Source organism: Sciurus vulgaris (assembly GCF_902686455.1).
Source record: "Sciurus vulgaris genome assembly, chromosome: 6".
Lineage (NCBI taxonomy): Eukaryota > Metazoa > Chordata > Mammalia > Rodentia > Sciuridae > Sciurus > Sciurus vulgaris.
This window is the reverse complement of record NC_136466.1, coordinates 120,255,194-120,327,282: the sequence shown is the minus strand read 5'-3', so window position 1 is coordinate 120,327,282 and position 72,089 is coordinate 120,255,194. Positions and strand designations below refer to the sequence as shown.

At 34.5% G+C, this 72,089-nt stretch overlaps 1 pseudogene across 1 annotated transcript; it reads right to left on the bottom strand.

Moving 5' to 3' along the window:
* Positions 1-31,169: 31,169 nt before the first annotated feature.
* On the bottom strand, positions 31,170-47,821 carry LOC306663462 (serine/threonine-protein kinase 31-like; annotated as a pseudogene). The gene is made up of 2 exons: positions 47,797-47,821; positions 31,170-34,083 (listed from the first exon to the last, which is right to left on the bottom strand). The product of its transcript is annotated as a serine/threonine-protein kinase 31-like (transcript).
* Between the last annotated feature and the right edge of the window lie 24,268 nt (positions 47,822-72,089).

Here is a 72,089-nt window from a genome sequence, read left to right as displayed (position 1 = left end):
ACCTAAAATAAGGATAATATGTAACTTACTAATAATGTTTCATATTAATTAAATGGGACAATAACTGGAAGTGCTTACCTAATACATTACCTGGTTCATAGTATAGGTTCAACAAATTATTAGTAGTATATGTCACTCTACTAAAATTTTGAGAAAACGAAGGCAGTTGCATCATAAATCTGCCAATAATTTGAAGATTAACATTTTAAATATTGAATTCTCTTAGCCACCCACATCCTAAAAAGTTTCCCCTGGCCAAATTTACAGTAGTTTATTAAAAGCTCCAAGGTCAATGCTATTTAGCAAGTTTCACCAATTTATTCAGTCTTTTCTGCTCTTGTTCTATCTCCAGAATCCTTTGAATTTTAAGTAAAGATCAATTTGGTCATCTCTTTTGTTTCCTCATCTCTGAGTAATCTCCCTCTCAGAACTAAATCTTCCAGCCACCAAAAGATTCTTAGGTCTTTCTCCACGCAAAGAGCCATTCCTAAAGGAAAACTCTAGTACTAGTCATTAATTTGTGCAAGGGGATATGTTCCATATATTTATCCAGTTTCCCATCCAATGAATTAATCCACTGATGTGATTCATATTTTGTCCCTGGTGAGCAGTGCTCTCTCACTCTTTTTTTTCTCTCTCTCTGCTTCCTGGTTTCCATGTCCTGAACTACTTTCTTATACCATACCCTTCCACCACAATGTTTTGCTTCATCTTGGGTCCAGAGATATAAAGTTAGCTAATCATGGATTGAACCTCTGAAACTGTGAGCCTAAATAAACTTTTTCTCTTCTGCATTGTTCTTTTCAGGTCTTTTGATCACAGCAATGAAAAGCTAACTAAAACATAACCATAGATATTTTATTCTTAAAAGAACCATTCTGACCAGTCCTGCCAAATAAATAAATAAAAGGTCTTATTTAAAAAATAAATAAATAAAAAATAAAATACTCTCTACCCAGAATGTAAAAAAAAAGAGGAGATTTGATACTCATATTGGATATTCTGTTTAGATCAGGAAAATACCCAATAAAACACTCCTACTACATAAATTAAAAAAAAAAAAAAAAAAACAAAAAACACCATTCTGGACTTCCCCTTTATTCTTCCCCCCACCCTTATTCTTGTGCAAAGAAAATTTCCTTTGGCATGAAAGTGCAGATTAACTCCTTTGCTAGAATAAGGTGCCACATTTTAAGTGAAGATCAAGGACCTTGAAGCTATGTTTTTAATAAAAGGATAGATGCAGTTATCCATGGGAAGCCATGAGAGGATAACCTAGTAACCAGTACATGTTTTAAAGCAGAAAATGCTAAGAATCCTATATGAAAATATTGCCGTAACTGGAAAGGACACAGTAACTCTATATCTAACAAAAGACATTTTACACTACATTTATTTATTCCAAAAATTATATGCAAAATGAGAATCATTTGTATGTGCTTTTGAGGGTTGTTTTTTTTTTTTTTCATTTCAAAATAAAAGTTTTCAGAAGTTGGGGATACAGCTCAGTTGGTAGAGTGTTTGCCTTGTAAGCACAAGGCCCTGGGTTCGATCCCCAGCACTGCAAGAAAAAAAAAAAAAAAAAAAGCTAAAAGTCTTCAGTATTACACAATTCTGACAAGAGGAAAGACAGAAATCTCATGAAAGTTAATTATACCTAATAAGACAAAATTTCTATCCAGCAATTACTGCTACTTTTAAAAAAGCAATGGAAAACAAGAATACAGCCTGCACTAATAATTCTCTGTCCGATAGTATGCAGAACAGCTAATGACTATGATACACAGCTAATCCTTGAAACATTGCCTGCTGATGAATGAAAGTGTTTCTGACTTGTCCTGATAGTGAATCCATATGAACACAGTGGTGAGACTGTCTGAAAACATGACTATTTAATGTTCATGTCTCTGATATTTTTCCAATAATTTAAACCCACTTTAGGAGAAAAAAAATTACAATGGACATATAATACATACTTATCTTCTTTTATTTTCATATTCTATTTTTATTATAATTTTAATGTTGAAACCAATGACTTTCTTCTGTATGATTAATAATCCAAGATAATACTGAAGTAATTGCCAAGTGTACAAAAATAAGATCTGTGAATTTTATATTCTAATGAGTTGTTCACATTGTTTTAATAGATTTTTAGTTTTAATTTACATTCTACTGTCTAAAATGTAAACATTATCATCAGAAATAACCAGTAAATATTTTTTCTTCTACTTACATGGTGAATCTGCAAGTGTAATATGCTGTAAAATGCTGGTAATTTTGTATTTCATACCATCTTAGTGGCTAAAGTTTACTTTTTCCATTGATTTGTGCTGAAACTCCCAGGTATGTAACCTTCTTTACCCTTTGTTTCCTGTATTGCTTTGATACCTGAAACCAAATATTAGTTCAAATATCCTGCTTTTGGTTAACATCACCTGTTTTAAAATTCTACATGTAGCAGTGCTTACATATCCAGCGTGCTGACTGCCATCTTCTGTTCCTGTACTGCAGCACATTCCTAGAATTCAGACAGAACTATGGGAGTATGTGTAGATGTCCCCAGAGTTCTGATGCACCTTTCCAATAGTGGCACACTTGACACTATGCATAAGAGGAATTGCCATGTGATAAGATTTGTATTGTTTTCTAGCAAGGGCTATTAGGAAAAGCAAGTTCTGTTTGGTGAAGTAGTAAATTAAACATTTCAAAACCTTGCTTGGCCCCCAAGTGCTATCAGTGGATATGCTGCATGGAAAAAAAATATTATTTTTACCTCATGCTGGTGGATTTGACATTTTATGTAAATTAAAATGGCATCAAGATTCATACCAATGAATATTTAGACACAATATTTAGTCACAGTTATTGTTGACTGATGGACAGATACATTTTTATAGGTCATTACAGGATTAAATTTCATATTGTAGTTACTTCTCTGGGTGCAAATGGAACCTGGATAGAGGTGGCAGAAATATTTATATTACATTATTATCTATAATACATTAATGACCCCCCTTTTATTGTACCAGGGATTGAACCCAGGGAACTTAACCATTGAGCCACATCCCCAACCCTTTTCATATTTTATTTGGAGACAGGGTCTTATGAAGTTGCTTTGGATCTCTATAAATTGCTGATGCTGGCTTTGAACTTGCAATCCTCCTACCTCAGCCTCCCAAGCCACTAGAATTACAGGCATGCATCATTGTGCCTGGCCCTGAATGACCCATATCTTCAGTGCTAATTTTTAAAATGTCATAATCATACCTTATACTATCATTTTTTATAACAATCACACAGGAGATATTTATAGAAATCAGGGCATTGCATACCACAATCAGCATTTCCAAGGAAAGAACTCTATTTATTTATGTTTTAGTGTATTTGCATTTATCAGGAATCCTGTGTATGACAAAAGGTATGACATCACCATGCCATTAATTTCAACCTGAATAAATAACTTACTGGATTTTAATATTATTTAAACCATTATAGGGTAGTATTAAATGCACGTTATTTATTTAAATGGCTTATTCACAAAGGTCCTTTGATCTTTATTCTATGCCTTCATAAATTATAAGAGAAGACAATGTGTTTTTCTTAAAGCGTTATGTGTGGATCTATAATTAGAGAAGGAATTCTGGTTTTGGTTAAGCAATTTTTCAACAACTTCATCGCTGGTGAAAAAAACAAAGGCTAAATATTCAGTCGGGATTCACTTTATATACTTTGTTATAAGTCAGTACTAATCTTAGTAGGAGGTCAGCATTTATTGATTTAAAAAGATAATACAGGGAATTATACTACAACATAGTACTTTTTAAGATACTGAAAATACAGAATATTTTTAGGAGTGAATTTGGTATGCTTAATTTTCCTACAGATTGCTCCACAAATATTGGTGGTTTAAAGGAGAAAATTTTCCATTGAGAGACTAAATTTTTATTTTTAAAAAGCCAATTCTATTAGTGTAGAGGTAAACTAAAAGAAGGGTATTTAAAAATAAACCTGGTACAAAGTAATTAATTATTAAACCAATCAAAAGACATTATCAAATATTACAGGTACTTGATAGCTTGGCTACCATATACTTATATGTATAGTGAACTGTAGGACATATGAGAACTTTTATATTTTTATGTAGACTTTTCTATAATTAAAGCTGACACTTGATGGAAAAAGGCCTAATGAAATGTAAATCACATCAAGTTTAAAGTCAATAATCAGATCTTGTTCTGTAGAATATACTTCCCTCCCAGATGAATGGAATTACAAAATATTGGATTTATTTTTCAGAAATGTTTTTATTAATATTATTTTCTTTCTTAAGCCATAGAAAACATGTACAGTAAACCTCCTTGAAATAACATAGTACATAGCTCATATCAATAGCTATTTATAGATTTTATATACTTGGATAATTGGTCAAATGTATGTTGAATTGATAACCATAAGGCTAAATGACTCACTTGCAATCTAGCATAACTCCTTTGGTAGACGTGTTCAGAAAAAGGTTATTATTGGCAAGTAATGTCAGACATGCTCTAATACATATAGGAATTTCAAGTGCTAAAAGTATTTTAATTATTTGAACAGCTCTTACTAAAACCCCACCATAGCAATTAGCCAATGAAGATAATCATTAACTAATATTTTTAAAATAAACTTAAGTGCATTATTCCTTTGTCAATGGTTTGGTTTCTCTTGGGGAGGTACTTGGGAGTGTGGCTACTGGGTCTTATGATTAAGTCTTCGTTCAACTTTATAGGAAACTAAAATACTTTCCCAAAATGATGGTACAATTTTGCATTTCCATTTATAATATATGTGAGTTCCAGATCTTTGCCAACACTACATTTGTTGCTTTCCATAAATTTTACTACGTTGCATTATAATTTCATTCAATTAAAATATTTTCTATTTTTTGAATTTATTTCTCATTTTATGGGTTATTTAAAAGCACATAATTGTTTGATTTCCCAACATATGAAGGCTTTACAAATATTGTGTTGTTTCATATTAATCTGACATCTTTATTACTGAGAAAATATTTTGCATCATTAAATTTTTAATAGGTAAACATGTTGTAGGCATTAGAATTAGAATATGGCTCAGCTTGCTGACTGTTCCATGTATCCTTGAAGACTGTGAATGCAGTTCCTTAATGAGTGTTCGTAGAGGTCAGATGAGGCATGATGTTCATGGTACTTAGGTTGGCAGGTTTTGTCCATTTATCACTTACTAGAGAAGAAGCATCTAAATTTTTGGATTTTAAAATTAACTTTATTTTTGCTTCATTTGTTTTGAGACTCCATTGTAAAGTCCATGCACATCTAGCAATGCCATATCTTCTTGTGAATTGACCTCTTCATTATTATGTGATAATTCTCTTCATCTCAGATAATAATCTTGTTTTGAGACTAATTGGATAATAAAATTACTCCAACATGTGTCAGATTAGTGTTTGTATTTTATGTCTTTTCCCATCCTTTTACTTTTAACCTATATATTTATTTATATTTAAAGTAGGTTACTTGTAGAGGGCATAATTATGTTTTGCTTTTTATACACTATGAAAATCCTTGCCTTTATATAGATAAATTTAGATATTTTCTTAATGTAATTATTGATATTTCGCTTAAAATGTACCATCTTTCTTGTTGCTTTTTATTTACTTTATTTCTTTGAGTTTTTTCTTTTGATCCTTCTTTAAGGTAGTTGAATTCTTTTTTTTCATTTTACTTTCATGATATCTTTTTTTATACGCTCCTGAAAAACAAACAAAAAAAGTTTCCCAGAGTTTAAAATGCACATCTTTAGTCAGAAAATTTATAGAAATCAAACTAAAATTATCCTAAAAATTGAATTCAATTGAAAATGTGAAACATCTTTATAGAATTTGCTTAGAACAGAAAAACCAAATGCTGTAACTGGGGACAGTGCTCATGCTTAGGCCTAGAGTGTACCATTCTCATAATTTACAACTGCATAAGGTTAAGAATAACATAAACCTGATCCAAATGAAGTGGTCTTATATTCCTTTTATTTCTCTCCATGCCATCCTAATTTTTAAAATATGTATGTAATGCTAGTCTTGAAAGAAGTCCATTCAACTGTCAGAAGTCCTGAGACAGCCCCTCTTCATTTGACATTAACTTCTTTATTTGAATACCTCCTGGTGATAAACTTGGGATCTGGAAGCATAAGGAGATTTTTACTGGTTTATCTATTTTATGATCCAGTTGTGTTTTCTGCTATGTTATTTATATTACTGTGATATATTGAATTCTTGGCTCCAACATTTTCTTATTCACCCTATCCTCATCCCTCAGATCCAGTCAAATTCTATAGAATCTGCAATTACTCATTCTAGTGATAGAGTCAGATTTCCCATTACTTGACCTTGGGCTTGGCCATGTGACTTGCTATGTCCAATGATTAGTGTCACACTCGATAGAAGAAGAGAGTTGAAATACCTTTATATTTCTTCCATCACCATAGGAAGAACCTGATATTGCTAACCTGCAACTTAAAGCCAAGACCAGCCTGAACCAACTTTGATTGAAAAATTCCCAGGCGATCCACAGACATAAAGGAATAAATAATATTCTTCACCACTGAATTTTGGGATGATTTTATGTAGTGTCATTGTGACAATGGATAACCAATATAATAATATTGCCTGTAGAAAGATTTTTGCATCCTTATAACTAACAAATGATTACTAAGTTGACCATCTGAATAAATGCTTAAAATCAAATAAAGATTAATAAATGATTGGAAAAAAATATTTCTGCCCTAACAAAATTCTAAAATATACTTAATTAGTTTTGAGACTTGATGTTGAGTGATAATAAATTATTATAGAAGGCTACAAAAATGTGACTCATGTTATGTAGTGACTAAATAATTGATAATTCAATTATAACAATCTGCAGGGAAAATAATTTTAGCTATTGAACTTGAACTGTAGATTTTTAAGAAAGATGTCGAAAGTGCAGGTTTTTTATCACTAGATTCATTTAACAAGACATCAAAAGAAAAACAAACTCATAAATAAGCTTAAGTTATTTAACCAAAATAGAGACCCTATAGTTAGCCAATAAATTTTAGAAATGAAAAATGATAAACGTTTTAAACAAATAAAAATAACATTAAAATAAATAACCTTAGGAAACAGATCAAAACCAGGATGCCAGAAAAAGTCTCAGTATGTAGATCAATCCAAAGTTATAGCTGTCATGTCTTTATTTCAAATACGTTTTTAAAATATTTTTAGTTGTAGATGGACACAATACATTTATTTTATGTATCTATTTTTATGTAATGCTGAGGATGGAACCCAGTACCTCATACATGCTAGGCAAGCACTCTACCATTGAGCTATAGCCCAGCCCTGTCAGGTCTTTGTAAAAGACCCCTCAAAAGAATTAAGATGACACTCACGATCCTTTCAATGGAACATTTAAGTACTTAGATTAAAGATGTGGTCTCACAAAATCCTGAAATGCTCAAAATACTTAAAATTGCATTTTGAGAGAAGTCTCCAATAGAGAATTAAAGAATTGATTTAGTAATTTGTAGTCAACTGAAAGCAAATACAGGAAAACCAGTAACTTTTCTAACTGAACTATATTGGCAGATGTGCTACCAGACGAGACTAAAGGAGGTTAAATTTTTCAAAACATGAAACCTCTGAGCCTCTGACTCTATGGGCAAGAATCAGAGTAGGAACCTTTTCTACTGGCAGAAAGAGCTCATTCCCCTGTGCCCCCTTCAGAAGTGCCAGGAGGCTAAAGGGAAAAGTCTTTCCCCAAGAGCAGACCCAGGAGTCTGAGAAATTAGTGGAACTGAAGTGCCCAACAATGGATCAGTCAGGTTCAGTCAATGGATTATTCCTTACAAGCAAAATAGGGGGTGAAGGCAATAATTTCCTAGCAGGGATGTCAAAATTGGTATGTATGAGTGACTACTTTGTTAGCAGCCCCAGTTTCCCTTTTGCCAAATGAGAGTAGTTTTTTTGTGTCCCAGTTCCACTGGTATAGAGTGGATATGTTGGAGGCTGTGTTTTCTTAATTCGTAGTTCTCTGCATAAATATAACTCTCTCTCTCCTGGATGTAAATTACTATAACTTGAACTCCAAGCCTAATGTCATGACTGAATAAGATTTATAGGAATAAAAATGGGATTTAATTTTTTTCTGATGGAGGGAAATGAAATGTGATAAAGAAGTTGGACTGTTTTAAATTATTAGTCCTAGTTACTTATACCCCTCTGATCAATGCTGTTTGTCATACAGATTGTAAACAATTTTCCAGGAGAGACAACCTATACCTCCTCACACATTGACTTTGGGTTTATCTATGTAACTATGGGATCTTAACAACTGTGGTGCCAAAAGAGATTCAAAGTGGTTTGGGGAGGTTGGTCCTTGATTCTTGAGCTTCTTCCTTCTACATAGAAGGTGTGGAATAGCTCAGAGTCATATCAGATGTAGATAGAACATGAAGTTTGGAACAAAACTCATCTGAGTTTAGATTAGATCTGCTGACTTCAATATGTGTGAGCAAGAATGATTATGGCCACTCCGTGTTACAGGTGATTTTTTTGTACCATGTTACTGAAGCAATAGCTAAGGAGTAAAAATTGTGTTCTAGTAATCTGGGTATTGACTATGCTTGTCTTTCTCCCAAATCAAGCAAGCCTCTTGTTGAAATACGATAATAAGGTAAGGTATTCCATTTTAGGCAGAGATTCGTTTACAGATAAATTAAGACCATATGATATTTATACAGGTATAAAAAATGAAGTGATAGAGTCTGGAAATAGATCCAGTCTATGCATACAAGGATTTCATATGCATATGCTATTAATATAAAAAGTTGAGGATAGATTACCAATTGGTGCTCAGAAAATCAGAGAAAATGTTATCTGTCAACATACATAAACTCAAAACCTAAAAATAGAAATAAAATTTGTAAATTACTTGGAACAAAATATTGAAGTATATTTTGACAGAGGGGTAGAAAATAATTTGTTAAACAAGACATAAAGGCTAATGTCCTATAGTAGGAGATTGACAAATTTAACAAGATTAAAATTAAAATTAGCTCTGTTGACAGTCTGAAAACAAAATACACAATTTTGGAAGGGAACTTTTGCATCTGTGTAACTGACAAATGATTACTAAGTTGACTATCTGAAGAAATGACTCAACTGAAATGAAGAGCAACAATCCAATTTTTTAAAAACCAGAGGGAAAGGGTATGAGAAGCAACTAACAAAATAAGATGCTAAACAATTATAAATTTGATAAAAGTGCTTAATTTTACCAGAAATTAGCTATATAGAATTAAAAGAGTAAGATATTATTTACATTTTTAATTGGCAGAAATTAAGATTCTGATGATACCAATTATTGTTGAGGATGTTGGAAAACAGGAATTTTACTGAGAATCTAAATTTATGCTTTCACTTGGAAGAAAATACTTAGCAATAACTAATATATTCTAAAAAGTTCATATTTGATTCAGGCATACTCCTTCCTAGTATATCTCCTCAAGAAAAATCCTACGTGCATGCCACATCCACAGTGTTTCAATTCTGTTTTTTTTTTAAACTTTTTTAAAATCTAATTTTGAAACATTGAGAAAAATATACAGTCTTTAGGAGAATGGGTAAAGCATGTTTCATTCATGAAACAGAATATTGTATGGCAAAGTACACCTGATCTATATACCAATTTTAGGATAAAGGTCTCAAATGAATAGGAAGGGGAAGTTAAAGGGTTAATGGATGTGGTCTTAACTACATACAATCTTACTCAATTTTAATAAAAAAGCAATTGACAGATATGTCCATATAATCTAGTTTCTGTGGCAAGTACAGAAATATTCTTCTACATTCTTTTATGTATATTTGATATGTTTCATTGCTAAATTTATAAATTTAAATAAAAGGAAGAGATAGTACTGTGGCAAGATAAAATCTGTTAAATCATGAGAAGCCATTTTATGTATAATATCAATTTATTAAGCACATAAACGGATGTGATTTCATGTTAAAAACAAATGTGGCAAAATTGAATTATTCTCATGAGGAAGATTTTTGAATATTTTATTTCCAAGTAACCTAGCATCTTGGAAGAGTATTGAGTTTACAGTTAGAAGTCTAGAATAAGGTACTAGCTCTGTCATTTACAAAACAGGAGCCAGGCATTGGTGGTGCCCTCCTGAATGTAATCCAAGATACCTGGGAAGCTGGAGCAGGAAGATTGCCAGTGGAGTTTGAGGACAACCTGGACAACTTAATGAGACCCCATCTTAAGGAGAGAGGAGGAGGAGGAGGAGGAGGAGGAGGAGGAGGAGGAAGAAAGGAAGGGGGAGAAGACAATGACTTGGAGACATTTTATTTATTTTATTTCTCTTCTATGAACCATTCAGTGTTCTTTCTAAATATCCAAATGAAGAAATAAATTATAATTTTGAAGACCCCTCCAGGTCTAATAAACAGATTAAAAAATTAACTATATTCCCTATAGTATTATGTATTTTCCCCATAGAACTATTTTAAAAACATCAAAAGGCAAATAACAAATTTATTAAATTTACACCAGTTTTCAATATTTTCAGATTTGCTTAGGTTCCTACTTAACCAAGACCTTAGAAACACAGATTAAAAGAATGTAGAATGTGGAGATAGGCAAATCTGGGCTAAAATTCCATTTGGCCACTTGGAAAGCAGTATAGAGAGTCCTAAGAACACTTGGAATAATGGAACCACCATTTGATCCAGTCATCCCACTTCTAGGTTTATACCCAAAGAACTTAAAATCAGCATACCTACAGTGATACAGCCACATCAATGTTTATAGCAGCTCAATTCACAATAGCTAAATTATGAAACCAACCTAGGTGCCCTTCAACAGATGAATGAATAAAGAAAATTGTGGTATATATGCACAATGGACTATTATTCAACCTTAAAGAAGAATGAAATTATGGCATTTGTAAGTAAATGGATGGAACTAGAGAATATCATGCTAAGTGAAATAAGTCAATCCCCAAAAAACCAAAGACTGAATGTTTTCTCTGATATGCGGATGCTAATTCACAATGGTTTGGGGGACGAACAGAGGTGTTTTGGATTAGACAGAGGGGAGTGAAGGGAAGGAAGGGAGTATGGGGGTAGGAATACAGTAGAATGAATCAGACATTATGATCCTATGTACATATATGATTACATGACCTGTGTAACTCCACATCATGTACAACCAGAAGAATGAGAAGTCATACTTCATTTATGTATGATGTGTCAAAATGCATTGTACTATCATGTATAACTAATTTGAACAAATTAAAAACTATATTAAAAAACTTTATTTTCTCATGTCTAAGTCTTTTTTCTTTAATCTAGTATATGGAAAGAATATCAAACTTGATGCAATGTATCTGGCATTTTTCATTTTTTTTTTTTTGGTTGTTCTATCATCTTCAAATAGAGCAATGCATTTATCATTTCCTGACTGTGGTTTCAACAAGTTGCTTAATCTTTCTAGGCAGAAGTGCCTAGAAATAAAATAAAAATAAAAATAAAATAAAATAAAATCTGGGGCTGAGTTGTCTCAAAGACTCTAATCAAAATTTAAGCATATTAATTAATTTATTCAAATGTAGCCCCTGTAGTGACTGAATTTAACAAACTTTATTTAGATCCCAGAATATATCTCATGCTATATTCTAAGGAAATATGTACAAGTAAGTCATACCACACTGTGAAAAGCATGCCCTCATCTTGAACCTTTTAAAATTAAATCGATCGTCTGTTATTAACCCAGGTATCTGCAAATTTGGCATTTATTAGTAATAAAATTAATATCACATTGAGGAAAATCTGCCATTATATTAAAATAATTACATTAAAATATTGTTTCACTAAAGTTCAAGGTCTTTCCAAGTCATCTGAATATTCATTTTACTGCATAACTAGGTCCTAAGGGATCTGGCTTAGCTTAGTATGTAGGACAGTCCTCAGCTGTTTTAATACTCTGTCATACCATTTAGTTAACAGCAGGAAGTCTTAATATAAAAGAAATTATTAAGACGTGTGGAAGCTGTTTTCATTATAAAATACTATTTGTAAAATCCAACTTTTGGTGTAAGAGTCAGTTCAATTTAATTATTTTAATTTAATGACATTTTTAATGAGAGTGTCATAAAGTATGATAATTTTTACAGTAAGTGGGCTATAAGTGTTTTTTTTCTCTATTGTTTTAATAAGGCCATGGCATAAGAATTTTTGCTTTCTAATTAATGGATTTTTAAAATTCTACTGGTAACTTCATTATCCTTGATCTGTAGATATAAATGAGGTGAATATATAATGAGTTAAGGTTGCTCACATAATGTTAAGAAGCTGTAATATTAAAATAATTTTTTTATTTATTGAATAACTATCATGTCTAGACTGCATATATTATTTTAATCTTTGTATTAGTTATGCAAAGCTAATAATATCCTCTTACTATGGAAAAAATAGAGAATTGAATGTTATTTATTCTCTATAACCAGTTAATAAGTAGCTGAGGCACAATAGGAGGCTAGTTTTGCTCAACTGTTTTTATTTAAATTTCATACTGCTTTCATGATCCTTTGCAGCCTCCAAATGATGTGACACTTTAGGAACAAATCCTAGGTACTCCAGAGGGTTTATGGCATGGAAAAATTAGAATGAGACAGCAGGCGATGAAATATTACTGTGATTTACTGATCAGTTACTGTTTGTCCAGAACTTAACATTACTCTTGATTGCTACCTAAATGTGAATGAGACATTTTCACTAGTGTTGCATATTTAGGAACATTTCAGATCTAAGGCGGTATAGAGGGAAAGGAATATAGAATTCAAACACAGGATATTTAATACATCTTCCAGTAAGAACAGATCAGTGTTCCTGGTTAGAAAAAGTCCCTCTATCCTCAAGGACTTCCTCAAATTGCTCCCCAGAACAGTGTGTATCCTGGCACATGTTAGACAGTCCATCTTCCTTTCATCTGTCATTCAACTTATGTCATCTTTCTCTCTCCATAGTCTTTTAGAGTTGAAAGAGGTAGACACTCCTTTTTACCTAATATCCCTGTTTTCCTAGACTTCCCCTTACATAAAACTATTTCCTCCTGGCTATAATAATTTAAATGAGGACTAAAAAATTATAAAAATCCTTTCTCTTTGAAAGTTTCCTTATTCTCAAACCAGTTGGTCTACAGCAAAGTGTTATTTTGAGTGTCAGTCTGTCTTTCTCTTTGTATTCCTTCCGAAATATCCCAAAAGCACTTCTATTCCCCAAACCCCTACAAAATGTACGCAGATTATGTGGACTAGGAAGAAAGTTGTATATATACATGTTTAAAATAGTAAATTAAATGTTTGAAAATAATATCTTTGCTACAATGGAGATAACCAGCCATGGATTCCACTAAAGAAACAAAAAAATTTCTTAATACATGACCTCAGGTTGTTGATACTATGTTACCTGCTTTTCTTCCATCCTCCTACACAATCTTAACCTTTCTTAAACTCTCACATGCACTATAAGAATCACCATGAGCTGGGTGCAGCAGCCCAAGCCTGTAATCCCAGAGGCTCTGGAGGCTGAGGCATGAGGATCTGGAGTTCAAGATCCAGCCTTAACAACTTAGTGAGGCCCTAAACAACTCAACAAGACCTTGTTTCTAAATAAAATATAGAAAGGGGCTGTGAATGTGGTTCAGTGTTTAAGCATGCTTGGGTTCAATCCCTGTTTAAAAAAATTACTATGAGCCATTCGGAAATGTAATGATTGCTACCCAAAGCAATAGAATCATAGGTTTATGACATCCATCTGTACTCCAAAACCCTTCTCTTTCATTGTCCCATATCTCAGTGATAAAATTTCTTTTCTGCTTACTTATTTCTCCAGATTTATAAGAGCTTCAAAGAGACAGAACTCAGAGATAGGAAAAGCAAATCAAGAATTGCAACTGCCTTAAAGATAGACTAGTATCTTAAAAATGGAAGAGTTGAAACGTCTTTAAATTTTGAAGTTAGGTTATTTTACTGTCTTCCTTGTTTGTTATTTGCCAAGCTTAAAGCAGAAAAGAAATATTTCACCAAATTCATCTTAATACTAGATTTCCATTAAGCACAATCTTAGATCTTGAAACTTTGACATCGAAGTATTGAGGACAGGTGTTCATTATCTTCATAATTCTTTAAAGTTTTCTTGGGAAGAGCATCTGTTTTACTTGCTAGACATTTGTATATATTCACATTTGTTAGATGAGAGAATAAGGCAGGTGTGGGTCTGAAGTCTGAGTACACGGTTCATGGTTAATGGGCCTAATTTCCCACCTTTGGTAAACCACTCCTTTACAAAAAGTGATGACGCAAAGAACACTTTTTAGAGGACCCAATTTGAAGTGGAAAATGTTATTTCTCCTCAGGATGGAATCACTGAGCTACTGAAATGCTAGAGTCTTTATGGAAAATGCTAATTCTGCCTTAGTATGCAGAATGCTTTCCTAGTTTGATTATGGATGCAATTACCACCTAGTCAACAGTTTTCTTTGTTCATCAGGAACTTACTGCAATTTTCAGGAACAGATATTCTGATTCCAAATCTAGGTAGAACCTAGAAATCAAATTTAAAATCAACCCTGAAAATGACTCTGATCCAGGTGGCCTCAAGGTAATAACCAGAGAAGCCCAGTCTGTTATTGTTTTTGTCTACAATTCACTTTTTAAAATTTGTTCCAATTAGTTATACCTGACAGTAGAATGCATTTTGACACATCATACATAAATGGACTATAACTTTTCATTCTTCTGGTTGTACATGATGTAGAATCACATCCGTCATGTAGTCATATATGTACATAGGGTAATAATGTTCCATTCATACTATTATCCTTCCTACACTCATATCACCTTCTCCTCCCTTCACTCCTCTCTGCCTAGTCCAAAGTACCTCTATTCTTCCCTAGCCCCACCCCCCATTGTGAATTAGCATCCATATATCCAAGAAAATATTTGGCCTTCAGTTTTTGGGGATCAGCTTATTTCTCTTAGCATGATATTCTTTAGTTCCATCCATTTGCAGACAAATGTCATAATTTCATTCTTCTTTAAGGCTGAGTAATAGTCCACCGTGTATATATGCCACATTTTCTATATCCATTCATCTGATGAAGGGTATCTAGGTTGGTTCAATAGTGTGGCTACTGTGAAGTGAGCTACTATAAACATTGATGTGACAACTCACTGTAGTGTGATGATTTTAATTCTTTTGGGAGTAGGATAGCTGGGTCAAATAGTGGTTCCATTCCAAGTTTTCTTAGGACTCTCCATACCATGTTCCATAATGTTTGCACCAATTTGCAGTCTCACCTGCAATGTTTCTCCCACATCTTCACCAACATTTATTGTTGGTTGTAGCAAAACGAAATTGAACCCATCTCTCACCTTGTACAAAAATCAACTCAAAGTGGATCAATGACTTAGGCACTAGAATAGAGACCCTGCACATAATAGAAGAAAAAGTAGGCCAAATCTTCACCATGTTAGCTTAGCAACCAAATTCTTCAACAAGAATCCTAAAGCATAAGTTGTAAAATCAAGATTCAATAAATGGGATGGATTCAAACTAAAAAGTGTCTTCTCAGCAAAGGAAACAATAATCTGAAGAGATACTTACAGAATGGGAGAAAATCTTTACCACACACATCTCAGATAGAGCATTAATCTCAGGATATATAAAGAACTAAAAACTCAACACCAAATAATAACCCAAATGGGCCAGGGAACTGAACAGACAATTCACAGAAAAAGAAATAAAATCAATCAACAAATGTATGAAAAATGCTCAACCTCTCTAGCAGTTAGAGAAATGCAAATCAAAACTAAGATTTCATTTCATTCCAGTCAGAATGACCCAGTTTGTTATTAACTGATTGTTGACTACCACATAAAATTCTAAAATCAAAATGATGGGGCAGCAAAGATGCTGTCAGCTGATATTTCATGCAAATGAAAACAGCACCAAAAGAACTGAAGGAATTTTATTTACAGGAAAATAAGAACTATGGATTAGTTCAGGCCCTACCTCTTTATGCAACTTCATACACATGATACTCACTTTGTGAGTGCTATAGACTGAATGTGTCCCCCACAATTCATTGGTGAATATAAATCCCCCAGTATGGGTGTGTTTGGGTACAAGGGTATAATTAGGGTTAGAGGATGTCATGTGAGCATCATAGTTGGTAGCTAGGCCAACAGGCCAGAAAAAGAACCCCCAGCAGAAACTGACCTTGGACTTCCAGCCACTTGAACTATAAAAAACAATTCTAATCAGCCTAAGCAGAAAAAGTGAGCAAGTTGATCTTGCTTTCATTATATGTTAAGAAAATAAAATGGAATGTGTTAAATAAGTACAATTACATAAATCATTTTATATAAATTCTTAATATATTTGTTGAATAAATGAAAAATATCTGAGGTCATCTTCTGAATAATGTCTAAAATTTTCAATATTACCAGACATTGGATGTCTACAGCATATACTTACTTATAATTCATTCAGCTTTTAAAAATTTCACTAGGTATAAACCTCTAGTAAGAGCCAAGAGCTTTTGAAATATTTCTATAGGCTTCACTTGTAGAGGGAAGCAGTCTCAAGAACGATTCGAAATCTCTTCTATTTAAGGAATTTTCTGTTCTGAAACAGTATTTTCCACATAGATCAGGGGATCCAAACTTACTTCCCTATCTGCCTTTTAGCAGTTTTATTTTGTTGTTTCTCCTTTGTATTTATTACAGATGCTATTGCAGGTTGTCATTATTAACTTTTGAGGAAAAATAAAAAAATGTAATCCAATGTAACATGTCATTTTAATAGTGATGGGGGATTAGTTTCAGATAATTTTTCTTAACAGATCACCGGGGCACTTAAGGACAGATTTAGAAAATCAATTACTAAGGGTAAGCGGCATTACAGAAACCTCCTCCAACAGTTGTCTTATCTTCAGTGTGCAATAATTTCATATTAACCATTGTCAAGTTTTAAAAAATGGGTAAAGATATGGAATTTGCATCAAGGAAGAGTGAAAAAAAGAGGATGAGCAAGACCCGGGTAAGGAACTAAAGGCAAGACAATTGTCCATAGGATGTGCAAGGAAACCTTATATCTAGATCAACCTTCCCAATTCTCCATTGGGTCAAACTGGAAAGCCACTGTCCAGTAATTCTGGTCCATGCCAGAAGGATTCATTGTTCATCAAATGATCCCTTTTGCAAATGTAGTATCTATTTACTCATCCATTCATTTATTCATTCATCCTAAGATACTTATTGATTGCCTACTATGTGCTGAGAACTAGTCTAGGCCATGGAGATACTGCAGTGACCAAAACAGAATCACTTTTCATAAAGCTTACATACATGTGATAATCAATGGGTCAGATAGTCCATAGCCACATACATAAATGTATAGATATAATTGGAGGAAAATGAAGTGGGGCAAGGGGATAAAGAGAGATGAAAAGAGGAAATACTTTAAGGTGAAGAGGGGAAATGTCAGAAAGTCATTCTGAGTCTAGGTCAGAATAAAATGAGAAATAAGACAGATATCTCCTGAAATAACTCACCAGAAAAAGAATAGTTGTGCAGTCCTGAATTAAAATGGTTTACAGAGTTAAAGAGGTGCAAAGAAACCAATGTAACTGAAATGGTCCAAGCAAAAGCCAAAAGTGTTAGGAGAAGCGATCTGAAGGAGGTGGAAAACCAGACTCTGTAAGCCTTCGCATTGTTTTACTCTAAGATGAAAGCTATTGAGAAAGCTATTGAGAATTTTTAGCAGAAGAATGATACACTCTTATATTTCAAATAAACTCTGGAAATTCTCTAAATATATTCTTAAATCTTATTTTATTGGTTCTTTTTGTTATACATGACAGTAGAATCCATTTTTATATAATTATATAAGCATAAAAATTAGACCCTAGTACTTTTTCTTCCCCTTCCCTTTCCCCATCCCCTGCTCTCTTCCCTCTATTGTGAAGACCTTTTTAACTCTCTAGCTTGCCACTAACTCATGTTTTTCATGTTCTTGTCTTGAGAGTCCAAAACATTGTAATCTTCCCTATTTGTTTTCATGTTGTGGCCCAAGCTCTTTGTCATCCATGTCTCAAAGAAGTATCAGAATGACCTGCCCTCAGTCATCCTACCTTTTATATTTCCAAGGGACTTGGGCCTCTACATATACTCTTTTGAGCTACTTGTTTACTTGTAAATTAGAAATCACCTTAGTATCTTGCTTACAGAGCTGTTACAGGATTTGATTAAGATAATATGTAAAATATTCAGTGCATTATCAGGCATAAAATAAGTGTTTTAATGATAATGATTACCATATATTATTTAGCTAATGGTACCACAGTTCAACTACCATCATTACAAAAGGTATTGTCACATCATCTAAATATTCCCCTGGATTCCACCATTTTTCACACTCTAATTTCTACAAATCACAATAACTTTTTCAAAAATGGAGAAATGCTTATATCATTTCCTTTGATCTGATGTTTCTTTATCTATTTAATGAATGGCAATAAAGTCCAAATTCACTGCATTGACCTACAACACTCTGACTAATTGATCTTAACCCCTGCTTCTTTTTATTCTCATCTTTCATCACTCTCCTCTTGACATAGTTGGCTCCAGCTACATTGTCCTTCACCTTTGAACCTGCCAAACTGCCTTCCATTTCAGGGATCTTACACTTGCCCTTCTTGCCCCAGGTTTTTGCAAGTTTGGTCCCTTGTCATTATTCAAAGCTCAGGTCAGTGTTACTTCCAAAAGACCCCATTCCTAACAGAAGTTCCAAACTATGCCCACTTTCTAGGCATATTCTATTGCAATGTCATTTGAAATTTCTTCATAGAACTTGCTTATTTAAGTTTATTTATTTTTATATGTTTATTCTATTTTTGATCATTGCAAAATAAATTCTATGAAGGTCAAAACCTCTTATCTTGCTTAGCATGCCATCTCCTGAACCAAGGATGGTACTGACACAGAAACCAAATTAAAATTGATTCAGTGAATTAACAAATAAATAACTGTACTCATATCATATATCCTTGTTCTCTAAAGAGGAAAGCCAAAGTTAAAAGAGACTTAGAAAAGTCCAGTAAAATACTTGATGTTCAAAATATCTCAGAAGTATCTCTGTATCCTAATTTCCACCATCTACTCAATAATTATCCAGTGAGTTTCTGCAAAGAAGATTCTCAATATGGACAATTCAGAGTTCCAATAATGTTTCCATCTAAATGAATAGACACATTGACATCACCCGTTTCGGTCTGCATAGCAACCTGTGCGTTAACTTGGTAAACATCTACTAAGATCTTGAATTAATTATTTATTCAGAGTCTTAAAAAGATTTCATATGTACATTGTTCATGTATACTCAAATAGCAAGAGACATCTAGAAATATGAAATTCGATCAGTCATATTCAATATTAGTTTTTAAAATTTGTTACCCACAGGTAGAAGTTTATTTGACATTGATATTTAGCACACATAAATGGACTCTCTTCTTCATACACAAAAACAAAATGTCACACATTCTCATATTTTGTAATATGTCTCCTTTAATGTTTGGTTGACCTTAGTAATGTAGGCCTATGTATATATATCCATTTAAACTTGTAAATGTGCATGTAAAATTCTGACAAAAGTGATTACAATATTGCCAGAATAAACACACAGGCGTACACACACACACACACACACACACACACACACAGTTGCATAAGGAAGAGGATAAAAAGGAACAAGAATGGAGAAGAGGAGCTGGGGAGATAGCTCATTGGTAGAGTGTTTGCCTCACATGCACAAGGGCCTGGGTTCAATACCCCCACCACAAAAGAAAACAAAAAAAGAATGGAGAAGAATAAGGAGGGGGAAAAAGAATAATTTCCAAATAAAAGTGACCTTCCTTGAAATGTTTTTTCTAGAGATATTTAGATAAAATGATTAGTAAGCCACATTAATTACTGTTTACAATGGAATTATTTATTTGTACTTAGAACATATTGAATGTTCTTATACAAAATGGTCTTGTGTAGGACAGGACTATACCCCACTCATTAACACTGGTAAAAAGGCTCATATGTACACACTAACTCCATATTCAGATCTATACTGCTTTCCCCAACACAGCACTATTCAATATTAACAGCACTATTTCAATATTAACAGTAAATTTGAGTAGCTGAGTTCCTGTAGGAGTTCACATCTTGGGTCTTATTCCCTTCCTACACAGCTGTCTCTTCCTCATCATAGCAATCACCTCTTCCCCTGTAGTACACCATTACTAGGAAGGATCGTGATATGTGTTTATATGCTCAGAGATGTCCCTATTTATGCTTATTTTCAATGTAATTATTAATTACACTTTGAAAACCAAGGGCCACATATTTGACAATTTTTACATGGCACTTACCCTATTAGAAAACATATTATGCTCCCCGCTCCCATTCATTTACAATAAAAAAGTTACCACATGATGAGCAGTTGTCTCCAGCTTTAAATAACATATCTTTCTAACAATGCTACAATAGGTATTATCATTTTTGCTTCACAAACTAAGAAACTGATGTTCAAAAAGATGAAGAAGGACAACTAATGTAACATAATCAGCAAATGGAAGAACCAGGATAAAACTGAGATGCACTGGACTATGAAGTCCATCTTAGTCTATCCTGCCTCCATCTGTCTAAGGGCAGGTCTGTTGCTACAGAGAGGTGATGAATAACTTCAAGGACTTCATAGTATGTGGCTAAGATTATGCTTTTAAATATGTGACTTCATAGAACACATAAGCAGAAGCTGAAATATATTTTTGCGATTATTTTGCCAAACCATTACTTTGTTAAAACTTCTTATAGAAAAATATAGTGCCTATAGTAGCTACTTTTTACAATACTATTGTACTATGTGTGTGCAACATTGATTAAATAATTTTTTGGACTAGCTTTGAAAATTTCTCTCATAATACCATTTTTCCATGGGAACATAAGTTATAAATTACAGACTTAGAAGTAAATATTTAGAAAACAAATTACTATAAGTTTGGAACTGCTATCATCATCTGTGATACATATAAAGTTTGCAGAGATATAAGTATCTTAGGAATTTTCTTAAACATGAATATGAACAAAACCTTAATTTATACATAATTGTTCCAAATAAGATGATCAAAACCTCACTTGAGAGAGGCAAATCATTTTTTCATATTCAATATTCATTTATAGGTAAACCACAGAATAAGTGTGTAAATTAGTTCTGGGTTTTAAAAGTGAGGCATACCTTTCACCAATTAAAGTATATAATAAACAGGGGACTATGGTATTGTTATGGTTTGGATGTGAGGTGTCCCCCAAAAGCTCACTTGTGAGACAATGTAAGAAGATTCAGGGGAGAAATGATTTGGTTGTGAAAGTCTTAATCCAGTCAATGTTTTAATTCCCTGATAGGGATTAACTAAGTGATAACCAAAGAGGTAGGGGGTGAATGGAGGAGGTGGGAATTGGGGCATGGCTTTGGGTATATATTTATGTCTATTGAGTGGAGACTCACTCTCTCCATTTTTAACCTAAAATGGTAGGTGATTCTCTTGAAGATTATCATGTTCAAGGGAAGAGACAAATAAATCCCCAAATGTGCATTGTTTCTTAGTGGCATTTTTCACAAGAAATAATGTTAACACGTTTTGTATCAAAAAACTCAAACTACTAAAGCTAAAACTTTAGAACTATTTTTCAGAACATATTCTTGGCTTTATGTTTTTTGGAGTTGAGTCATGCCTTTGGAAACTGCTTTGACCTATACAAATGAATACTCTATTGATGTCGCAGTGCTGGGGTGTCACAGAGAAGCTATAAACTGAAGATTGTAGTTTATATTCATTTGGTCAATAGTCCCACCTGTGTATACCATTTATGTAGAAGTTATTATACGGAGTTGCTCTTTCTATATTCATAGCTTCTAGCCATGCGCACACAATGATGATATCAGATGTATCTCTTCAGTATTTCAAGCACAGTCACACAGACCAAATAGAAGTACCACTGAGGGAGAAGAAATCTGACAACAGTTGCCACTTGAGTGTGAGAGTCTAGGGGTTTATACAGCACTTGGGTGAACACAGTTGGTTCAAACTTATGCCAGTCAGAGTTTGAAAATGGACCAACACTACTTGTTAGTGCTGAATGCCACTTGAGTTTGCCTTTCTTCCATTTCCTTCTTGCTTCTCAGGCAGTATTTTTTTAAATATGAAATTAAAAATTTACTTGAAAGTGTTTGGATTTATCCATTACAGACTTAGAAGTAAATATTTAGAAAACAAATTACTATAAGTTTGGAACTGCCTTCATCATCTGTGATACATATAAAGTTTGCAGAGATATAAGTATCTTAGGAATTTTCTTAAACATGAATATGAACAAAACCTTAATTTATACATGATTGTTCCAAATAAGCTGATCAAAATCTCACTTGAGAGAGGCGAATCATTTTTAATATTCATTTAATATTAATGCCCACCAGAGAGGCACACTGAAAGAGGATCTATTCCCCTGACAAACTGATCCAGATCACAATGTGAGCTGCTGCCCTCTGCCACACCCTTCCACCATGATGCTCAGCCTCGCCTCAAACCCGAGGAGTGGAGCCAGCCTTCTGTGATCTACGACCTCTGAAACTGTGACCCCGCAAATAAACTTTTCCTCCTCTACATTTGTTCTGGTCAGATCCTTTTAGTCACAGCAGTGAAAAAACTGATGAAAATAGGTAGTTATTCAGAACTCAAGGATCAAGTAGTTATTAATAAAATATTGACTTTCTTTCCTTAAATATTTTAAGCATATTCCCTTTATTTTAATAAAGAGAGTTGAGTACTCCTTAATTTACTCTGTGTTGGGGCCACTGGGACCTTTCCTTAAGAAGAAAGATAATAAAGGAGCATATAATACATTTGTTTTTGCCAGATGCAGTGGTACACGCCTGTAAGCCCAGTATCTCAGGAAGCTGAGGCAGGAGAATTGCAAGTTCAAAGCCAGACTCAGCAACTTAGCGAGTCCCTAAGCAACTCAGTGAGACCCTGTCTCTAAAAAAATACAAAAAAGGTCTGGGGATGTGACTCAGTGGTTAGGTGTCCCTGAGTTCAATCCCTGGTACCCAATAAAAAATAAATAATTAAAAAATAATACATTAGTTTTTAAATTGACATTCTGAGGAGTACTTAATTATGGTGTCATTTATGGGAAATTAAGAAACAGTTTAATTATTTCTTTCCTCATCCACAAAAGGAAAGGCTTGTCATCAGCCCCCTACTAAACATGTAGAAAAGTTTTAGATGAGGAAATGAATAATGAAACTGAGTTTCTTAACTTCCCATAAATGACAACAACTTCTGCAAGTAATGGAAAGAAAGTAATATTTTCAGTCTTCAATTTTATGTCAAGTCATTGGGGAGCTGAATGGAAAATTATTAACCAAATTTGATATTGTGTTAGCCCTTTTTCTGTGGTCCCACTGAATAACTAACCTAACTTCTTATGAAAAAAAATTAATTACCATTTCAGGAGTAGGTTATTAGAAATGTAGTTCCCCAATGTAGCATTTTCAGAGACACAAGTGTTTTAAGTGCCTTATATTTTTAGTTCACCTTTTGTTATACCAGCCTATGAAAATCAGTGATTACATAATATTTCTTCAATGCTCAATTTAATCATTTTAGCCTTTATGGCTATGTTTAGTATTAATGTATGATGAGATAGACCTACAATGAATAATGTATATGTACATATTACAATAATAAGTATGTGTGTGAAAGTAAAATATGAAAAAAAAAAAATACATGCCAAGCAACTTTCCCACTGCAAAATTTTTTTTTGAAAAGAGAAAGAAAAATTCTTTTGTGAAATTTTCTAAACTGAAGAAACTCTAGGAGATGCTTTCTGGTGTGATATACCAAAAAATAAAATGCTCTGTGGTGTTTGAGTCCTAGTTCTGTCACAAAATATGTGATTAACCTTGAAAGATAGACTTGTAGGTTTAGAAAAGCTAAAATATTTACTATATATATGGCCCACTAGAAAAGAAACTTTGTCAAACCCATCTCTCTCACCCTGCAAAAAACTCAACTCAAAATGGATCAAGGACCTCAGAATCGGACCAGAGACCCTGCACCTTATAGAAGAAAAAGTAGGTCCAAATCTTCATCATGTTGGCTTAGGATCAGACTTCCTTAACATGACTCCCAAAGCACAATAAATAAAAGCAAGAATCAATAATTGGGAGACATTCAAACTAAAAAGGTTTTCTCAGCAAAGGAAACTATAGCAATGTGAAGAGTACTGAGAGCCGCTGCTATTTGCCAACGGACTGCTTCAAGCGGCTCCGGTTACAGAGCAAAACCACAGCCCCAGGGCTGCTTCAAGCGGTGCCGGTTATGGAGGAAAACCGCAGCTTTTTTTCCCTTTTCGCTTACCTAAAACCGCCGCTCACAGCTTATGGCCCAACCAGTGGGACAGAAGACACGTACTTCAAAAGTTCATCAAACAGCTTCTCCTTTATTCAAATAACACCCTCAATATATAAGCAGTCTCATGCATAAGCAATTGTAACCAGATATGTCCATCCAATCCTGTTAAAGGTCAAGCGATCACGAGCTCAAGCATACACCTAAAGTATATCTGTCCACGTGCTAGGCAGCTGAACTGATTATAATACAGCCAATTGTAAACACGTTCTGCCTCTCTCCATGCATAATCAGAACGCCCTTTGCTCTCTGCCAGTCGCGATCTTCAGATGCACGTGGCATAACCCTGGGCCCCGGGTTCCACCCGCCACAAAGAGAGAGCCTACAGAGTGCGAGAAAATCTTTGCCACACATACTTCAGATAGAGCACTAATCTGCAGAATCTATAAAGAACTCAAAAAACATTACATCAAGAATACAAATAACCCAATCAACAAATGGGCTAAGGAAATGAGCAGACACTTCACAGAAGAAGATCTACAAGCAGTCAACAGATATATGAAAAAATGTTTACCATCTTTAGTAATAAGATAAATGCAAATCAAAACTACCTCAAGATTTCATCTCACCCCAATTAGAATGGCAATTATCAAGAATACAAGCAACAATATGTGTTGGGGAGGATGTGGGGAAAAAGGTGCACTCATACATTGCTGGTGGGGTTGCAAATTAGTGCAGCTACTCTGGAAATCAGTGTGGAGATTCCTTAGAAAGCTTGGACTAGAACCACCATTTGACCCAGCTATCCCACTCCTTGGCCTATACCCAAAGGATTTAAAATCAACATACTACAGAGAAACAGCCACAATAATGTTCATAGCTGCTCAATTCACAATAGCTAGATTGTGGAACCAACCTAGATGTCCTTCAATTGATGAATGGATAAATAAACAGTGGACACAATGGAATATTACTCAGCTATAAATAATAATAAAATTATGGCATTTGCAGGCAAATAGATGAAGTTTGGAGAGTATCATGTAAGTGAGATAAGCCAATCCCAAAAAACCAAAGGCCAAATGATCTCTCTAATAAGGGGATGATGATACATAATGGAGGGGTGGGAGGGAGGCAAGAATGGAGGAGGGATGGAATGTATAGAGGAAAAAATAGGGGTGAGAGGAGTAGGGGGAAGGAAAAATAACAGAATGAGACAAACATCATTACCCTATGTACATGTATGATTACACAAATGGTGTGACTCTACTTCTACTCTACAACCAGAGCAACAAATTGCATCCCATTTGTTTACAATGAATCAAAATAAATAAATTATTAAAAAATAAAGTATTAGTTAATTGTTTCCCTGATTTCAGCACTATAATTTTTAGTAGTAAATTAAGGAAGAATAACATTGTAAAGTATACTCTCTTTATATTTCAATAGTTTAAAAGAGAGCATCTGACAAACTCCTGATAGAAACAGTGATGAAAACAAATAACGTCTTTACATTCCTTATTGGTATTGTTGATTGCCAAAAGTTCAAGTTTAAGACTTTATCATAGATTCATAGGATTAAATCTTTGTAATTCAGATTAGGTGAGTTTTCATATATGGCCACATATCACTTAAAGACAGGGACATCCTTTTTAGAAATAAAGAGGTGTTAGAAAAATGTTAACGATATATTATTTGGACAAATGGAAAGTTTCATTTTAAGTAAGTAAAAGTATAGAGTAGAAATTTAAAAACAATTGTCTTACGATGTTTTTTGATAGAAATGCATATATCACGTCTACCCACTGAAATTCATCTCACTCATTGATCATCTTTTATATGCAATACTAAACAATTACATGAAAAAACAGACATTTCAGAGACATGAAAATATTTTTACTGAACTTGTGACATGTCATTATAGAAAAACCTTTCAAACCATCCTCATGGGAAAATAGGACATCAATATACGTATTTTAAAAATTAAATAGCTGTCATGGGAAAAATATTCAAATATTCTTCATGTAGTTAAAAGGAAAAAATATATAGGCTCTTTTTTTCATGTTTTTTTTTTGTTGTTGTTGTTTTGTTTTTTGTCTTTTTTTTTTTTTTAATTAATCAGGGATTAGATCCAGGGCACTCATGTTGGGGTCTTTAGCCCCCTTGTTCTTCTCGACCAGCAACAAGGGAAGGGAGCACTCCCCAACAAGGCCAGACCGGGAAAGGTAGGGCCGACTGACTCCCTGCACCCAGCCCTCCAGGCGGAGGACAATCAGAGCGTCAGGGAGACCAGTCACAGCAGGAACTGGTTTATTGAGGAAGTCACACAACTTTTATGTAGGGTGGAGGCTAGGCCTCCAGTCAGCTTAAAGGTCAGCAAGGCAGGGGGGTTCACGCAGGTGAGAGTCCCATAGGACTAAATGGCAAGCAGGAGCTGATCACGTTGGGGAACTGTTGTTAACCAATCCCTGACGGTAGTCGGGCTTATCGTCATTAACCTTTGAAACCACCTTTGAGGCCTTGATCTTGCTCACCCGCCAGGGAGTAAGGAGTCAGCCTGAGTTAGCTAACGTGTCATTAGTCTCAACACACTCAACCTTTGAACCAAATCCTCAACCATTTGTTTTATTTGTAGATAAGGTCTCGCTAAGTTGCTGAGGCTGGCTTTGAATTCACAATTCTCCTGCCTCAGCCTCCCACCTTTTCATGCTTTTTATGGGTAAATCTTGTTTTATTTTAAACTGTGCTCTGGGGTGGATCATATCAGTGCTCGAACCCTACGAAAATCACTTTCCAACCTTACATGCAGCACCCATTGTATATGAACCACAATGAGAAATACATGATTAGATTATCTCTAATATCCTTCTCCAAATCTAAAAGTTCATGAGTCTAAAGGCAATACAGTGATTTTTTTTAAAAAGTCTTCTATTTTTTCCAGATTTGTCAAATTAATTATTTCAGTTTTGTATGTGTATGTGTGCATGTACACGCATGTGCCTTTTGGATAAATCAGATTCACAGAAACTGGACTGTCAAACCATATGCCCATCAAATTCATAATTTACAATGAAGATACATAATCACATGCATAACTTCCATCCTATATCTAAAATGTATATAACTTCCATATTCAATGTAAAATACTTATTTCGAAAATTTCTGGAGTTTTGTTGATAATAAAATCAGATATTCTAAGAAAGATTAGAAGCCACTGTAACAGACTTGTACAAATCCTGTGTCTCTAGGTTTGTTATAACCCTCAGTTCTATATGGAATTTCCCCACCATGCCATTTTCAGTTTGACTTAGTCTCATTACAGTAACCAAATACATTTGATAAATCAGGAAGTGTCCTAACATGCAAAAGTCTGTGTGCACAGAACAATATAAAGCAATGATAAAGGCTAGATTTTATCATTTGTTATAATTTAGTTTCTTATAGACTATGACTGTTATAAAACATCATCCAGCATATCTCCAGGAAAAATAGTCCTTCATCTAGCATAGTTCTAAAGTACACAACTCAGCAACAAATACCTTTGGATGGTTGAGAAACAAGAATTAAATGTATTAATTTTTATTTATTGCTAAGTATTTTATTAATTTGCATGCAATTTTAAAAGCAAATGCTATCTTTTTAAATTTTTTAATTTGCTCTAATTTGTTGTACATGACAGTAGAATGCATTTATACATTTAGGTAGATCATACATAAATGGAGTGTAATCTTTTTATAAGTTAAACCTTATGATAGGAGTCATAGGATTAAATCTTTGTAATTTAGATTAGGCAAGTTTTCAAATACAATCACACATCATTGAAGATACAAATTCTGAGAGATATGTCCTTAGGTGATTTTGTCCATATGCAAAAGTGTCAAATCTTATCATTTAATTTATCTAAATTAAGCATAGGTGAGTTTCTTAATATATACCTTCATCTTAATTATCTCCTCCAGTTCTTAAATAAAATTTTTTCCCAGCTCAAATTCTTCTTAGGATCTGTGAAACTGGAAAATAAGTTATATAGGCCCACCTTATTCACAGGACTACATTCCAAGGCTTCCAGTAGCTACCTGAAACCATAGCTAGCATCAAACTATTCATTCTGTTTTCCCCCTATACTTACATACCTGAGATAAAGTTTATCTATAAATTGGGCACAATAAGAGTTTAAAACAAGAGCTAGATATAAAATAGAAACAATCAGAATATCACAATAAAAGTAGATTAAAGTTTACAAGTTGCTTATTTCTGAAATTTTCCAGTTAAAATTTTTGGTTTGCAGTTGAACTTGGGTAAAAAATTGCAGAAAGCAAAGATGCAGATAAGAGGGGACCACTGTATATGCTTCCAGAGATATAGTGGTAAGACAGATATGGGATAACAGTTAACAGACATTCAAAAAGAGAAAATATGCAAAGAACAAAAGTAGTCACCCTTCTTAAGTAAATTTGAATTCCAGATGGGAAAACATTAAATTTTGTAATTCAAGAATAAGACTTTATCATTTCTGGCTCCGTCCTCTGGAATCAATGCCCCACCTTGGAGTCACACTTTCTGTTTTCCAAGACGATAATTCATCTGAAGCTGAGTAGTGTTATTATCTTGTTCCCTGCCTGTAGAACTTCAGGAGTCTGACAGTCATCTTTCATTTTGTCTTCTCTACTCTTTCAGCCCAAGATATCAGTGTTTGTGCTGATATAAAATTCAAGAACTCTTTGGATCTTTCATGTATTTTGAATGCTCACCCTTTTAGATAAAAGCCTCCTCTACATGTGTCTCCTAGATAATGTCATCTACATTCCTCATTTTTGCTTAGATAGCTGTTGAGGGGGTTCATGAGTCAAATATCTAATCTCCTGATCTTTTCAAATAACACTCTTCACAACTGAATCCTGCCACTGTGATCTTTTGTTCCTTAAAAGGCATTAGAAAATATATCATTAGCAAAAAGTATTTTATTCATGCCTTTGTTTTCTTGCTGGAGAAAACTTTCCTGACAGTGAATCTACTAAGCTTAGTGTCTTCTGAAACCTGAATATGTAAGAAGCTTTCCAAATCATCAAGTCTTATAGAGCTTATTAATTCTTCATTTAATTTCTCATCCTCTTATTTTTCTATAAGTAGCAAGAAGAAGCCAGGCTGTATATTCAATACTTTGTAAAGTTCCTCTATTAAATATCTGAGCATATAGCTTTTAGGTTCTGCTTTTCATGTAGTATAGATTTAAGGACACAATTTAAGCTTATGCAAATCTGTAACTGGGATCCCTTTCCCCTAACTTTCCAATAATTTGGTTCTCCTTTCCTTCTGAACCTCATATGTTCAAACATTACTTAACAAAAGTAAAAATGTTACTGAAATTCGAAAGTTGTCACTTTAAAAATTTCTTTTTGTACTTCATAGGAAAATATTGTTGTAAAAAATGGGAAGTAGGTAATAAATGTCTTGATGGTTTTGTTGAAAAAAGTTTTATTTTTAACTAATGAATGATGAATGTATATATTTGGGGGGTACAATATGATGTTTTGATGCACGTTCACATCTGTATGGTTCATATCAGAGCAATTAACTTATCTGTCATTTTAAATGTTTATCATTCCTTTGTGATGAGAACATTCAAAATTCTTATAGGTACTTGAAAACGTAACTTATTAAATATAGTCAGTCTGTGTGATAGAATAATAGAATGGTACTCCTCCTGCATAGTTGTGATTTTGAACCCTCTGATAAACATTACCCCTTTCATTCTTCCCCCTCTGCCCCAGGTTCTGGGGCACCCTTATTTTATCTATTTATGAATTCAATGATTTTGATTTTCTCATTTAAGTGAGATTATACAATATCTGTCTTTCTGTTCATTGCTTATTTCACTTTACATAATGTCCTATAGGTTCACCCATGTTGTCACAAATGACATAATTTCCTGTTTTTTTAATAGCTGAATAGTATTCCATCATATATATTTGATCACATTTTTAAAATCCACTCATCTGCTGGTGGACATTTATGGTATTTCCAAATCTTGGCTATTGTGAATAATGCTACCATGAACACAGGGGTGTGTCTATCTCTTCTGCACACTGAAATAAATTTCTTTGGGCTTGTACCCAATAGTGGGTTTGCTGACTCATGGGAATTCTATTTTAAGTTCCTTGAAAAACCCCATACTGTTTTCAAAATGATTCTAATAAATTACATATCATCATAAGTGTATAAGTGTTCTTTTTCTTTACATCATAATCAACATAATTTTTCATTATTTTGAAAATACACAATCAGATGAGTGAAAGATCATATCTCATTTTGGTTTTAATTTGCCTTTCTAGTAATTAGAGATGTTTAGTATCTTTGCATGTATCTTTTGGCTGTTTATATGTATATATATACATATATATAATATACATATATATGTATATATATATATATTTTAGGCATAGCCAAACATTTCTTATTTTTTTACAACCTGAATACCAAAGATGAAATCCAATTAGTTCCAGAACATTTCCAGATCTTTTGTCTATTAACCAAACTAAACAAAGTTTCTAAAAGGAAGATCTGCAACATCAAGAGAATACTAATTTATAAAATGTTGTCTTCACCATTTCTTGTCTTTTCTTTATATTTATCCAAGTTCTCCATCTTTAATTCGTTGTCCTTTTTATATTGAGTATACTCAACCTCTTTTTCTGGGTTTGGAATTGATTTCCCCCTCGGTAGGTAGCAAGAAACAGTCAGCATTCAGAACTTGGTCAGCAGCCATTGAACTTCTAAAATACATCAAGCTACAGAGGAGGGATTTGACATTATCATCCAAATGAAACTGATCCACTTTGGGGGTTCCATCTTCATTTGTCTCAAATTCCTGATTTTGAACAGAAAGCCACAACAAAAGGCAGTCTGAACTTGAAGGAGGGTTTCCCATTTTCAATTCAGGTGATATCAAACACAAGTCACCAACCATAATGTTCACTGAGGTTCGCTGACTCACAGATTTGGTGAAGTCCAAATCTCCAACAATTCCTTGTTCATGATTTAAAGCAAATACATTGTTCTAACAAAGGGATCCATGAATTATGTCAGCCTTGTGCAATGTGTGCAGGCCCTGGACAACACCTTTCATAATCTTTAAATTTCTTTTGAAGTTAAAGGAACACTGGCTTGAATAGCACTCAGGTTTGCCCTAGGATCATATGGGACCATCAGATAAGCCAATAGGATCAGACTTACACAAAAACAGGAATATCAATGGCAGTAACCCAGAATCTTCTTTAGCTCCTCTCCAAGCTCTGTGATAGGTAGCTGCCCTCTGAATCACCTTGGCTTCTGTGTCAACATTCACAAAATAGCCCTTTAAAAGAATTGTCTGCCCATTAACTTCAGAGCACACCAAAAGACACTTGCTGCTAAGATCCTTCACGGGCTCAGCATCAAGAATATCGTGTTCCAAGTTCATAGTAAGAAGACCACCAGAGTTCATGTATTTAAACAATTCTAATTCAGGATGAAGCAGAGGAGCTCAGGGAACCATTTCTGTGCCAAGCTATTCAATTTCTCATATTCCTCCCTCTCTTGATAAATTTCCTGAAAGAACTTGTTGTGCAACTGAGTAAAGTTTTGTTTTAGTTTTTTGATTTCTGATCCATCATGGTCATCAGATTCTTCCAAATTGTTCTTTTCAACCAATTTCCATCTTAGTCAAGCTTTTAAGCCTTTCAATATCTTCTCAATGGACAGCAAGTGATCCACATTGGGGGCTTTTACTTAAATATTCAGTAATCTGCTTTTTAAACTCAGCACTGTTCCTGTACCTGGATTGTACTGTGGCAATGAGCCTATTCTCTGAATAGATCTTCTTAGCACTTGACTGTAAATATTTAAAATGATCACCTTATCTGCATCACCTTGCTCAATCAGAGATATTTCCAGTTCTTTGCAGATACAGGACTCAGTCTTCTCTAGGATTTCATCAATATTACCAATTATGTCTTCAGAAGTCAGTGATTCTGCCAAAGATGATCAAAAACCTTCAGGGTGCTCTGGAACCATACTACAAGATGCTTCAGAGAAGCATTGGATTCACTCCTCACATTGGTGAACTCCTGTTTTTTATCACACTTCCGCTCATAAAATTTTCAAAGTATTTCTTTGGAATTGGTTCCTTCTTTGCCCTGTCCATACACTGCTTCTAAAGAGGCTGATAAACCCTGCAATGTTTTTAGCATTTATTAAGCGATAACACATCCACTTCCAGAATAAAACTTCTACTGTCAAACATAGCTTCTGTTGTACTGCATTTCATTTGGTAATCAAAACAGTCCCTTCATTCACATCATGACAAGTTTGGATCTTCTCCTGAGCCAGACTGTATTCTGCCCCAATTTTTTCTAATTCATTCAAAGAAGCTAGAGTAGTAATCCACCCTTCATCCAACACTTCTATAGCCTCTAAAAGGTCATTTCCAAAACAAACACTGATATTGACACCCCTAATTTCTTTCAATTTTCCAACTTAGCTTCCAGATTTTTCATTCTGGTATCTACATGAGTCTTTAGAGTGCTTTCTAAATGTTTAGTCAAATTCATGGTAGCTGCTTTCTCTTGCTGCAGCTCCTGGGAAATCTATTCTACTTTCAATTCTAATGTCTTATAACTTTTGAGAAAAAACTCCTTCTCTGTCTTAAGTTTTGCATTCTCTTCAATCAGTGTCTGGTCCTGCTTAATTTTTGCCAGGCTGACCCTAATTAAAGTCACCAACAGCCAAACTTTCCTTTGAAAATGTCACAGGATTTCCTACATCATTTTCATTCTTCAAATCAAAAATCAGTCTTCCATTTAAACGTCCCTTTGGCCTATTGAAGGTTGACTGGTTTGATCTGTGGCCTCACAAGGGAATGGGGTTCTTGAGGTTCCTGAGAGCAAGTTGACTAGAATCTGATTTTTTTTCTCCCCTCACAGGTGTTAGGGCTAGAAGAGTTTGCATTTTTCTGCAAATTCTTAGCCATCTCTTCCCCTTTATCAACACTCATACAGTCTGAGCAATAATCATTCCATTTTGATAGGTTGCTTTGATTCTCATTTTTATTTCCTTTTCAAAAATCAAACTCCCCAAAAAGGTTCTGCCCTGATCAAACTGGGTAACTTCTTGGTCAAAAGGAATCTGTAGTCCCCAAAGTCTATACGTTTTGGCAACACTTAAAAATTGCAGCTCCAAAGTAATTTCTGCTATGTAAGATCGGTTTAGAATTTCAGAGTTTCCATAGTCAATATACCTCACCAGATACTTTTCATCACTGATGATTCTCAGTACTTTGCATCTGTACCAACACTCATCTTCAGAAAATAATGCACCATAAATCAAGGTTCCCAAAAACTGAATTGACATGAGGACAAATTTCAGAGTCAAGAACCAATCTTCATGATATATTTATTTCTATTGATATTCTGGGCCCAAAATGTTACTGCATCTTCTATATGTCTTCCAAACACATCTTCGACTTACATTTTCCATCACAGATGCTCTAGAAAAGTGGCCCTGGCTCCACATGTTGAACCCTCAGACCACTGCCTGCCACAGTAGAAAGCCCTCAGCCACATTGTGCCTATATATCTTCTTTTGAGAAATGTCTATATATGTCCTTAGCCAATTGTTAATAGGCTTGTTTTCCAGTTACTGTTTGATACTTTTTCTATTTTATCTATTTGTCCATTTTGGGTTTTGTTGTCTGTGGATTTTGAGATCTTCTCTAAAAATTTCTTGCTTGGATATATGTCATATAGATTTTCCTCTATGCTTTCTAGAAGTTTCATAGTTAGGTTACTTTGTAAATGTAAGGTCCCAAAGCAACAATACTATTACACCAATACCATGATATGGGTTACAGCCTTGTAGAATATTTTGAAGACAAATGGTGTGATCTCCCTACCTTTATCTTTTTGATCAAGATTGCTTTGTCTTTTGGGTTGTTTTATAGTTCCATAAAAATTACAGTAGTATTTTTTTCTATTTATGTGCAGAAAGTCATTGACATGGTAGGGAATGCCTTGAGTCTGGAAATTGCTTTGGGGAATATGGACATTTTAGTAATATTAATTCTTTCATTTGGTGACCATGGAATATTTTCCATTTTTGCATCTTATTTAATTTTTTCATCAATATTTTATAGTTCAGTGTAGAGATCTTTCACCTTCTTGGTTAAATTTATTCCTAGGTATTTGGGGCTTTTTGTAGCTAATATAAACAGTTATCAGTTGCAGAGTCTTTACAAACAATGTTTGTACTATGTTCAAGACATATTCCGAAGTCCCAGGGATTAGGGTATGGATACTTTGGGAAGGTAGCATTATTCAGCATACTGTGTCAAACAATGGAGTATTATTCACAGTAAAATAAATGAAGCACTGACACATGTCACAATGTGAAGGAACCTTGAAAACATGTTAAATGAAAGGAGACAGCATAAACAGCCATACATTGTATGAATCAACTGTGTGAAATGTCCAGAGTAATCAAATCCATGGAAGCAGAAAGTAGATTAGAGGTAACCAAGGACTGTGGGAGTGAGAAATGGGTGGTAATTTTCTGTGGTTATGGAGTTTTGTTGGGGGAAGAAAAAGATGTCCCACAATTAGTGACGTTTGTTAAATAATTCTGCGAATTGAAACACTACAAAATGAACTGAATTGAAACGCTATAAGATGGTAAATTTTATAACATGCAAATTTATCTCAAAAGTTATTATAAAAAAATCCGAATATATTTTTAAATGCCATGACACCATGTCTACTCTTATAGTTATTGAAATATGTCCAAAATTCTAAGTAAATACTACGAAAGCACAGAACATATTGAAACTGTCGTGTACAATTCTAATCCCAAAACAATAATAAAATAGACTATTTGTTTGGCAAAATTTCCCATATAGTCAAATAGTATACTGAATAACACTGGAGAAAATGTTTATTTGTGCTAGGAGCAAGATAAGAGTAATCTTGAAAATTCAGAAACATAGTTTATATGGATTGTAAGAAATACAAGCAGAAGCAAGCATCTTTCTGTGGAAAACCTATAGATTTGTGTTAGTACAGAGTCTGGATTTTAATGGTCCATGAAAGTAAACAGACACGAGAAATGCTCTGTACAGTGCAAGCAAGGATCAAGATACAGAATAACACTCATAATGTAATAAGATGTAAAATATAAAAGAAGCATTGATAAATTGAAATATTCTCAATATACACATTATATAAAATCAGAATTCCGGAAAAAAAATAAAGCTGTTAGAGAATATGTGGAAGAGATATCAATTCTGGTAATATCAATGCATATCTGGTAGTTAAAAAAAAAAAAAAAAAAAAGAAAAGAAAAACTTTTACAGTCTAGAACAAAATATACTAAGAGAAAATTTTGAAGTAGACAAAAAAAAAAAAAAAAAAAAAGGAAGGAAAAAACCCAACTTAAAAGACTGACACAAAAAAAGAGATTTCTTAGTGGTAGCAGTAAAAAGTAGAAGACAGTACAGTAACATTTCTAGAAACTTAGAGATAGTAAACTACACTTTTATATTGGGGAATTTTTATTTTTGGCAATTAGCAAAACAAAGACAATCAAATTTTGTATAGATGGAATAGATGTAATTACAAGTGCAAATCTCATTATTTGTAGAATATAAATCATTCTCAATTCCCTTCCCTCTCTGGTGTCTCTTTTCTATATTGCTCTGATTTTTTATTTTGCTTTTCCAAATCTGATGAGTTTGAAAAAACAATGCATGTCTAGTTTTTTAATATCCTAGTGTTTACATTCAGTTTTCCTGGTATTCCTGGAAGTTTTTAATTGTGTGTGTGTGTGTTTTTTCCCTCAGTTATGTTGGTTTGGGACACATAGATTTAGAACTAATATTTTCTTGTTCAAGTATTATTTTCTCTAAAAAGTTTGGAATTTTCTCTTTTTTAATGGTTTTTAACCTTAAAAATCCAACGTAACCTTTTTTATTTGTTTTTCTGACATTTCTTCACTTTAAAAATTTGATCTTCAAAAAATACATTTTTAATGACTGTATAATGTTCTTATGTGTTTATATGCCTGAATTTTTGAAACACCCACCTCTTTAGAACATTTAGTTTCTGATATAATGTTATGAATATGGTACTGAAGCATTTTAATATATCTATTGTTAATCTCTTATAATGTTCTAGAATTAGAGTTGCTAAGATTTCATATAGTAATAAGAAATGCCTGTGAAAATTCTGTGTCTTCACTCCTCTTTTGACTTGGCTCATGACAAAATAACTTTTATTATAAACAAGATGATTAAATGATATCACATCTAATCAAAATTTATTTCTTTACCATTTCATGGAAAATAAATTATCTGACAACTCAGTATATTTTTAAAATTTACATGCTCATGATATTTGTGCCTATTCACTTAATTTTAAAAAAGCTGCCTCACTTCTATTGACATTTGAAATGCCAACTTACTATGTTTACAATCAACACTCCTTGGGTCTAGGTGCTGAAAGTAAAGTTCTGTGCTATGCAGAAGATAAGAGACTTCTAACCCCGGTTAGTGCAGACTTGAGCTTTGTTTCTAAGTTGGGAAGTCTGCCTTTGTCTGAGGCTGCTGTGATTAGGTCAGTGAACCTGTCCAATCCTTGCATCCAATATTAGGAAGTCACAGATGTAGTCCATACTTTCCACAATAAAGTGGATATTGATTGCTGATACCTTTCCATTTCCTGGAACCAAGGCATTTGTGAGATAAGCTAAGAGATCCCACCTGGGGTTTCTAAGATATTTTTGGACCTTTCCAATAAATTCTCTTATTGGTACTTAGAGTAGCTTGATTAGAATTCTTTCACTTGAAATCAAAAGAGGCTTGACTAGGATGAATTTTATTCTGAGGTTTAATGCTGCTCTAAGCTTCCAATTTTTTTTTTTTTTTTAATTTTCTTTTCCTTTTTGGAATGGCTACATAGTTCTTTTCTAAACATTTCATTATTTTTTGTTTTGTTTTTGGTCAGGGATTGAACTCAGGGGTACCCCACTACTGAGCCACATCCTCAGCCCTATTTTGTATTTTATTTAGAGACAGGGCCTCAGTGAGTTGCTTAGTGCCTCACCATTGCCAAGGCAGACCTTGAACTCATGATCCTCCCGTCTCAGTCTCCCAAGCTGCTGGGATTACAGGCATGTGCCACCATGCCCTGCTAAACATTTCATTCTTTAAATTTGATATAATTCACAAGAACTATTTTGAATTGAATGGAATCATTTAGATTACTTTTTACTTCAATTCTACAAATTCCAATTCCATTATTTACTGAAACTTTGGGGAAAATCCCTTACTCTCTCTGCAGCTTTTTGTTTGTTTATTTGTTTTAATAAAATGAGATGACAGCAATTGTGCCCTCTACAGTGTATTTCAGCTTAGAGTCTATGACATCTACACCTATTAATGAAAATGCAGTTAAAGAGGCATTTAATTAGCTCTTGCAAAATCTAGGTAAATAAGCTGATGAGGGACTGTGCTATGGTCATGGTGTCAGGGTGAGAGATGTAGAGTACAATTCAAAATACAATATAAATATTCATGTACTTTGATTATTTTACCATCATACAAAATTAGGAAAGCCAATGGACATATATTGCTCTTAGAAGAGGGAACTGTATTCTAAAACATTTTTGAATTTGTAAATATTTTCAGTAAATGTTTCTTCTTAATGTACCTTAACAGATAACACATATTCTTGAAAAGTTCTAATGTCATGGTCAAACTGCTTGATATAATGTTTCTTAAAATAAGATTTGTGGGCTTTCAGTATCACAATTCACTTGTAGCACTTTAAATAATTTACATTAACTCAGAATCTTGTTCTAGATCTACTGAATCTGTATCTCTGGAAGTGAATGTTTAGACTCCTTATTTTTTACCAAGAGCCCCAGGTAATTGCTATATACCTTAAGGTTTGAGAACTACCCATATGAGTTCAAATAAATGGACTCCCACTAATTAACTGAGAAATATTGTACAATTACATGTTTCCTCAGCAGCAAAAAGACAAGATAATCTTAAGTAAATCACTTAACATGAGTCAAACATAAAATGAAAGTGATACTTATTGTTTCCAAGGCCAATGATCTTTAGTAGATTGATGAGTTTTCATTGAAAACTTCACTGTCAATTGCATAGAATTCTGGAGCAGCCAGTTCATAGTGGTAGAAATGACCAAACATGAATTTCTCAATGTAAAAGACACTGCTGGTTGTTACCTTGAAATCTATTCCCTTCCTCCTTACTGAAAGAATTCTAGGTTTATTTGACAGGGAAAATTACCCAGGTAAAACCTATATTCCCCAGCCTACACTGCAGATAGCATGGATAATCATAAACAATGCAACATCATGAAAATTTACTGTGATGCCTTTTCCTCCTCCTCACTTCCTTTGTCTTCCTGCCTGGAACATGAACTGGGGGCCAGACTACTAGCACATATCTCGTGACTAATGAACGGCAATAAAAATGACAACCACACATAAGAGTAGTTGATAGAAAACTAGAATGAGTTTGATGACAACAATGTGCTAGTCAAGGTGACTAGATTTCCTGAAAGTGAGAAAAATAACTTCATATTTGGTTAAATCACTATATTTGGACTATTTATTATGCTTGAATAAATTTTATAACTGATGTAATTTGGAAACTTAATAATAGACTTTTGATGATGACAAGGATTTCTTTAATAGTTTACCAGCAGTACATGTGAAAGAAATAACTACAGCAGAGTTTGTTGAAGTGCGTGTTTGGTTTTGTGGATAGTATAATGGAGTTTGTTTGTTTGAGCTTCCTATCTATGAAAGGAAAAATAAAACTATAACATGATAATACTTATGAATGAACCAATCACTTCAAATTAGTAGCTTCTTAAATTTATCCTTTCCATGTAAGATAAACCCTGTTCCAGAATGTGAAAGACTTTATCTGTCACTCACTGAGAAAATGTATGAAAAAATTCTGGAAAACTGAAATCTCAAAAAATTGTAAGAGTTCATTGTTTATGAAAATGATGTTAGAGAACTATAAAAAATAAGACCCTTGACAATAATAAGTGAACTTAATAATTTCTTGTTATATAATTTTTATTTTATAAAATATAAAAATATGTTAGTACTTGTTTTTTTCATAAAAGTTACAAGAATGGGTTAATTAAAATGTGTTAAATTATTATGACAAAAGAAAATCTTTATATTATTTTAATATTTATGTTCAAATATGATCTGAATTTTTGTGGTTTCTTCTTATCAAAACTTACTATTTACCTAACCAAAAAGTTACTAGAGTACCCTTACCACATGTCAGACATTGGGCCAAGAATTTCATACACCATCTCTAGTCTTAACAATTACGAAACATCATAAGTACGTTCACATATTTAGGAGAACTTGAAAGTGATTCAATAGCTTTGAATTTTTTCTTGTTTTGTCAGACTAGGTCACATTAGAAATTTGATTCATACTGAACTCTCTCTTTTCTAATTTCTTACAGTTTCTCCATATACCCAAACAGTAAAAACACACGCAGGAAAGATTAAAAAGAAAAAACTGTTGAGAAATTAAAGAAGAATATTTTTTATAGCTTGTCTGTGGGAAAATAATTGTGTTTTTTAAAAATAAGCCTGTAAAAACATTGCTTCTTCTTTTTTTTTTTTTTTTTTTTTAAAGAGATTGTAGAGAATTGGTATTAGTCTTCCTTACATGTGTGGAAAAATTCTCTGGTGAAGTTATCTGGGCCTAGTGCTTCACTTGTAGGAAGGTTATTGTTGATTCAATTTATTTTATACATGTAGTTTTGTTCAAATTATTTTTCTTTGTGTGACTTTGTGCTGTAGTTTCTGTCCCAAGAATTTTTATTCATTTTATGTGTTACCAAATTTGCAAATATAGTTGTTCATAATATTTCTTCATTATTATTATGTCCACAGGATAACTAGACAATGGCCTTTCATTTTTGATTTTAGCACTTTATGCCTTCTCTTTTTATGGTTAACCTGCCTAGATTTTATCAAATATTCAACTTTTGGTTTTATTAATTTTCCCTATTACTTTCCCTTTTATATTTAATCTCTACTCTAATTTTTATTATTTTTGAACTTTCTTTAGGTTTATATTGCTCTAGACTTTCTATTTCTCTAGACTTTTTTTTTTTTTTTTTTCAGTACTATGGAGTTAATCCAGGGCCACTGAGCTACATCCCCAGCCCTTTTTATTTTTTATTTTGAGACAGGGTCTTGCCAAGTTGTCTCTAGGCTGACCTCAAACTTGTGGTCCTTCTGTCTCAGCCTAAGTATCTGTGATTATAGGTGTGTACCACAGTGCCCAACTTTTCTTTAGATTCTTAATGTGGAAGGTTATAGTATTTTGGATCATTGTTCTTTTCCATTATATGTATTACATACTATAAAATTCCCCATAAGCACTGCTTTTTTTGTATTTGGTAAATTTTGATGAGTTGTGTTTTCATTTAGTTTGAAGTGATTTTAATTTGTTGAGCTTCTTTGACCCTTGTTTCATTTAGAAGCATGTTGTTAAATCTCCACATGCTTGAAGGTTTGCCATCTCTCTCATTGATTCTTACTTTAACCCATTACGCTTTTGCAGTATATATTTTGTATAATTTCTGTTCTTCTAATTTTTTGAGGTGTGTCATATCATCCAGAATGTTATCTTGGTAAGTGATGCATGCATGCTTGAGATTAATATGAAAATTTCTCTTGTTAGACGAAGTATTTCATAAAGGTCAATTAAATTCAGGTGATTGATTCATTTTTAACCATTTGGTGGATAAGTTGCCTGCTGGATCTATTTCTGAAAGTACCATGTTTGATGTCTCCAACTATAACAGGGCATGGTCTAGCTCTTCTTGAGTTCTAGCATTATCTGTCTCATGTGCTTTGATGCTCCATTGTCAGACCCACATAAGGTCTCTTATGTCCTCTTGGAAAGTTACCTCTTGATTGAGTAATGTATTGCATTACTTTAACTCTGACAAAATTTCCTTGTTCTGAAGTCTACTTGTCTAAAAATTGATATTGTTGCTCCAGCATTGTTTTATGTAGCAGAGATTGAACCCGGGGTGCTGTTACCACTGAACACATCCTTAGCCCTTTTTACATTTTATTTTGAGACAGGGATTTGTTAAGTGACTGGGGCTAGCTTTGAACTTGGGATCCTCCTGCCTCAGCCTCCTGAGTTGTTGGGATGACAGGTGCATGCCACTGCATCCAACTTCAACTTTCTCTTGATTCATGCTAGCATGGTGTATTTTTCTTTCATCCCTTTATTTGGGCCTTTATATTTAAAGTAGATTTTTTAAAGATAACATATAGTTATGTCTTATTATTATTCATTCTGCGAGTTTCTTTTAATTGATGTATTAGCCTTCTCATGTTTAAAGTAATGTGGTTGAATTGGTATCTATCATATTTGTAACTGTTTCCAACTCACTGCACTTACTCCTTTTATTCTACTCTCTCTTCCTTCTGATTTAATTGAGAATTTTATATGATTCCATTTCTCTCTTGACTTACCATATCAACTATATTTTAAAAATATTTTAGTTTGTAATATAGATTTATAAAAAAAATTAATTCTACTTTCAATTAATACTATGCTGTGTCATAGACAATACAGGTACCTTGTAACAAAAGTGTTCATGATTCTTAAGAGTTTCTTAGTATAGTTGGTCTTGGTTTATATGAGACAGAAAGACCAGGGAGGGTTCTCCAGTTGTCAACGTGACCTTCCTGTAAGTCAGACAAAGAACCTGGGAAGTAGTTTCCCCCAAGGCTGATCTCTTCCAGCAGGGACAGAATGCTGTGGATAGATTGCTAAATAGCTATTTTTTATTTTCCTGCTGCAAGCATGAGGTGATTTTTCTCCATCTTCATTCGAGAACTTATTGGAACACCTAGAGGTAAGTCTTATCAAATTGTGATGGTCACCCGAAAATGTACCCCTTTAGACTTATTGATTCCCAAGCTGTTCTATGATGTAGTCTTTAGCAAGTGGTCCATTGCCATTTAAGTATTTCTATTGATTGCAGGCTCTGGTGGTGGCTTCTAATCCCAGTAAACTGTGATCCTCTGCATTCACATGTCTCTACAGATTTTGGTTGGTGGTTTGCCCTATAAGCTCAATTCCCAAGTTGATTTAAATTTGTTGTTTTTCAGTTTGTTTAGCTTTTCTGTTATTATAAGGACGGTAGTAGTGATGACTTGTGAACTCGACCTGTTAGAGCAGAACCCGGAAGCCAGATATAAGACTTTTCATTACAGTTCATAAATCTACACTTCTATTAATGTACAATTTTATTTTTTACCCATGTCAATTTAATGTGAAAAATGTTATTTTGTTGGTTTTACTTACATATATTTGTTAAGATTAGACATTTTTTCCTATTTGTTATTCTTATTCATCATCTGTAGAAATGAACAGACATAAATTGCTATAAAAACCTGCTTAAAAATCAGGTCTGCCTTGAAAAATCAAAAACACTTCTCACTGAATAGATTTATAAGAAGAAATGGAGATAATGGTAAATTTTATTTGATTTGAGCTCAATAAAGCTGAATAAATATTTTAATTTCTAAAGTAGATAAAATACATGACACATGGAAATCTGGAGAACAATAATTTTTGCATAATAGAAAAACAAAATTGAAAAATAGCTTAAATATAATCTACAATGGAGATAAACAACATTGGATATAACACATGGACTTTCTGAGAAAGCTAACAGGTGTAAGAAAGAATAAAGAGAACATAAAATAGGCAAAAGAAAAATACAAACAAACAAAAACTCAAACAAATGAAATAAGAAAATATCAGTAAAATGATTTTATTCTTTTTACTTTGAACATTTTCTTTTGTATTATCTGATTGATAGTACTCATAAAGACCTTTAGATTAACATAAAAGAAGTAATATAAAACATAACTAGGCTTTCAAGTATCTTTTTAGTGTAAGGAAATATTATACCCTCAAAGAAAACGTATATCATACTTCCTACAGATAAAAAGAATAATATGATTGGCATCAGATCCTCATTTACCTTGTACTTCAGAAGCAGAGGAGGGATGATTGCAGAATTTGAGAGGAAAAAAGAAAACTCATGTGATATGTAAGAGAAAGATGAAGTACTTAGAGCCACCTGCTTAGCTCTTCAGTATATGATTTAGAGAATACTTCAGCTGAGAAGTATTGATATACATCAAAAATCAACAACTCAGGAAGGAGAAAATTTTGGTATGAAACAACAGGCATAGAGTAGTGAAATGTCAAACAGTAATAAGAAAAAGGAATGTATGGAACACCTGCTTTATATTAGCAACAGTAGGCATCTTAATATGCACCAAAGCCCTGTAAAACCCTAGGAGGTAGTTATTAATATTACCATAATTTACATTCTGGGAATATAAGTACAGAGAGATAAAATATCTGGTCCATAATTACCTGTTTCATGTTATGTCAAGTTTGACTATTGTTTGGAAACAAAATTCATTTTTGTTATGTTTTGTATGATACATTTACCCATAGTTTACTGAAACTCCCCCCAACCAAATTATCAGCATTCTATATTGTTCAATAAAGAATTTTAGAAATACAAATTTTAACATGTCTTCCAGGGTATTCTAAAGCATAGTCCTGCTACCAAACTTTTGAGAAATGTTCTTTCATTTTCTTTCTCAAGGCAATTCCATGACCTCTGTTATCTATATGCCAATAAATTCCAGAGGTAAAACTATAGCAAGAGTTAACCTCTGAGTTTCGTCTGTATAAATGTGACTGCTCACTCAGCAAATCTCAACAAATCACAGGGATATTTCACAGGACCTTTAAAGTCACTATATCAAAACAGATCATACTACCCCCCACACGAACACATACCTTCTCTAAGTGTTCCCTCAACTCAGACAAAGGCATCACCCTTTGCCCACTCAAACTTATCAGAGATTTAGGAAATTTCACCTATAGAGTTATGATGTAATTGTGATATGCACAAATCTTAGCAAAATAATTTGGATTTATATTCTTATTTCTTTAGTTTGTTATATTGAATTTAAAGTTCTATAGAAAAATGTTTAATTTTCAGAGTGTTAAAAAGTACTTGCCATTTGTTTCCAGTTTTCTGGGATTTAAAATTTTATCAGAAATGAGTATTTTATGGAATCATTTTCAGTTTTTATGTCTTTAACTCCATTTTTCTAGTTTAATATGTTAATGTGGTAAATTTAAATTGTCATTGCTTCCTTGGATAAACTTGATTTATCACAGTACATAAATTCTTGGACTAAATACAAAGTGAACAACCAAAAATATGTAAAATATGGTATGAAAAAGAAAACTTTGAATGCCTATTCACATACCTCCCCCCCACACACACTCATAACAACAACAGATCTAAGGTTTTTCTCAACATCTCCACAGCAATGTTTCTTATCAAAAAGAAATCAAACAATATCTACAAGTTTTGAGGAAAATGAAATGTGTCCAAATGACCCTTAATACTGCCAATAGTCCTTGTTATTCAGGTACAAAGGGTAACATGGATTCTCAAGCGTGCAAGAACTCTGGTACTACAGTACCCATACAACCTACCAAAACCAACCAAAAGAACAAAAGACTTAAAATCTTTATTATTTGAAAAGATCTTTTAGAAAAAAATCAAAATAAAGGACTGGAGAGGCTGTTTTATAAGACAACTAATGGCAAGCAATTAATCTACTTAAATATATCTATAAGGCTAAATAATTGTGCAAATTTTGAAGTAGAGGATGTGAATATTCTAAATATTTTAACAAAACTATAACTTTAAAACTATAAGAAAACCTTTTCAGGACTGGGGTTGTGGCTCAGTGGTACAGTGCTTGCCTAGCATGTATGAGGCACTGGGTTCTATTCTCAGCACCACATATAAATAAAAGAATAAAATAAAGATTCATTGACAACTTAAAAAAATTTAAAAAAGAAAAACTTTTCAAACTTAACATAGTATTAATTTTGATATTTTTGGTGATAAGTTTGCATACAGGTGTGTTAGAGAAATAGAAACATGTATTACTCTGTGTTTGATAGAGAAATTAATATTCTTCACAGATCTAAGAATTTGAGACATACTATTTCAGTTATTAACTATATAATGGTATGCTCCAGAAGAATGAAGAATCACCTACATATTTTCAGATAATCAAAAGTACTGAAAGGAAAGAAAAATAAAGACTAGAGAAAAGATAAAGAAATAGGATTTTCAAGATGGTGGCCTAGAGGGTGGCTGCATTCCATGTTGCTCTAGGACTCAGGATTCAAGAAGAGGAGATACTGAGAGACTTGGGAACAACTCAAAGCCGCCGGGTGAGTCTCTCCCATTGGGGAGGTGTCTGGATGGGGCGATAGTCCCGGAACACAGGGAACTTTGTGAAGTAGAATTGCCCAACGAGACACCCCTCCCTCCACTGGAGCAGTGAACATGGACAACTGGGAGCATCGTAGAGAAGGCCGCTCAGCACGAAGCTGGGACTTGGAGCAACCCACTGGGGCTCCGGGCGGCTGCCCAGAGGAGGAGGTGGACAGTGAGCTGTTTGGACTCAGAGCAACCACTCCTGAACACCGGGGCCTGCCCGGAGGAGGGGAAGGAGCACGGCGAGTCAATTGGACTCAGAGCGACTGCTCCTGAACACCAGGGGGCTGCCTGGAGGAGGAGGAGAAATGCGGTGGGTCGCTTGGATTCGGAGTGGCCACACCATAGCTCCGGGTGGCTACCCAGAGGAGGAGGCGCATAGTGAGTTGTTTGGACTCAGAGCAATCGCTCCTGAACACCGGGGGACTACCCGGAGGAGGAGGAGAAGTGCGGTGGGTTGCTAGGGCTTGGAGGGACTGCACCAGGGCTACAGGCAGCTGTCAGGAAGGGGAGGTGCACAGTGAGCTGCTTGGACTTGTGGAGACTGCACCGGAACTCCAGATGCCCGTCTGGAGGAGGAGGAGCGCAGTGGGTCGCTTGGCCTCAGAGTGACTGCACCAGAGCGACAGGCGGTTGCCAGAGGAGGAGCTGCACGGCGAGCTGTTTGGACTCAGAGAGACCACTTCTCAACACCGGGGCCAGCCCTGAGGAGTAGGAGGAGGAGGAGGAGGAGCGCAGCGGGTTGCTTGGACTCGCAGTGACTGCATCAGAGCTCCAGGTGGCTGCTCAGAGGAGGCCGCGAGTGGTGAGTTGTTTGGACTCAAAGCAACCGCTCCTGAACACTGGGGGGCTGCCCGGAGGGGGAGGAGGAATGGGGCGGGCCACATGGACTCCCAGTGACTGCCCAGGGCTACGGGCAGTTGGTGGGAGGAGGAAGCTCACAGTGAGTTGCTTGGACTCCTAGTGACCGCACTGGAACACTGGACGGCAGTCCATGGGAAGAGGAGTGCGACGGGTCGCTGGGACTCAGAGCGATTGTACGGGGCTCCAGGTGGCTGCTCAGAGGAGGGGCCGCATAGCCAGGCGATTAGCTGCAGAGCAGGGTCCCAGGACCTAGGAGGCTTCTTGGTGGAAGAGCAGCACAGAGACAAGCTGAGGGGCGGAGCGAAGGTTCCAGGACTGCGGGCAGATTCTCTGAGGAGGGGCAGCCTAAGGAGATTCGTCTGCCAAGGGTGAGGCTCCCGGGCCCAGGAGGTAGGTCTGGGCCCCTGGGAACATTGCAGAGGAAAGCTGCCCAGCACTGGTGGTAGTTGTGGATTAAAGGAAACCTCTAGGAGGGGAACTAACCAGCGAGACCTCCCCACCGGGTGAGTCTTCCCTGCCGGGTGAGGTTTTCCAACAAGGACGGTAAAACCAGTGACACAGGCCCAAACAGGCCTTGCCTCAGCCCGCAGCCTAGTTCCCCTTTGCATGACCATTGGTCAACAAGTGGAGGCACCTCTGCACACTAGCAGGGAATATAACCCACCTGAAGGCCACCACCCCTAGAGAGGCAACTTCCTTGTGGAGCACCACATTATCAGCTTCCTCCAAGACTTCGTCCTACTGAAGGCTAAGGGGGGATATATATAGAAATCTTCAGGGATATTGTAAGTCAATAGAGGAAATCTGCAATGTCTCAGAGGTACACTGATACCTGAACAATACGAGAAAACAAGGGAAGAAAATGCCCCAAACAAATCAAGATGTTACATCTATAAAAATCCAACGACGGCATGGCAGAAGAAATGACAGAAAAGGAGTTCAAAATGTACATAATTAAAATGATCAGGGAAGCAAACGATGAGATGAAAGAGCAAATGCAGGCATTGAATGATCGCACCAATCAACAGTTAAAAGAGCAAATACAGGAAGCAAAAGATCATTTCAATAAAGAGTTAGAGATATTGAAAAAAAACCAAACAGAAATCCTTGAAATGAAAGAAACTATAAACCAAATTGAGAACTCCATAGAAAGCATAACCAATAGGATAGAACACCTGGAAGACAGAACCTCAGATATTGAAGACAAAATATTTAACCTTTAAAACAAAGTTGACCAAACAGAGAAGATGGTAAGAAATCATGAACAGAATCTCCAAGAACTATGGGATATCCTGAAAAGGTCAAATTTAAGAATTAATGGGATTGAGGAAGGCTTAGAGAAACAAACCAAGGGAATGAACAATCTATTCAATGAAATAATATCAGAAAATTTCCCAAATCTGAAGAATGAAATGGAAAATCAAGTTCAAGAGGCTTATAGGACTCCAAATACACAAAAGTACAACAGACCCATACCAAGGCACATTATAATGAAAATACCTAACAGAATTTATATAGACAGAATTTATATAAGGACAGAATTTTACAGGCTGTGAGAGAAAAGAACCAAATTACATTCAGGGGGAAACCAATACGGATATCAGCAGATTTTTCAATCCAGACCCTAAAGCTAGAAGGGCCTGGAACAACATTTTTCAAGCCCTGAAAGAAAATGGATGCCAACCAAGAATCTTATACCCAGCAAAACTTACCTTCAAATTTGATGATGAAAGAAAATCCTTCAATGATAAACAAAAGCTAAAAGAATTTAAAAAAGAAAGCCAGCATTACAGAACATTCTCAGCAAAATCTTCCATGAGGAAGAGATAAAAAACAAAGAAGCAAATCAGCAAAGGGAGGAACTATCCTAAAGGAATTGTCAAATAAAGGAGCAACCAACTTGTGTCAAAAATAAATAAATACATAAAATAAAAAATATGAGCCAAATGACCAGGAATACAAATCATATCTCAATAATAACCCTGAATATTAATGGCCTCAACTAATCAATCAAAAGACATAGACTGGCAGATTGGATTAAAAAGAAAGATACAACAATATGTTGCCTGCAAGAGACTCACCTCATAGAAAAAGATACCCATAGACTAAAGGTGAAAGGATGGGGAAAAACATACCATGCATATTGACTCTGCAAAAAAGCTGGAGTATCCATCCTCATTTCAGACAATGTGGACTTCAAGCCAAAGTTAGTCAGAAGGGATGAAGAAGGACATTTCATACTGCTTAAGGGAAGCATAAATCAGCAAGACATAACAATCATGAACATCTATGCCCCAAACATTGGCTCATCCACGTATGTCAAACAAATACTTCTCAATTTCAGAAACCAAATAGACCATAACACAATAATACTAGGTTATTTTAACATGCCTCTCTCACCATTGGACAGATCTTCCAAACAAAAGGTGAAAAAAGAAACCACAGATCTCAATAACACATTCAATAATTTAGACTTAATGGACATTTATAGAAAATACCATCCAACCAAGAGTGAATACACTTTCTTCTCAGCAGCACATGGATCCTTATCTAATATAGACCATATATTATGCAACAAAGTTAATGTTAGCACATACAAGAAGATAGAGACACTACCTTCTATTCTATCAGATCATAATGGATTGAAATTAGAAATAAAGAGTAAAAAACAGAAACTACACCAATACCTGGAGAATAAACAATATGCTATTATATGATGGATGGATAACAGAAGATATTAGAAGGAAATGAAAAAGTTCTTAGAAGTAAATGAGAACAAAGAAACATCATATCAAAATCTCTGGGACACCATGAAAGCAGTAATTAGAGGAAAATTTATTTCATGGTGCACATTCAATAAAAGAAGTAAAAATCAACAAATGAACGACCTAACACTAAGCTCAAAGCCCTAGAAAAAGAAGAACAGAACAGCACCAAAAGTAGTAGAAGACAGGAAATAGTTAAAGTCAGAGCTGAAATCAAAGAAATTGAAACAAAAGAAACAATCAGAGAAATTAACAAACTAAATAGTTGGTTCTTTGAAAAAAAAAACACAATTGATAAACCCTTAGCCACACTAACAAAGAGAAGACGAGAGAAAACCCAAATCACTAAAATTCAGAATGAACAAGGAAATATCACAACAGACATGATTGAAATACAAATCATAATTAGAAGCTATTTTGAAAATCTATACTCAACAAAATAGAAAATTTTGAAGACATCAACAGGTTTCTAGAGACATATAAATTGCCTAAACTGAACAAGGAGGACATACACAATTTAAATAGACCAATTTCAAGTAATTAAATAAAGGAAGTCATCAAAAGCCTACCAGAAAAGAAAAGTCCAGGACCTGATGTGTTCTCAGCCAAGTTCTACAAAACCTTTAAAGAAGAGCTCATTCCAATACTTCTCAAAGTATTCCATGAAATAGAAGAGGAGGGAACCCTCCCAAACTCATTCTATGAACACAATATCACCCTGATACTTAAACCAGACAGAGACACATCGAGGAAAGAAAATTTCAGACCAATATCATTAATGAACATCGACGCAAACATTCTCAAAAAAATTTTAGCAAATTGCATACAAAAACATATTAAAAAGATAGTGTACCATGATCATGTGGGTTTCATCCCAGGGATGCAAGGTTGGTTCAACATCAGGAAATCAATAAATGTAATTCACCATATCAATAGACTAAAAGTCAAGAATCACATGATTATTTCAATAGATGAAGTAAAGCATTTGATAAAATACAGCATCCCTTCACGCTCAAATAACTAGAAAAAATAGGGATAGTAGGAACATTCCTTAACATTGTAAAGGCCATCTATGCTAAGCCCATGGCTATATCATTCTTTTTTTTTTTTTTTTTGCAGTACTGGGGATCGAACCCAGGGCCTCGTGCTTGCAAGGCAAGCACTCTACCAACTGAGCTATCTCCCCAGCAGCTATATCATTCTTAATGGTGAAAAACTGAAAGCATTCCCCCTAAAAACTGGAACAAGGTAGGGATGCCCTCTTTCACCACTTCTATTCAACATCATCCTTGAAACTCTAGCCAGAGCAATTAGACAGACCAAAGAAATTAAAGGGATACAAATAGGAAAAGAAGAACTCAAACTATCCCTATTTGCTGATAATATGATTATATACTTAGAGGAACCAGGAAATTCCACCAGAAACCTTTTAGAACTCATAAGTGAATTCAGTAAAGTAGCAATTTACAAGATCAGTGCTCATAAATCTAATGCATTTTTATACATAAGTCATGAATCTTTGGAAAGAAAAATTAGGAAAACTACACCATTCACAGTAGCCTCGAAAAAAATAAAATATTTGGGAATCAATCTAACAAAAGGGTGAAAGACCTCTACAAGGAGAACTACAGAACACTAAAGAAAGAAATTAAAGAAAACTTTAGAAGATGGAAAAATCTCCCATGTTCTTGGATAGGCAGAATTAATATTGTCAAAATGGTCATACTACCAAAAGTGCTATACAGACAATGCAATTCCAATTAAAATCCCAATGACGTACCTTACAGAAATAGAGCAAGCAATTATGAAATTCATCTGGAAGAATAAGAAACCCAGAAGAGCTAAAGCAATCCTTTGCAGGAAATATGAAGCAGGGGGTATCGCAATACCAGAACTTCAATTCTACTACAAAGCAATAGTAACAAAAACGGCATGGTATCGGTACCAAAATAGACAGATAGATCAATGGTAGAGAATAGAGGACACGGACACAAACCCAAATAAATACAATTTTCTCATATTAGACAAAGGTGCCAAAAATATGCAATGGAGAAATGATAGCCTCTTCAACAAATGGTGGTAGGAGAATTGGAAATCCATATGCAACAGAATGAAACTAAACCCATATCTCTCACCGTGCACAAAACTAAACTCAAAATGGATTAAGGACCTTGAAATCAGACCAGAGACCCTGCAGATTATAGAAGAAAAAGTAGGTCCAGATCTTCAACATGTTGGCTTAAGACCAGACTTCCTTAAGAGGACTCCCATAGCACAGGAAATAAGAGCAAGAATCAATAACTGGGATAGATTCAATCTAAAAAGCTTTCTCTCAGCAATGGAAACTGTCAGCAATGCGAAGAAAGAGCCTACAGAGTGGGAGAAAATTTTTGCCAATCATACTTCAGATAGAGCACTAATCTCCAGAATCTATAAAGAACTCAAAATACTCTACACAAAGAATACAAATAACCCAATTGACAAATGGGCTAAGGAAATGAACAGACACTTCACAGAAGAAGATCTACAAGTAATCAACAAACACATGGAACAATGTTCAACATCTCTAGTAATAAGAGAAACGCAAATCAAAATCACCCTAAGATTCCATCTCACCCCAATTAGAATGGTGATTATCAAGAATACAAGCAACAACAGGTGTGGTCGACGATGTGGGGAGAAAGGTACACTCATACATTGCTGGTGGGGCTGCAAATTAGTGCAGCCACTCTGGAAAGCAGTGTGGAGATTCCTTAGAAAACTTGGAATGGACCCGCCATTTGACCCAGCTATCCCACTCCTTGGCCTATACCCAAAGGACTTAAAATCAGCATACTACAGAGATACAGACACATCAAGGTTCATAGCTGCTCAATTCACAGTAGCCAGATTGTGGAACCAACCTAGATGCCCTTCAGTTGATGAATGGATAAAGAATCTGTGGTATATATATATATATACAATGGAATATTACTCAGCCCTAAAGAATGATAAAATTATGGCATTTCCAGGCAAATGGATGAAATTGGAGAATATCATGCTAAGTGAGGTAAGCCTATCTCAAAAAAACCAAAGGACGAATGATCTTGCTGATAAGTGGATGATGACACATAATGGGGGGTGGGAGGACTTACTCTTAGGGTTAGAGTTAGGGTTAGGGAGGAGGGCAAGAATGGAGGAAGGAAGGACTGTATAGAGGGAAAAGAGGGGTGGGAATGGTGGGGGGAAGGGAAAAAAATAACAGAATGAATCAAACAACATTACCCTATGTAAATTTATGATTACACAAATGGTATGCCTTACTCCATGTACAATCAGAGAAACTACATGTATACAATATTTGTTCACAATAAAAAAAAGAAAGATGATAAAGAAATGGAGCATTGAAAGATTAATATGACTTAGTGTAGCATAATTTTCTAATGTTATACACAATTAGAATCCGATTATGATATTTGTGAAAAATACTTCTAAACCAAAATAATTTAGCATGGCTTAAATCAAAGTGATAATATGACTGACGAATAAGGTAGGGAAGAATTAAGGAACTTTGGATTATGCAGAGGGGAGTGAGGAGAGGGGTGGGGCGGTGGGGTTGGGAAGGGCAGTAGAATGAGACTTATGTTATTACCATATATACATGCATGATTATACTACTGGTGTGACTCACCACCAAGTACAACCAGAGGATTGAGAAGTTATGCTCCATTCGTGTACAATGTGTCAAAATACATTCTACTGTCAGTATAACCAATTAGAATGAATTTTAAAATTAATTAAAAATAAAATAAATTATAATGTGATTCAAGAAACCAAACTATATCACAAAGCAAGAATCAGAGAAGCAGCAGTAACCACAGTGGAAGACTTCCACCTCATTCCCACCATCCCTCAAGAGGAAATCAGTTACATTTTTTCTGGTTTATCTTTCTGTGTTTCTTTTTGCAAAAATAAGTATGCTCAGATAACCTTATTTCTTCCTTCCCCTTCTACAAATATTATCATTTATGTGTATTATTTTACCTTTTGATTTTTTCATCACTTAAAAATCACTATATATTAAAATCACTACATAATAGTTTATAGAGATATACTTTATTTCCTTTTACAGCTGCACAGTATTGCATTGTGTGCATATATGAATGTATATTGAATCTTTCTCTTATGCATGGGCATTTACATTATTGGTAACGTTTTTACTGTTTGGTACTTACGGATGGTTTCAATATAATCTGACATTTGATCATTTTGTGACTCTTCTATGTGCCTCTGAGCAAAATGTATGTTCTCTATTATCAGAATATGTCAATATATATTCATAGTATGAAACTTATGTGTTTTCTTTCAACACGTACTGACATTAGGATGCATTTCTTCTTTTGCTTCTTTTACCCTTCACCAATTTATTTAAGATCTGCCTTATTTAGTATATTTCTATCTCTCTGTGTATGTGTGTGTGTGTGTGTGTGTGCGTGTGTGTGTGTGTTCAGGATCTTATATTTCTCTTGCTTCTTTTATCACCTCATCTTCAAAGGCTATCACTCCCATTGTTTTACCCTCTTCTCCTTCAGAAGCCTTATGTTTTCAAAATGGACATTTTTGAGTACCCTTCAAGTGTAGATCCCTTTCTTATACAGTGTAATCTGATCTGCAAGGATTCTTCATTACTTGTGTGTGTGTGCATGCATGTGTGCACTTGCACATGCACAGGGAGTGAGTTTTCTCTTTTCAGGGTGACTGCACATACTTCCTGGACCCACCTAATCTTCCATAAAGGCTTAGAGCCGGAGATCTAGAAATAGCTGGAATGGAAATTGATTTTTGATTTCTATGTAGAAGAAATTTGAACTTGTTTTGCTGTCTGCTCTTTATACTCAAGGCATGATATTTGGAAAATATACGAAGAGACTGGGTTATACAGATACTATTTCCTCAGCTAAGTGCCAATTAAAATTTAAAGGGCTATTTCAAAAAATGACTACTTTTGGCAACATTCTTACTTAGACCTTTTCCATAATTTGACCTTAAAAACAACTGAGCCACCTTCTAATTTATGAAAACAAATCATTGTTTTCCAGAAGGAAATATGATTTTCTACTACTTAAGAAAAGAACATAGGCATACAGATCATTTGAAAAAACAAAAAAGAAATTGGATATAGACGAGGCAAGAATGTTATCTTATTACTGAATGAATTATTATCTGGTTGGTAAGTCAGCAATTTTTGTGGAACTTAGACTCTCAGATTAGTGATATGATTCAAGGTCCAAGCACTATTTACAAGAACTTTATATGGACTTCAGCTGGACTCAATGTGCTCCTTTCCAAAAAAGTTGAAGGAAAACGGATTAATCTTGTTTTTCTTGACAAAGTGATTTTTAATAGAGAGTACAATAGTACAATAGTGATTAATAAAGGGATAACTTTCCAAAAATTTCCTTGAAATTTATGCAAAACATTTTCCCGAGGAATTCAGACATGTAATTGATTTTATCTGTGTATTTTCATGGCCATAGAATTAACAAGATTGACCAGGTTTAGGAAGATAGTCGTACAGTTATAACAGACTTTGAATATGTTGACAAAAAATATCTATCTGTTACCTCTATCAGTAGACACTACGATTAGATTGCTGATTTCTCCTTACAGACTTTCTTCAACTTTAAGGAGCTGCTCAAGTTATCACACTTGGATTTTTATAAATTCTATTATGGCTCCTTTTTTTCTGAATAGCATGGTGACAGTTACTCCTACCAAACAACCAAATTTAAAGGGGATGGGAAAACAAAAATCAGACAATTAGACTGTTTGCTTAAATAGGCTAAATGATCCAAAGGAGATTACATAAACGAGTCATAATGGAATGAAATTAAGTGAATGTTTAATCTTAACAAAGTCTGAAATACTTTCAATTGGAAAATTCAGTTGTACCAAAGAAGGATATGGGACTTTTTTTCAGACTGTAAGAACTCATTTTGGGGGCTGGAGTTGTAGCTCAGCGGCAGAGCACTTACCTAGCATGTAATGAGGCACTGGGTTTGATCCTTAGCACCACATAAAAATAAATTAATTAATTAAATAAAGGTATTGTGTCCATCTATAACTAAAAAAAATTTTAAAAAGGAACTACATTTTCCATGCATATGAATGTATTTGCAAACACTCTATACAATATCATTTTGAGGTTGACAAGATTTACCTCCACAAATTTATTCCGTTTTTATGCAATTTTATTTGTTTACCCAAGTTCCCCTGCATCATCATACTACTAGTTCTAAAAATTAAACGCAGGATTGCAAACACAAAAGTTTTCTTTGCACAAATATATAAGTAGATTGGACTTTGGAATCGGCAGTTTGTGTATTTGTAAAGGTTTCAGTAGAAAACAGAACACTCTCAGGGACTTCAGAAGGTTTTAATGAAAGCCCTATTTTTAAGTTGTTGGAAGTATTTTTTAATTTAATTATTTTTTTTATTTTTTACAGATTGCATTTTGATTCATTGTACACAAATGGGGTACATCATTTTGTTTCTATGGTTGTGCACGATGTAGATTCATACCATTCATGTCATCATACATGTACATAAGGTAATGATGTCTGTCTCATTCCACCTCTTTTCATACCCCCCTCCCTCTCAATTCCTTCTACGTAATCTAAAGTTCTTCTCTCACTCCCCACACGCCTCACCTCCATTATATATCATTCTCCACTTATTAGGGAAAACACTTGGCCTTTGGTTTTTTGGAATCAGCTTGTTTCACTTAGCATGATATTCTCCAGTTCCATCCATTTATTTGCAAATGCCATAATATTATTCTTCTTTATGTCTGAATAATATTCCATTGTGTATACATACCACAGTTTCTTTATCCATTCATCTGTTGAAGGGCATCTAGTTTGGTTCCACAATCTAGCTATTGTGAACTGAGCTGCTATAAACATTGATGTGGCTGCTCTACCGTAGTATGCCGATTTTAAGTCCTTCGGGTATAAACCGAGGAGTGGAATAATTGGGTAAAATGTGGGTCCATTCCATGTTTTCTGAGGAATCTCCACGCTGCTTTCCAGAGTGACTGTACCAATTTGCAACTCCACCAGCAATGTAGGACTGTGCCCTTTCCCCCACATCCATGCCAACATCTATTATTATTTGTGTTCTTGTAATTAGAGTAATGCAAATTAAAACAACTCTAAGATTTCATCTTACTCCAATAAGAATGGCTATTATCAAGAACAAAACAATAATAGATGTTGGAAGTATTAAGAAGCTAACAAAGGATACTAAGTAATAGCCATTGTTATCACTGAGCTGTGACTATGCAGTGAGAAATCAGTTATTAGAGTCCCTAAAAGGATATTAGCATAGGCGAGGGTCCACCAGACAGAAGCTATGGCTTTCAAAAGAGGAATGTGGATACTGCCAATTCATTGTGCTGTCAGGGAGGAAGTCAGAGAAACAAATTTTCCCTAACATCCTCTCCCTGTCTTCCCCATCTGCTTGATGGTGTGTACCCTTGGCCAACCAAGACCCATAAGTAGGGGAGCAGAATCATGCCTTCTATTATCAACCCACCTACAGATTGGTCAGAAACTAATCTAGAAATGCAAAACTGAGAATATACAGCCCAGCAGGAAATGAGAAGAAACTTCTTTCAAGTCTTAGTCTTTCTCAGAAATGTTATACATTTTTAAAGTATACATTTTTGTATCAAACAGACATGGTTTTTGAATCCTAGCTGTTTACCTAATAGCTGTGAGATCTTGAAAATGTTACTTTAATGTTGCTGAACTGAAGCTTAGTCATCAAAGAGATAAAGAATAATGCCTAGATAATAGAATGCTAAATTGGTACTCTTTCCCTCTCCATTTTATTCAAAGCCCCAACAGCTAAAATGAAACATTAAATGCCAGCTCTCCCTACATCCTCAAGCAAGGTGAGACCACATGGATTTACAACTTCCAAAGGAGAGTACGACAACTGATTTTGTGATTTCAACTCTTCATTAACCCTGAGATATTAATGACTAAGAGAAGATTAAGAATTCTCTGGAGAGAGATGTTGCTGTTCTACACACCCTCACCCTCTATTAAGTGGGATGGACAAGACAGTTCCTTCCTCCTTCATACCAGGTGAGAGGGGCTTGAAAGGACTGCCACTTCAGTTTGACATACACCTGCAGGAAGCACAAAATCTAACATAATAAATTATGCCTGGTCATTATGAAAGCAGACATAGAGGAACAGACACTTAGAATTGAACTTTCACTGACATTGAGAAAATAATGCATGTGTATTTCTTAGCACCAGATGTAGGCTACAAAGGAAGATGCCAGTCTGTGGCTGTTATAAATGCAATAGAATGTAGTGGTAATGCTGATTCCAAGGATTTGGTGAGGGACCGAAATGACCAACTGGAGAAAGGCAATGCCTCCATCACAGGAGATGCATCACAGAGGAGGAATCTCAGAAACCCACGAATGAGCCTCATAAAAGAGAAGTTCAGTTCAAATGTCCTCCAGACTCAGGGATTATCGATGCCAGGTAACGATTACACTACTCATATAAGATTTTTTTAAATTTCCCTTTTTCTAATCCACAAAATGTATTTTCAGGATCTACTGACTTTATGGTAGCATATTAATTTTTTAATTACAAAGATGAAATTTGTTTTCTAAATTAAAAGTACATCAGTGGAATTTAAGGATTAAAACAAAATCTGAAGACATCTCTCAGTCTTGTCCAACTTTCCTCTAATCTTGCCTTCTGCCATTATCTCTAAAACTTCCCCCATCAACTTCCAGGGTTTATTTCTCTTATGTTCTATTATTACTCGAATGAGCATAAATGTTCATTGTATTGTTTATTATCTTAATTTACATATTTTGGTCTACTCTTTTCATCTTTTATTGTTTTTGCTAATGACTCCTCATTCTGCTGTTCTGTCCTTAGCTAGTTTCCCTCTATCACCTTCACTGTTGGTTTTGTACTTCTCTGGATCCTAATTCTGCTATGACTTGTGTGTGGTCTGGTGGGAAGACTAGAAGTATATGATGGACTAATGATGTTCTCTTTCCTTATCCCTCCCCCACAAAACAAACTAAAAAACAGAAAAAACACTGGGTTGCTCTAGCCAGATGCCAACAACAGGTTGGGGGTACTGTCCACTTAAGTGCCAAGAGTGCACCTAGCACCAGAAAGAGATGAAAAGCAAATAAGAAATACAATTTGATGAGCAAAAAGGCAAGCAAAACAAAGTTAGAGAGTCTGAAAATAAATCAAAAGCCATTCTCCTCCTTCACTGTCCTGAGTTCATTAAATTAAAAGCCATTGACAGTAGTTAACTCCATTTCTGTTCTAGTCTGCTACTGACATTTTTGTTGATTCTTCATGTCAGAAGCCACTAGTATGTAGACAGGTCATCTCTCTGACATAAACAAACACTTAAAAGGGCAATAAATCTTCAGTGACTGACACTTAAGCAGATACTTTGAACTTCAGTTATTGTTAAATGTCACCTGAGTTTGTTACTGAAGCCCAAGGGATGTAGAACTCTGAGTGACATCTTTCAGCATCAGTAAACCTTTTGATACTTTGCTTGATTGCTCTATTTTTCTGATATTTTCCTAAAATACTTTTAGGAAATGTTCATGTCTCGAATAATTGAATGACTACTATCCCTATGTTTTCATAGATTAACAAACAAATACATAAATTTTTAAAATTACACGTATGACAGAAGGACGTGACATGACAGGTGCAAGAGTTTCCATTTTCATTATAGCAAGCGTGTTTTAATTTATATATCTGATGCCGAAATATAAATTATCTTACTGATGTCTACCTTGTCAGTAAGTCCCTGGAAAATGGAGTTGTTCCACTCTGAAGTTCTGCCTCTGCTTACCCCCTGGCATTCTGGATGTCCCTCAGCACAGGTAATTAAGTTGTAATGACATCTCATGGGGGATGGGCACATACTTAGTGGAGGTATATGTTAAGGAAGTATTTGATAAAAGGAGGCTCTCATTGCTGAGATGTGTAGAATTCTTATTATACTTATTATATAAATTCAGCATCTGAATTAGACTTGTCACTAGATTTGAGATCCTTGTTATTATTCTGTTAAAGCAAAGGTCAATGAAATAAGGGTTAACTTAGTTAGCAAATGGATTATTCTAGTCTAATTATACCAACAGTTTTTTGTTGTAATTAACCAAGAAGCAAATGAAATGAGGAACAAATTTTGAAAATTTTCTAAAAAACTTAGAACTAGAAATATAGACCTAGCTTCAAATCCTAATGTCTTAGAACACAAGTGTCTGCTATTGATAATATGGGCACATATTATGCAGCCATAGATTAATAAAGTGAATTCAAAAAGTTTACATAACTGATATTGAAAACACATGAAGTTCCTTGAGGTTACTTGAATTTGAGGGAAAAGGGGTGTTCAACAGATTATTTTTACAGAAATGACCTAGAAAACAATTCCCACTCCACAAACTGTTCAATTGTGACCTTGCCATTTTCAGTCAAGAAGTAGAATCTAATTTCCTTCACTTCAGCGTGGGCTATCTTAGTGACTTGGATGAATTGAAATGGAAATAAGGTTCTGGATGTTTGGAAACACCCATTCTAGAGCACTCTATCAGAACTCAACTCTCTTAGATTAATACCCCAAGCCACGTGAACTTGTAACAAGGCTTCAGCTGATAGCCACAGCTGAGCTCCCACCTGACCTTCCACCTTGATTGCCTGTGCCATGAGCATATTTGTATGTCTCACTCATGTAAGCCATCAGATAACTGTCCCAAATATTATATTACTACAACCACATGAGAGACCCTTAGGCAAGAACCACACAACAAATTCTATTCAACCCAAAGAGCCATAAGAAATAATAAAGTAGTATTTTAAACCACTGAATTTTGGAGTGGTTTGATATGCAGAAATAAATAACTGAAACCTGTGGTTAGGGAATTGATGAGATTTTCTTCTTATTTTCTTCATTGTTTTATCCAATTTGCACCATGGTGTTATTGCCTTCATCTTAATAGCATCAGAATAATTTATTTTCAATGTTCTACTTGGGATTTATGTATTCCAGAAGGCATTAACTTTTTTTTTACTTTTATGTTTCTATTTGAATTGGTTCTTGGTTTTCTGGAGTTGGTGCTCTTAGTCTGATTAAAAGAAAAATAACAAAAAGATCATAAGGAGTTTATGGCATAAAATGACAGAAGAGTTACTTATTTCCTTTGGAAACCTGTAAATGAGTACATGCAGAAGTTGAGTCTTTAGTTGGGTACCTTCTACCTGAAAACGTTTTGGTCAGAGTAAGGTGTAGGTTGGTTAGTTTCGACTATGCTTGAGAAGGGAAAGACCATGAGGAGCCCAGGGTTCAGATGCCCAGCTCTAGATCTACATGAATGACATGCAAGCCTCTCTGACTCCCCTAAGTCATAAGTAGTAAGCATGAAGAAGTAGCCAAGGTGACCATGACCACTAACTACTACATTACATTCTTTTATTCATCCCACATTTATCCTTTTGTGGAGGGTTCCATCCAGTCAGTTTACCAAGGAAGAAAAATTCAGGTTGGTTTTATGTGTTCTCTGGACATAAGGGGGAACTATAAAAAGGGAACAGCTATTGCCCTACAGTATTGCTCCAGAACAGAACTGAATGACAATGGTGAAGGGATATCCTCCTGATGGGCAGAACTTCAAGTAAGGTATGTAACATATCATTTTATATGAAGGGAGAGAGAGTCTGAAGTCTGAGCTTATGTTGATTTATGTACTGTCTTAGTCTGTTTGGGATGCTATAACCAAAGACAAGAAACTGCAGAGCTTATTAACAGAAATTTATTTTTGACAGTTCTAAAGGCTGGTGAGTCCAAGATTAAGGAGCTGGTAGGTTTGGTGTCTGATCAAGGGTTGTTCAAATAGTGCCTGCATGCTATGTCGTTATATAGTGGAAGGAATAAATCCTCTATTGAAACGGTTTTATAAGGGCACTCATTCCATTCATGAGGGCTTTACCTCATGACCTTATCACCTACCCAAAGGTCACACCTAATACCTTCCCTTTGAGGGTTAGGATTTCAAAACAAATTGAGAAGGGGGCATAAACATTCAGTCTATAGGTTGTCTGGATGGTCAGGAACTTGAAAGGAATACAATTGGAAAATGGGTAATAAGGAATTCTGGGAAAGAGGTATGTAGATATGTAAATAGATCTCTCCAAATGAGCAAAATGATGAAGATATTTATGTCCTATGTGAATATTTACCACAGGATGACTTCAGTAGAGAAGGATTAAATACTCAAGAGAATAGGATATCCACAAGAGATAACAATGAGACCCTTTCCTCAGCCACTCTCATCATTGTCCAGTGGGCTCAAACACAAGGTGGCCACGTTGAATAGATGGAAGCCACTCAAGGGCTCAGCAGTAACAACTTGCCCTCATCGAGAACAACCTGACCACGACCACTTTTGAGTGACAAACTACCAGCAGTAGATATCAACGCTGAACCTCTGACATGGCACCAATTCTCAAAGTAATCACCAGGTATCTAGTAGCTAATTGATTACAGTGATCCTCTTCCATCTAGAAAAAGCAAAGTACGTTGTTCTTATTGATATAAAATTTACTCCAAATATGAATCCTCTATCCATGCCCAGATTATTTCTGCCAAAATACCATCATGGACTTACAGAATGCTCTATCCACTGTCATGTATCTCGCTTCTCTAAATTCTGACTGATAGACTACATAATTTTTATTTCCTCTGCACATGTGCGCAGAAATATTTCCTATGTTTAATTTCATGATATTTAGAATATAAGTAAAGTCTCAATTCTTAAATTATCTAATTCAAATTAAATACATTCTCCAACATCTCCCCTCAATGTCCATTGAGTCAAGTTGGATTTATTGTACTTCTTCACCCAGCACTTTCTCACCCAAGAACTAGATGAAGTAAGTTCAGAGAAAGTCCCCATATGTTATAGTTTGGATGTGAGGTGTCCCCCAAAAGCTCATGTGAGAGACAATGCAAGAATGTTTAGAGGAGAAGTGATTGGGTTATAGCCTTAACATAATCAGTGGATTAATACCTAATAGGATTGAGTGGTAACTGAAGGCAGGTGGGGTGTGGTTGGAGGAAGCAGCTCATTGGAGGCGTGGCTATAGGGTATATATTTTGTATCTAGAGAGTGGAATATCTCTCTCTGCTTCCTGATCAACATGTGAGCCGCTGTCTCTCTGCCACACTCTGCCATGATGTTCAGCCTCACTTTGAGCTCTGAGAAATGGAGCTGGCCTTCTATGGCCTAAGATTTCTGAAACTGTGAACCCTCAAAACTTTTCCTCCTCTGTAATTGTTCTGGTTGGATCTTTTAGTCACAACAGCAAAAAAGCTGACTTAAAAAACCACACTTTCAGCTTTCATGTGAGAAATCTTCCTGGACATTTTTTTCATTGCTCTCTGCTGCCACATAGTGCTCCTCTTATACAACTTGTAATGAGTTGATATATGCTCCCCGCTGCCCTTCACATGTTGAAATCTTAACTCCCAGTACCTCAGAATGTGACCTTAATAGGATATAGGGTCGTTGCTGATGTAATTTGTTAAGACCAGGTCATACTAGAATAGGACTAGTATCTTGTTAAAAATGGTTTTAAAATATCTTAATCATTTCCTGTTGCTACTGTAACAAGTCACCACAACCTCAATGTCCTACAAATTATTTTATAGTTCTAAAGATCAGAAGTCTAAAATGAATTCACTGCACTAATACTGATGTTCTGTATCCTGGCCTTTTCCAACTTCTAAAGGTTGCCCCACCTTCCTTGGTTTGTAGTTCCCCTCCCTCTTCAAAGCCAGTCATGGGTGATCAAGTAATTCTCATGTCACATCATTCTGACATGTTCATTCAACCCTTGGTGGAGATGAACTTCTCTGAAGAAGCTCACTCTATATTAAAGATTGTGCACACTGTTTGGACTTGGTTGAGTAGAACATCATGATTGTGGGGAGATTAAATATTGTAAGTTGAGTCAAAATTATCTTGGGCTGTTGCATTGCAGCCTTTAATAACCATTTACTTTCAACCTTGTATATGGCCTAATATCCTCAAGACTCTTAGATAAAATTCTCAGAATGTATCATCAATCTTAGCAGACCTCTGGCTTCCACCAACACTAAAGTTAACAATGTCATTAGAAGAGATGTTTGTGCTTTGACCTAGTCTACCTATCTAATGTCAAAATCAATATATTTGGTAAATGATTTAAAAAAGGGGACTTTCCACACATATACACACAGAGAATACCACAAAAATGAAGGCAAAGCTCAAGGTGATGCTTTCTTAAGTCAAAGAACCCCAAAGATTGGAGAAAATCATATGAAGTCAGTTGAGAGGCATGGAAGAACAGATCCTCTGACATCCTTGGAAGGAGCCATCTCCATCACCACCTTGATCTTGGATTTCTCACCTCTAGAATTCTGGGACAAATTTTTGTTGTTTAAACCACCTAATTTGTTGTACTTTGCTAAAGCAGGCCTGGAAGACTAACATAGCCCTGAATAAGGGAGAGGATGTGACCTGTACCTTTAAGTACTCAGTCTAACAAATTCATGAATGAACCCATAGACACTGCTGTTATTCAATATTTGGCATTCTGAGCTTTCAAAATAGTCTGCATCTCTAAATATCCACTCTGAAGATTGACAGAACTTAGATGTGAAGAAATGGACATCCACATCCTTTGCACACATCTTTGAAAGAAAAATTAACTGTCTAAATACTCTAAAAGTTGTGGGTTGGATTTAGACACTCCCTTTGTGGGTAAGATCATTGAGAGACACGATTACTTAGGTTAACAAGAGAGAAAGAAAAATTGATCTATTGAATCGTTTGTCTCAGAATGAAATTAACAGACATTTTTACTTTCCTTCATGCTCTACTTTGTGATTATAGAGGTACTGACTTAAGAAAAAAGATTTAAATGATTAAAAATATAAAATTATGTATTAAGGTTAATATTTTCTGGATAGAAGAAAGAAAATTTACAAATTATGCATACAAAAATAAAAATTTATTTTATAATTTAGCTGCTTAACAATTCTATATTACTTTGTTTTGCATTTTAATCAATTTTTTGACAGCAATTTTTAAATATTACAGAAAAATATTAAAATAATTTAATCTTTCTTTCTGGAAGGGTCAAACCTTTTTAAATTGAAATAATTAAAATAGTTCATTTCAGTTTGATAATTTACAAGACAATGTCAGTTGATGTTAAAAATTTTGTGAAATTTAAATAAATTTCTATCACATTTTTCATAGATAAACTAAAAGGTCTTAGGATATTTAAACTTTTCGTATTCAATAGCTAGTCTTAAATGTATTTTCAATCAACAAAACTAAATAATTTGTACCTCACTATTCCCTCTAGAAGGTCACATTCTGAACTTTATATTATAAAAAATAAAATTGCCTTTCATTAAGCAATGTTCCTTAATTTAAAAAAAAATTGTTCCTTCTAATAAAGCCATAATGAAAATATTTGGAACTAAGGGAATCCAAATAATTCACTAGAATGAAACCTGTTTTCTTGTGTGCATAAATTGTTTATTATTTGTATTTTCTTTTATCTTGTAGTCTTGTTTGGGAGTGTTCTAATTTTTAAAAGTACTTCTTATTCCTTCTACCATTTCATTATCTATATTTACTTGGCAATTGTAATACTTTTCCTTATCTTCAAGATTTTTATCATCAGAATTGTACTTTTTTCTGTACTGTAGTAAAAGAGTTTGGATATTTCTATTTCCTGTCAATCTTTCTTTCAATTTCCTATTTTCATGTCTACAAGGATACTTCCTTTATATCAATATGTAAATTTTGTTATAATTAGAAATTCTATAGGAAAATATAAAATTTCTTTGCTTTTCTTGTCAGCTTGATTACAGTAACTACATTTCACAGAATCTCCTTTTCTGTATCATTCAGGGTTAGATATTGCCACAAGCAAAGCTGGGCAAAGTTTAGGAGGCAGAAATGAAATGAAGTATTGGCCACTAGATTCTGAAGTCAGCTCAGAAAGACAGACATGGGACCTCAGGCAGGTTTTGTTTCTTTACTCCGCGCTTCACCAAACCCAGCTCTCTTTAAGACTGTGGGCCCTATTGATCAAACCCAAGCCCACTGCCCTTCCCTTCCCTTTATTTCACTGGGAATTAAAAGTAGCAGTAATCACACAATCAATAAAACATTCTTTGAGGCTATAATAGCAAAACCAAGCAATGCTTAACTAGGTATGGAAGTGACTGTGAAACACTCCAAATATAAGCCACAAATTAAAACTAAAATCATTCCCAGAAATTAACTGCAATATTCTTATTGACTAATGCTCCTAAATATTATCATCTGCTTACAGTATTTTCTACTTGGTCTGAATGATTTTTATTTTACATTTTTTATGAAGTGCCTTAGAGACTGAAGTAATTTTGCCCCCACCCTATGCCTACTTTTAAAGAAAATGAAAAGCTTCATTATAATTTCTAATTTAGTAGAATGAAATTTTCCTAATTTCATTCACTTTTTACCAAGCCATCCTTTGAGTATCCAGATCTCATGTGGGATCTCAGTTCTTGCTCTCCTTGTTCTATAGATATCTGACCTCCCCTTCTAACTTGGGGTGAGCACTCCCACCTGCCAAGACTGGTTGCCAAGATCAACTACAAAATCATCACCCCATCATAACAAATTCAGTGCTGTTTTGGATTTGTTGCTGTCGTAACTAGTTCTGTCTACTTTGTGATTCCTAGTGATTTTATTTTCTTTCTATTAAGTCCAGAAATTCAAACTTTTAAAAATAATTATTTAACCAGTATTTCTATGAAATTGTGTGGAAAATTTTCCAGGGTACTTAGGCTGCCATATCGTTAGAACTGGGAGTCAATGAACCCCATTTTAAACATGTGCAAACACATATATTAAACAACTGGATATAAACTCTACTGATGCTGTAGAGGATGGCCACTGGGAAATTAGTGTTTCATAGAGTGCTGTGTACAAAATAGATCTTCAATAAGTGCACATCAAAACGTGCTTGTTGGTAATCAATAAGAACAGTAAATTAAATGCTAGAGGACAGGGTTAAATACATTTTGGTGCACTTAGGAAAGCTCAAGTTACTAATTGAATGCATGCCCAGTAGAGTTGCCCTGAGAATTTCACATCTAGAAGGTGAAAAGAATAATGATCTAGTATCAATGCTCCAAATCAGTCACTGGATTTTTATGCTATAAGTCATTTTTTTCTGGCACAGAGAATTACTGCCAAGTTTCATATCAAGCAGAATAGCTAAAGAGCAATGATTCCCCACTGTGTTGAAGAAATTGCAAGAAAGGGATTTGGGGTCTAAGAAATCAGTGCAGAAGAGATCAGCTGCATAAATATCTTCACTCAGAATTCCCCTGAATCAAGTTTCTCCAGAACTGCACCTCTCTCTTTCTAAAACACTGAAGAAAACTTGACTTAAACTTTCTACAGCTATTCTGTAAATAGACAAGCCAAATGAGTAAATTTCAACCAACATGATACAGTACACATTTGCTAACTAGGATTTTTATAAATATTTTTGGGGGGTGAAGGCAAGGTACATATAACTTCCTTGAGGTAATAAATTACAAGTGAATTTCAAACAGATTTTAGTGCATTCAATTTTATGTTAATCATGTCATTTGTCCCCTTGTGCCTTGAAAATATAGGTTTTGCTCCAAATTTTTTAGTGAATTTGACATCAAGTATACATTTTATCACAGAAAAAGATAAATACAAACAAAATCTTCAAAACAATTTAATAATATAAAAGTTCCATGTATTTCTAATGTTCTATATCCATGTCTCACAAAAGTTGTGTTGAGATTATTCAGTAAAATGCAAATGGGTTCCCAAAACAAAAATGAAAAGATTAACAACATACTTTAAGATGGACAAAAGAAATGAGTACATACACATATATACACACACAATCAGATATAAAACCAATAAATATGTGAAAAAACACTAAAAATTTTTAGGATTATGAAAATCCAAATTAAAATCTCAGTGTAACATAATCTCTTACTCACTGGAATGATTAAAAATCCGAAAGATTAGTAATACCAAATGTTGAACAGGAGCAGCTGACTGCAACATTTTTGGTGAGAGTATAAAATGGTATAATCATTTTTGGGGAAAGTTTCTTATAAAGGAAAATATGAATATCATCTAGCAATTTTACTAAGTAATTACCCAAAATAAATGCAAAACATGTCTACAAAAATACTTTAATCGACCTTTATTTATTTATATGTGGTGCTGAGCTACAACCCTAGCCCTTTGAAAAATATTTTTATAAAAATATTCCCTTACCCTTATTCATAATTATCAAAATAAAGGGAACAGACCTGATGTCCATCAACAAGTAAAAAAAGAACTTACTGAATATTCATGTAATGGAATGATACCCAATAACAAAAATGAACTACAGAGACACTCAATAATCTGTCTGAATCATATTCAACTGAGTGACAGAAGCTGAATATAAGAGAGAATATCCATTTATTTGAAGTTCAAGTGCAGATAAAATTGATCTAAGGTGGTAGAATACAATCAATTAACAATCAATATTGAGGCTATAAAGCACACACACACACACACACACACACACACACACACACACACACACACAAATATTTATTTGGGGTCTTAAAAATTCCAAATCAGGAAACTCAGGATTGGGTAAAGATGAAAGTATATTCTGAAGAGTGAACAAAAGGTTTGGATATAAGGAGGAAAAATCTACAATGATTGGTGCAAGCAAATGTCAAAGTCCAGGAGTCCATAGCTGATTGATGAACTTGCAGTTGCAGCAGCTCTTGTTACAATTGCAGACAGCTCTCAAGTAGTCTAAGTGTAGCCTGTCACCATGATTTCTAGGTTAGATTTTAAAATATGCTCTCTCTGACCAAAAAGATTCCATCTAAAGTAAAATTTTCTATGACATCACAACATAAAAGTACTCTCTAGAGTGCAGAGGATTGCATGGGAAATTGTGTGAGTAGGTTTTCCAGGGTGATGGAAGCGTTCTGGATGGTATTTGGGTGATGTTTACATGGATGCATATGACTATCAAAATTTAAACTGAAGATTAAATAAATGTGCATTTTATGTATACTGTCATTTTTTAAAAAATTCTAAATGAACAGCTTTGAGAAAATCAGAGTTTTGTTACCACTGAGTCTTCAAGCAAAGACCAAGAGACAGTAAGCAACTATATACCATATGCCAGACTTTTCAAATTTAGATTGCATTGGGAGAGCTTGTTAAATATGCAGAATAGAAATATCTCATTGTGAGACCCATTTAAGAGGTAGTAAGAGGGACCTGGCAGTTCTATTTAAAATTGGCACTTAGAAAATTCTGAAAAAGAGATGGATCACTGACTCCAATTTGAGAAGCACTGAAGGGGTAGTAATAACTTCCATTCACAATTTTTAATAATGCTATTTTAAAGAGTTAAAACCATGTTGAGAAATATTGATTGATGCATTATTCAAAAGGACAAATTTCACTATATTACTATAAATATATATATGAAATAACTATTTTAGTTCTTATTTTTAATCAAGGAAATCTAAAATTCCCTTTGTTTCTTGTCTTTACTTGATATAGTTCTTAATGATGGAATCAATGCCAGCTTTTCTGGAAACAAAGAAATGGTGAGTAAATCTCTAAAAGATTTGCTAAAGCAAATCTTCTCAGTTTAGTTACAAGTTAGTGGCTTCTACTACATACCTACCTATTTCTTGCTTTTCTAGCTGTGTTTTATTATTTTACATTAACTACTCTAATTTAGTATCATTCTCATGTAAGCATAAAGCAAAAAGATGTGATTGAGGCCAAAATCATTAAGAATATTATGTTTTCTCTTAGTGAACCATACAGAGATCGGTGTCAAATATGTAATCCCAGAATACAGAGGAAAGGGAGGTTAAGTACCGAGGAGATAAATTTGAGCCCAGGGTTGAAGTGGTAGTTGTTGCCAGTTGAACAAAGGGAAATTCACTGGAGACTGTAGGAAGAGTTACTGTAAGGAAGGTTCATCATGACCAATAATGTGCTTGAGGGAGTAAAGATGAGGGGATAACCAGAGGATTTTAAACAGTTAAACAATGTCATTTTAATGTGTTATAAACCCAACTGTTAAAGCCATGTGAAGAATGGATAAGAAGGGGTGTAGTTGGGATGAGAAAGGAATCTGTGGTTCAAGTGAGATTTTATAAGGGTCTAAGCAAAGGCAGTCCTGCAAACATTGACTGGGAACAACAAAACTGCAAAGATTTTAGAAAGAATCAACAAAAGTTCTAGCTGATCAAATATTAATAATGAGGGATGTGAAGGATTCATACTTAATGAGTAGCCAGGGTCAAAATGATATGCCCTTATATGTTTATGATGTGCATAAACAGGAGGAGAAAATAGAGTAAATAAGAATAACTATATTGTGTTTGAGATCTTCCCATAGACAACCAGATCCAGCAAGTTTCAGAATTTAGGAAGTGAGATGCTTATAATCTCATTTCCAGAAAGTGGTTTCAGATTTACAAAGTGTGACCCTCAATTCACTAGTTGGGAGAAGAGCAGTGGTTCCAAGCAGAGTCAGCCTTAGCCCATAAACCAAGCTAATGCATTTCACCAAGTTTAAAGTGCTTACCTTCCTCCACAGTTAAATATCCACATTCAGAGGCTTAACAGGATTTCTACAAGGGGCAGTGAGTCAGCAAATGAAAATGCAGTTGCATTAAAATATTAATCCTGATAAACCTTGACCAACAGACAGATTCTCAATGGAAGGAAGGAAACCTAAATGTATCCTAAATGTAGTTATTTACTTTTATATTTTTCCCAAAGGACTGACAAAAGTTATGAAGTTTAGGACTATGTAGTAGGAAACAATATCAAAACTCAGCAATCTGTCTCAAATAAAGAATAAGAAGTTATGATTTTCCCCCACCTATCCCAATAATATATGCTAGAGTCAGCTTTTTAGGTTAGAATCTATGTAATGTGGGATTTATGACTCCTGGTCTTGAATATGATTCCTACATCACCCCCCATATTTTTTAATAATCCTTTTGACTTTTCCTTTAACACTGCATATTGTTTTTTAGTTCTAAACTGAAGGGGCAAAATAAAACATTTTTACTATTTGAATCACTTGAGAATCATTTGAACCAATGTTCTTCAAAATACTGGGTCTAACAGTTCATTTTCATTACAAAAGTGATCAGATTGTACAAAAATTATTTGGTGGGGTGGGATTGAATATTCAAATTAATGTTTCTTTTTAAAGGACAGTGAAAAACTTCACACTGTATTATTTGGTTAGTTTAATTTTTTTTTTCAAATCTGTTCACTTATTTCCAAAGAAATATTCAAGGATAAAACGATAACTAAGCCATATGTGAAATGTGCAATCTAATATAACCATGAAAAGAATGATAGGCAAAAATGTTATTGAAAGTCACAGAACCTTGCCTTTGTGATTCATTTTCATAACTATCATAGACTATAATTTAGCTATAATGTTTCAGACTTAGTTAAGATTTTAAAAACAATTAAATAAGCAAAACTTTTTCAAGTAATGGATGAAAACATTCAAATTTTTGCAATCAGTAATGACTTCTATCTGTCTTCAAATTCAGGATATTGGGATTTTTAAAAAAATGTTTTCTTCACAACTATAAGGAAAAGTTACCTCTCAGAGAAATTATTTTGTGCTTTTTGCAAGTTAACCAATGATTCAAAAATGGATAGAATGTAAACATTGAAGCTTAGCATTTTGGAAAAAAATTGACTTTAATGGTAGTAGTTCTAATAATGCTAATAGAATATATTATCACCATACTTATTGTAACTGCATAGTCATATATCTCACTAAATAAGATTGAATAATATTATTATAAAGACCTGTAACTACTTCAGTGTTGCATCAGAAAATAAGCTCTATAACTTTAAAACAGACAAAATGGGTATTAGAAGTAAATTGGAGTCTGTGTTTGCTTGGTATGCATGAGGCCATGGGTTTGGTCCCCAGAACAAAAGAGGGAAAAAAAATGTGAACTATTTTATGGAAACCATTTTAAATTAGTTTTGTATCCTGAATAAAATAAGACTAAAACATTCAAGAACCTCAAAAACTTCAGAGTGCTGTTTTAATCAGAATAATGTTCAGTAGCTACTTGAAAAGCAATCTCCAAATCTTAGTGGCCTAATACACTGTAAGTTTATTTGTCACTCACATCAGAGCCCAATGTCAGTTGGTGGCTTTTTTATCAAGCATAGCTCTGCCATGT